Source organism: Dipodomys spectabilis, unplaced genomic scaffold (assembly GCF_019054845.1).
Source record: "Dipodomys spectabilis isolate Male_0828 unplaced genomic scaffold, ASM1905484v1 ptg000263l, whole genome shotgun sequence".
Lineage (NCBI taxonomy): Eukaryota > Metazoa > Chordata > Mammalia > Rodentia > Heteromyidae > Dipodomys > Dipodomys spectabilis.
In genome coordinates, this window is record NW_024870940.1 from 2090670 (window position 1) to 2161200 (window position 70531).

Consider the following 70531-nt stretch of genomic DNA (forward strand, 5'->3'; position numbering starts at 1 on the left):
TTCTCCAATGCAGTCAAAATCCCCAATTGATAGGGATTGACCTATTTTGGGGAAGCCTGGCAAGCGTTCAGCAGACCTGTGTTAGCACAGGAACACCTGCCCCTCTTGTGGACTCTGTCTCTCTTGTGGAATCTCCCATCCTACTTGGGCATCTGCTTGGGGTTCAGAAGACCACAGCTTTGCTCAGTCTCTCTGCAGGCCTCTTCCCCTTAAGACTCTTGGGAAGCTCATTTGTTTCTTATGCATCACAGTGCCTCCTGATGGTCATCTTTTGCTACTGCAGTGCCACATGCCCACTTCCTCACAGGTGGTCCCACTTGCAGGGACTACCATGTGGGCATAGGTCAGCTCCTAGGACTGAGGACACCCGAGAGACACGGTAGTTACTAGGAGCAGACACACAGGAAGCTCAGCAGACTACACTTCAGAGCCTTCCCCTGTGCCTAAATTGGGAATGGAGGGTAGGTAGTCAGACAACATGAACAAGAGGAAGAAATCCTCATGTGATTGCCAGGGTCCTGCAATGGACAGCATGCTGGCTGTGGAAGAGGCTTCTGGATCATTCTGGCCTGGTCTGTGAGGAGGATTCTGGACCATTCCTTGGGTCTGTGAAGGATGAATCTGGATCATTGCATGGTTTTCCGTGTTGAATGTGGTATCAGGGGTTTGGACTGTAGTGTTTGTATATGTGGGAGTGACAGAAGAGGTGGAGATAAGAAAAGGAAACATGGTTAGCCCTCATTCTCCTCCCATCCTTTGATGTTGTGTTGATCTAACATTTCCACCTGCCCCGCTCTTGTGTGTATTTGGCTATGGACTTGTCCATGAGGACTCTTATGCTACCCTCAAGAAACCATGTGTCACTTCACAGCTGAGATGAAAAGCCCAGTGGGCCTCTACCCTCCCTCTGCCCAAGTGTCTATCAACTGCTGCTGGATTGTTTGGGGTTAGGACCTATGGCTTTCAGAACAGACACACACTGTTCTTAGGTTAGAGAGACCAAAAAATTCCAGAATTGTCCTTTAGGTCCAGAGACCCAGATCTGTAAAGAACATGGCCTTGGATGTCTGGATCACAGGGTGACCTCCACAGTAGCCTATGTCTGTGGAAGGGAAATGTCTGTCGTAGAATAAGTATCTTCTTCCCCACGAGCAAGTGCAGAGGTGACATGAACGCTACCATCTGGAGATGACAAGTGAAATTTAGGGTGGGAAGAGACAACTGAACTGAAATCCTAGACATGGACAAGACAAGCCCTGTTCACCATGGGACAGGATGGAATCCATTCAGGAGCCCCTCATCTGATGAGGGATGTGTAGAGCTGAGGTGGACACACACAGTGGAAGAGCACTCAGCCATGATGAGGATGAGATGTTTTGCAATGAAATGGAGGGAGCCAGAGATAATTGTGTTAAAGGAAATAAGCCAGACTGAGAAAGACAAATATTGACTCCTGTCAGGAATGCAAACGGGGGACTGAGTTTGAAAGCAGATGGAGGAGAGAGAACAAGGGGAGGAGCTGAAAGGGGCAGATAAGTATGACCATCACATGCTATTCACAACTATGACAAACAGAATAATGAAACCTTTAACATTTCTTTTAAAGGGGGCAGGGGGTGAGAAAGGGTAGAATAGGTGAAGTGAATATAAGAGAAGATCATTGGAGGCATGTGCAGAAATATCCATTGTACAACCAGTAACATTAACATGAAAAATCTCCCAAAGCAAAAAACAACTAGATTTGGGACCAGGCATGGTAGCAAATGTCTGTAATTCTAGAAATCCGAGGCAGGAGGCTGAGGTAGGAGGTTCATGAATTTCAGATCAAGACTCTCTTTCAAGTAAGTCCCACAGTTGCTGCAGAAACAGTTGGCTACAGTACGTCTGAGGAACCCACATCTTCTAGGTTTCTAGATTCAGGGTTCCAGGCCTTCCTGGTGACCTTGCTGGGCTGGTAAACAAAATACGGACACCATAGATCACAGAATGACCCTCAATGAAGGTGGTGAAGGTCTACAGTGGGATCAGGGCCGGGCAGGGCAGGATGCCCTCTGTGCTTCTGCTAACTATGCTGATGCAGCATTCTGGTCACTGCCATCGCTCTTTTAGAATTGGAAAATTGGGAACAGGTCTCATCCCACCCCCATCTCAAGGCATTTGCATTACACTACTTCCATAAGTGAGTTTTCTGGGCAAGCGTAGCTAGATAATGAATGCTCTAGTTGTTTGGCCCAGGCACTGAAGCTTAAGCAAACAGCTCAGGCTTTCATCCATGGTGGGTGATGTCGAAAGTGAGCCAAGACTTTGCTTAAAGAATTTTTTTTTCTTCAGATTCTGGTTCTTCCATCCCAAAGAATCTTGATACACCACAGGGTAACCATGAAAAGTGTGTGCAGAGTACTTGTGACACAGGATGTATTTGGGGCAGACAAAGAATATCTCAGACAAGTGGAGGGTAATCATGGTCGGCTCATGGCCCCCAGGTATGGAAAGCTCAGGTGGCTGTGGCTTCAGTCCAACGAACCCCAAGACATGTTCTGCTAAGCTCAGGTCAGGTGAAGTCTGACCCAGAGAAGAGACTCGCCCAGCTCTCCATGCCCAGGGCAGTGACTGAGGCCTCTGAACCCTGGGCAGCAAGGACTAGGTCACTCCATGTCACACACTAGACACCATGGTCAGCCAAACATGGGCCTGTGTCTCCTGAGCTCAGTGAATGAAGCATTGTTTCCTTTCCTTCTTCTCGAAACACAAAATGTAAATAAAGGCAGATGGAAAAGCGGGAAAGACTGTGATGACTTTATCCTCAGCGTTACCAGCTTGATCAGAGGACCGCCACTGGACACACAGACCAGTCCTGGGAGGCAGCACTGCACATGGAGGAGCATCAAGGGGGCCTTGAGCGCTGCGCCCCATCGCTCCCCGTCACGTGCAGGGAGCGGCTCTGGGCCGACCTAAGTACAGCGATGCTGTCCTCCCCTCAGCTCCCGCTCTGCACCTCCAGGTCACTGCCAGCCATGAGGACGCTCGCTCTCCTCGCTGCCCTTCTCCTGCTGGCCCTGCAGGCTCAGGCCCAGTCTCTCCCTGAAAATGTGGAGGAAGACGCATTGCAGGAGCAGCCTGGGGAAGGGGTCACCATGGCCGTGTCCTTCACTGGACCTGAGAGGTCTGCTCTCCAGAAGGCAGGTGAGAGAGGGCAGATAGTGCGGTGGGGCCTGGAGAGAAAGGAGGGAGCCGGCTCTGGAGTCAGGCTCAGGAGCCTGGTCCAGATCGACTAGGCCCACCCAGGTGACCTTGCTGCTCCTCTCTGTCCTTGCTGTGCTCATTTGTAGAAGTGACAGTGAGAGTCACCAGCCTGAGACCCTTCCTCTACAGACTTTGGGCTCCAAAATGTGTCTTTGGAAGTCACTAGAGAAAACCAGCATAGTAGCTCATTACAGAGTGAAATGGATTGATGTAGCTATAGAGAGACAATCCTGGCTTGCCTGAGAGAAAAGGTGTTCATTGCTGGAGCTTGTGCGGGAGAGTTCTCAGTGTGTCAGAGGGGGAATGGAGGGCAGACACATGGGGCGAGAGGAGAGTGGGGGTCTGGGACGCTGGCTCTAAGCACGGCTGACCATGTTGGCTGTGAGTTCATCAACACGGCAACCTGCCCTGACCCTCCTGTGTCTTCCCATGCTGCCCTTCTCCACCCATCCTGAGCCTCCTGTGTCTTCCCATGCTGCCCTTCTCCACCATCCTGAGCCTCCTGTGTCTCCCATGCTGCCCTTCTCCACCACCCTGAGCCTCCTGTGTCTTCCCATGCTGCCCTTCTCCACCATCCTGAGCCTCCTGTGTCTTCCCATGCTGTCCTTCTCCACCTGCCCTGAGCCTCCTGTGTCTCCCATGCTGTCCTTCTCCACCCATCCTGAGCCTCCCGTGTCTTCCCATGCTGCCCTTCTCCACCATCCTGAGCCTAGTTTGTCTTTCCATGCTGCCTCCTCTGTCTCTGTGTCTGCAGGCCCACGCACGTGCCATTGTCATCACTGCTGCTGCCGACCTGGAGAAAAGGTGTCTGGATACTGCGAGAAAGACGGGAAGACATACGTGTTCTGCTGCCGCTGAGCACCTAGCACAGAGACCAAACACCCCACTTCCTCTGAGACACAGAGGGAGCACCCTCATCCCGTACTTAGCCTCCATTGTCTTTATCTATAGCAAATACATTCCTTGAAGCAACTGATGTGTGTTTGTGATTCTTTCAGGTGTGTTGTCTCTCCATCAAGTCTTTTCTCTAAATTATATTTCATTTTGTGGTTAAGCTGCCATACACAGTGGTTTCAGTTATGTCAGTAAGGTAACGATTACAGTTCTTGTTGAACATTGTTACCCACTCCTTCATTTTTTGCCCACTATGTTCCCCTCTTCTTCCCCTACCTCTCCACGTTCCCCAGCAAGACTTTTGCAGATTAAAGTAACAGACTATTTGATTAAAGACTTAAAACAAAATTTTGGCTCCACTTAGAGGGGAATTCAAGGCCAACAGTTCAGAGTGAAAGGGTTAAGGATCTCTCCTTTTTTGGCCGACACATCATTTGGATTGGACTCACATCCAAAGGCTTTGTCCATGGGCAAAAGAAATGAGCTTAAGCAACCAAATTCCCTTCGCTTCTCAGGGAAGCTGTCATGTTTCCCAAACGTGTAAGTACGCAGCTCTAGACCTCTCCTCTGTGTCTCGGACCCTGGGATTGTGCCCGGTTTAGGGAGACTGCCTCCATGAACAACAGCAAAGGTTGTTCCTACAGCTAGAATGGCTGCCAAGAGCCTCAAGTACCCAAGTCGGCCTGTGGTATCTGGTCCATCTTCACTTACACAAGACAAGTTCTATTCCAGAGAAAACTGTGCTTCACAAATGACGTGCATGACCACTCAATTGCCTGTTTCAGTAACACAAAATTGAGTTGCCCTATACTTACTGTGTATGTGTCAGCACCTATGCAATCTAGGCTGGAGGAGAATCTTGGATCAATGACGTTGTCACAGCCTGCACCCAGCCCGGAGTTTCCAGGGGACTTGGTCAACATCCTACCATCACATCTTGCAAGTGTGAAGGGCAGGGGATAGGTGAGGATTCTCAGGTCTGCAGTGAGGTCTGTGGAGAGGGGGCAGCTTTCCCTGTGTTGAGTCTACTGCATCACCTGACACACCACCTGCTGCTTGCCTCTTTTCCTGGATGGTTTGATTCTATCCTCCTAAGACATTAGGCTTTCCCTGTGTGAGTCTTCCAGCCTGCATTCCCTCCCTTAGAGCCCAAAGATCCAAGGTGTTCCTCTGCCATGACCACAGGCCGTGCCCTGTCCAGGAGGACCCAGAGCACATCTACTTACCATGGGACAGGCCTTCCTTGTGTGATTAGATTAAAGAGGAGACCACAGTGTGCAGAGAAATAGACCGTGTGCCCAATGGGATCATCTGCCGACTTGGCTAAAATGGTGTAAAGCATGTCATCACACACAGAGGATGGCTATGATGATAGGCACACCAAGACCCCCATAGAATTGCCTTCCTTATTTCTCCAGGTCTGGTCTGTTCTGAATCATGCACAGGTCTGGGCTCCTGACTATAAATCTACCTGCCTGAGACAGCCTTGTCCCCAAAGGAGACTTTCTATAACTATCTTGAAATGCAGAGATCCAAGGACATAGCTCCTTCTTTTGTGGAGGTTAGTGGCCTAACCTCAACAAGCACCAGTTACCAAATGTGCGTGGCACAATCACATTGACCAACCTCCCTACAACCTCCCCAGTGCCTCCTACCATCTAATCCTAGACCTTAACAAATCTCCTGCCTAAGTTTCCAGAGCTTCTCCCAACCGCTCTCACGATTGCAAATGCTTCAGCACATTGCGATAGTGTCTTCCATTCTTCCTTCCCATTTTTGACCATGTCCATGCAATTCTTTTTGTAAAATGAGTCTTTGTTTTTAAAATTGACCTATTAAAATAGTGTAAACTTATTATGTGCAATGTGGTGTTTGGATGCATATATATGTTATTCAGCAGTCAAATTGGAGTAATCCATGTATCAATCACTTCAAATATTATCATTTCTCTGAGCTGAAACATTAGCATTCTCTCTTGTAGCTATTTTGAAATAGACATTGTTATTGACTGCAGTCTAGCAGCTGTGAAACAGTTCACCAGAACTCATTCCTCCCATCTAAGTGTGATGTTGCACCCTTTGCTCCATCCCTCTCCTTAACTCCCTAGACACATCTGGTCTAAGTTACAATGGTTCCACATTTGCATTAGGAGGAGGTTGGGATGTGTTCACACAGTAGCGAGAGCACTTGGTGCTTACCTCCAGCACTGAGCTGTGCATGGCTCTACAGTCCAGTCACCCTAACACGGCAGAAGCTGTGGTGGGTAAGGCAGGAACTGCTGCTGTCTTTTCCTATTTTCGTGTTGCACGTGAGACTCATTCAACAAAAGAGACCCCACTGAGTGAAGATTGATGGAGAAATAACCACTGGTGTCTAGCTAGACTTGGCCAAGACTGCCTGAGAGAAAAGAAGTACCTCTGGGTGGGGCCTCTAGGGGCAGAGTGCTGTGGGACCCCATGTAACACTAAATTGCTCAAATGCTCTTGCACCAGAGTTCTTTGATGCATGAAACAGAAGCCAGCCTCCAGAAATGAAGACACTGCTGATGTGCCATATATAGGGTGAGTCTTTGCCAGGGAGTGTGCAGCTGGAGTTTCATCCTGAGCCCTGACGCAGAACTTCTCTCTGCCCATCTCTGCTCTCTGCTCAGCTCAAGCCTCTGTAAGTAATGGGAACTTCCTTTTGACCTTCCACGCTGTGGTTGGGGCATTGAAGACAACCTGTCCCCGTCCACTCTAGGAGCAACACCTTGTAAGAGCTCACACTTGCAGACCTCTTTGGGAGCTTGTCAGGTCTCTAGGGGCTGCAAAGAGCATCTCTACAGGCCCAGGTACTGGAAAGCTCAAAGCTTTGCCTGAAACCAACAGGTCCTAATTGTCATGTGGGGTTCACATATTAATTGACTCAGGAAACATTCTCCTAGTTGGAAATATAATGTTTTGAGGTTTTCATTCACGTTAAAAAAAATCTGTTTTTATTTTTTCTGTTGGATTATGTTACCTGTTTATATATCCTGAGAAATAATCTCTCATCAGAAGAATGCTTTGCAAACATTCTCTGCCTTTTCTTATTGCTTCTTTTCGTCTATTGTGGACGTTGTGTGGACAGATACAATCCATGTTTAACTTTTGCTTTCTGGCCATAGCTTTGGTTTTTAGGTGGAAGAAATCACTTCCCAGATGCCCTGGGAAGGAGTTGCTCTCAATGTTGTCTTCTGACGATTTTCTGAATTCAAGTCTTGTTTCAGACTTTAATCCCCTTGATTTGAAATCAAGATACAGTAGGAAAATTTTCTCAACATATCCAGTTGTTTGAGGTAGATAGCTGTAATTTTACTGCCACTCATTCCTCCTTGAAAGATGAATATTGAATATTGTATTCCAGCTCTTTCCCTAACATCAAAGGGCGGGCCATCAACTCTCCTGAAGGCTGTGTGCCTGTGGACCCAATATAGACTCCACCTGGTTCCTGCTTTGACCCCACACCTTCATCAGGGGGATAAATCCCTTGACATTAGCAGGGCTATTGCCTGCTCATTTGGATAATGGACTGACCTCAGACTGCACCTCCACACAGTGCAGCGTTACTCACAATTCCCCTGAAGTTCAGAAATGAAAAAATTACTGTTTTGTGTACAGTACTAGAAATGTAAACAGCAGAGTAGTAGTAGTTGGTTAATGTGAGCAAGACATAGAAAGAGCTCTGAGGTAGCTAATCACAGTGATCTAGTTGAGCAGTCCCCAGACACACAGAGCAGTGTCAGGATGGCAGCATGGAGGGAAGACGGGCCTTCCAACGACTTGGGGAAGGATGGTAGCCTTGGGATGGTGGCAAGTGTCTTCTGGGAGGATCTCTGAACCTTCCTCACAGATCTTTCGTTCCAGGGGACCCCTGTCTCCAGTGCACTCACTTCCTGCCCTCCCGTTCCTAGGAGACTCGTGACCATGAGGACACTAGCTCTCCTTGGCGTCCTTTCCTTGCTGGCTCTGCAGGCCCAGGGTGAGCCTCTCAGAGTCACGTTTGAGGCAGCTGCAGCCCAGGAACCCCTTCAGGGAGATGGCCAAGTCCCGTCCATCTCTCTGTTTGAGGATGACAGTTCTGTGCTTCAAGATTCAGGTGAGTGAGGTCATCAAGACAGAGACCAGGGCTGGAAGGAAGCTGGAGACTCACTGAGCAATTGAGCCTGCAGCAGGTCCTACAGCAAGTGACAGGAGACACTGTCATTTGACTGTCCCTTCCTCTTCTTACTGAACGGTGACACCCTAGTGACGATAATGTGACCTTTTTGCAAGGCCTGAATCCAACCTAGATGTGTCACAATCACTATGTTCAATGCAAGAGACGAGCTGTCTCTGGATGTTAGTGAGGAGGGTTGCTCTTAGACAAGCGTCTCCTCCATTTATGATGAGCTCTGTCCCTTGCAGTACATTTGTAGCTCCTTTTCCTGCAGTTCTATTTCACAGCCTCTCCTTTTTGCTTGAGGCTGGTTTTGGACTGTGATCCTCATCCCTGTGGCTCCATTGAGCCAGCCTTTCAGCTTATTGGTGAGGCAGGTGACCTGTTAGCTGTTTCATCCAGCGTGGCCTCACACCACTGCTTTCTGGGCCTTCTGACTACGGGAGTGGCCAGCATGGGTCACCATCCACAGCATGGTGGGAGGGTCAGGTACTAGATGGAGACATGTGGGTGTGTTTGGATATGTGTGGGCTGCAGAGTGGACACCTGGGAGTGAAGTTATCTGAGCCCTGGTGCTCACTGCTGTAATCCTAGCTCCTCAGGAGCCTGAGAGCTGAGGATTATGGTTGAAAGCCAGGCAGGGAAGAAAACCCTACGAGATTCTGATCTCCAATTATCTAAAAATATGTAGAAGTATGGTTCAAATTGTAGAATACTAGCTTTGAGTGACAAAGCCAGGCAAGAACACTGAGCCCTGAGTTCAATCCCTGGGAACACACACATTAAGTAAGAAGAAGTGAAAATAAAGGAGAAAGGGTTTGGAGTGTGTGTGTCACTCACTCTTGCGTGTGTGTTGACTTGTGGTTATTAATGCTGCGCTCTGTGACACATGGCCATCAGGAAACCCCTCTGTTGACTGCCTTGTCAAAACTGTCAGCGCTCACTGCTGTCCAAGGTGCCAGCTGACTAATGCTTACTCTGTGCCCCCAGGGGTCCAGGCCGGACAAAACTGTTACTGCCGAATAGGAGACTGCAAGGTTCTGGAACGCACTTTTGGCACCTGTATTTACTTCAACCTCATCTACAGATTCTGCTGTCGCTGAGCCTTGTGTGCAACAGAAAATGAGTTTATAATCCTCTCCAAGACTTACATTCTCCCAGCCCATGTACCCCATTGCTTTCCCCACCCTAAATAAATCATCACAGAAAGGGCAGCGCATTTGATCTTTCCTCGCTGGTGTCTCTGTCCTCAGAGCTCTGAGCTCTGCAGCCAAGCCCCAGCCTCTCCATCACACTCCTGCAGTCCAGCTCTGGCTCCCACGCTGACCTCCGTGAAGAGCTCACAGTCTCCACACATGTGAGAACACAGAATGGCTCTGCGCATCCTTCCCCCTCCCCCTGCTCTGAGCCCTGCCCTCATGTGCACTTCACCTCTGCAAAGGCAGTGCCAGCCATTGTGCACTTCAATTCAAACAGTGACAAAGCTATCCCTCCTCTTAGGAAATCACATCTACTTAGGCAAAGCTTGGGAGAGAAACGGAAAAGCACAGATCACCTGCCAGCCTGCACAGGCTGCTCCGTGTCAGGTCAGGAAGTGAACACAGTGTCAGGAAGGAGGAAAGCTGAGAGTCCCATCTCCCCACCTCTCCTGAAGCCCTGTTTGCTAGAGGGAGAGCTGGTGTCCAGAAACAAAAATCTACTATGGGCAATTCCCTCACTGCCCTCCACGCCTGTCTGAGCTGTTGGGATTCTGACTGTGCGTGTGAGACACATCCACACTATGCACCAGGGTCACACAGGGAAACAGAGTCAGAGGTGTGAGTAGCCCTGCGTCCCCCTCCATGCTGGCCGCACTGAGGTTGGCAGGATACCAGGCCCTTGGTCAGGTCAAGGCAGGCGCTGCTGTGATTTGCTGCCTGACGTTACCTACATTTCTGCACTACTCACTTTATTCTCTTGCCATATCGGGCTATGTGTGTGCCCGTACATGACAGCCAGGCCTTCTATTATTTTCATTATTATTACCACTACTATTATTATTATCATCATCATCACTATGTAGCTGTACAGAGGAGTTACAATTCTATAACTCAGATTAGAAATAAAATTTTTTGGCCAATATCATCCCTCCAATGTTCTCTTACTATTCCCTCTTGTCTAACCATACATTTTTTACACAAGACACACTGAATATAATGCTTAAATTGCTCTCCCTTCCTCCTCCATCCCTGTTTCCTCCACTTGACCCACAACCCAACCAAAAATGTTCCTACGTCCTGGAAGAAGGAAAAAGTTGGACATTACTAGTACTAGTAGTATTTTGAAGCAAGATTTGAAACTCATTTTTTACAATTTCACCAGAAAATTAAATTAGTTTGGCACATTTCACAAACAAAATAAAATGCAGGCCATGATGGATTCACGGCCGAATTCTACAAACACGTGGAAAACTTTTCACTCCAAAGCTCTTCTACCTATGCTACAATAGTGAAGAGGAAGAGTCTTGTGAGATCTTTTCTTTTTGAGTGAGTGGTTTAAAGCATGTGTTTCTTTGGGAATATCGTTTGAGCAGATGGTCAACAGGAGATGATAGCGGTATTCTTATCATCAGAGACAGCTTCAAACAAACACCAGCCACAGGGCTGTGGGAAGCAGGAGCTCAGAAGGACATTGGGGGATCTGAGGGCCGGGCCCTGTCTCCCTCCTCATGAAAGGTGCCGCAGCCAGGGCAGCAGGGCTCAGCCCTGAGCCTCCTCCCCTCAGACCTATAAACACAGCTCTCCTCCTCCCTGGCTCCAGCTCCCGCTGTCCTGCAACAGAGCCTGTGCACCATGAGGACGCTGGCTCTCCTCGCTGCCCTTCTCCTGCTGGCCGTCCAGGCCCACAGTGCAACTCTGCCCGAACCAGCCGAGGAGGTCCCAAACCAGAACCAGCCAGAGGATGGGGAAATGGACATCAGCTTCTCAGGACCTGGAAGTCCTGCTCTCCGAGATGCAGGTGGGAGATGCCAGCCAGCCTGGCCGAGGCTTGCAGGCTGGGGAGGAGGAACATGGGGCAGTCTCCGGGAATGGGTCAGGAAGTTCTCACTGTAGTTGATGTCGGTATAATCTGATAAGCGGAAGGGAAAAAACAAATTGTTTAGAAAGGGATACTGGTAGACCTATTCCAACACTGAGATGTACCAGATGCTATGTCGAAAAACGAACTTCACAATTTAGATGGGGGTTAGGTAGTGTAGTTGAGGAGGTGGAAGGGAAGGCATGGTAAGGGGAAAACAAAGGAGAGGCAACAATGCTTGATAAGAAATGCCCTCATTACCTTGCCCATGTGATTGTAACCCCTCTGAACAGTATTTTCACACTAAAAATACTTATTTACATTTTTTTAAAAAAGGACCTCTACTTCAATTACGTGGCGGCATTCAGATTCTCTGGGCCTTCATGTGCTCAACCACAAATTGGAGACTCAGAACTAAATTCATCTAGGGGATTTTGTTCCCTCTGAGACTCGATACTACACAATGCTTCCGTCCTTGTAGGTTTCATATTGGACAAACATGGAGAAAAGGTCAATAGAGCTCATTCTAGAGAGGACATTCGCTTGGTGTATTGAGGAAGCTGTTCAGGTCTGGGGACTGAGCAGCAGGGTGCTCTCACACCACGAAGGAGCATCAGGAACACTAGAATGAAGGCAGCCGAGAGCCTTTTGCGTGAGCCACACTTGTGGTGTGAGCACATTGTTGTGGAAAGAGGCTGGTTAAGGTCCTGGTGCTAACACAGCCCACATGATGACACACGGAGCTGTGTGGGAACTCTTTGCTCTCTGACCCAGTCACTGATTATTGCATGCTGTGTCTGCAGGTCTAGCCCGGTCCCCCATGCAGTGCCGTTGCAGTTCAGGCCCATGTGGCGGAGGAGAAATCCTCTTGGGGAACTGTTACAAAGGACCTAGAATCTTCAACTTCTGCTGCCGCAGATTGTGAAGAGCAAAAATAAAGAAGGCATCAGCATTTAGTTCAAGATGAAGAAGAGAAGGTCTCTTCCCCTGTTACCTGTTCCCATGTTTCTTTCTCTATCAATCTCCAATAAATTCCCAGCATAAGACCTCTCTGCCTGCGACTCTGTGCTATGTATGGTTGGTTCACTGTGATCCTCGTGAGTCCCTGGAAACACACTCCTGGGTCCAATACTGGAAGTCCTGAGACTAAACACGGATCCCCTACAAAAAGGGATGTGGAAACTCTAAAGGTGGTGCAGGGTGCAGAGTCCTTGGGACCGAAAAACGTTGTGCGTTAGTGAGTGGAGCCAGGGTGGCTGGGTGAGGATGAGCTGGGTGGGCCCCGACCCCAGCTTACCTGTGCACAACACGCCCAGCCCAGTACAGCCCTCCTGCGGCCTCCCCCCTGAGCTTCATTTCATTTCCTCCATGCCCGTGGAGGGCACAGCGCCTCACGCTGGTCTCTGAAGGATCCTGACTCCCTTCTGTGCACCCTCCGTCCCCTCCTCCATGTGCCCCGTGGCCTCAGCTCCCCTGGGAACCTGCACAGGCCCCAGGGCGAGGGTCAGCAGGAGACCTGCGCTGCTCATGCTTGGTGCCATGGGCTCCTCCAGCGGAGGGTTCCAGAACCTGTCAGATCAACTCAGGACTACTCTTGATGGCTGCCTCTGGCACTAGAAGGACAGGAGGACTCCGGGTGGACAGTGCATGAGGAGACACTACGCAGCATTCTTCTCAACTGACCAGGCCAGACTCTGAACTGACTCTGACCCGTGGGAGGCACTCTGCATCCTTCAGCATCACAAAGCCCCCTGCTAGTGCTCAGGCACCACAGCGCCCCCTGCTGGCCTCGCTAGCCACTGCCATGCCAGTGCTGCAGACCCAGGTCCCCCTGGACAGAGAGTGCAGTGGGACATTATCTCAGCATGGCATGGCTGAGGCCACTCCAGTGTGGACACACACCGGAGCCACTGTGAGGGACAGGGCCGCCGCCTGGGCATGACAGGCTCCAGTTCACTGGCATCTGCCAGGCTCTTGGCAATGGCTGGGCTGGCACGCAGGGTGAATGGAGAACCCCAGGGGCCAGAGAGATGTGCTCTGGCTAGTCATCCAGCGGGATGTGGGCTGCTGAGGAGGAGCCGTGTGCGCACAGGCTGTTTACACCATCACCTGAACCAGATGTGAGCATCTGACCGTTCAGGAGAAGGGCTTGCGTGTGGCGTATCTGGGCAGTGGGGAAGGAGGTGCTGGGGGAGGGGAGAGGGCATCGCAGTCTGCCCCTCTTCCCTCCTTGCTGGAGTTTGCTGTCTGACAGCTCATGTGCATCTGGTCACTTCGTGCCCAGGTCGACTCCATAGAAATCTTGATGAGACTCCCTCTTCCCCAGCTGGGCAAATGTTTCCAGAGAATCATGTGAATCCAGTGTTCCAGTCTGTTCCCTTTACAGTAGCCGAGGAATCCACAACCTCGTCCCCAGGGAGGTGTGGGACAGGCAGGATGCTCAACTATAGCTTAGGAAGCACAATGGAAATGTGAATGTCAAGGGAGCTTCTGATTGGAAGGGGAATGGGGTAGAGAGACCCCTCCTGTTAGGTACATTCCTATCACGTTGAACCAGGCATGGACCCCGAGCCGCCCAGCTGACCAGTTCCCTCGGCTCCAGAGCATCCCCTAGGGGCCGCTGGAATCGCAGCACACTTTGCCTCTGCATGAGGCTAGGCAGTGACATGTGATGTCTGCCATCTACAAACTGTCAGGGCCAGCAGGAGGTGGAGGGTGCTGAGCTGGGGCCAGCAGGAGGTGGAGGGTGCAGAGCCGGAGCCTGTTCTGGAGATGATGGAACACTGCTCCATCTCCCATGTTGGTCTCAGTGCTCCCAGTATGGCTTGTTTTGTGAAATGCATTTTTCATTATCTCATAGTTATACAGGGGGTTTTCATTCCGACTGACATTTTATCATACACTGCCTCTCTGCTATGCATATTTGAAAACTGTCTTTCCTGAGAGCCTCTGTGTCCTGGGCAGACCTCTGTGTGTGGCTTTCTGTACCCAGACTAGTGATTATGTTAACTGTCCCATGGCTGCCTGCAATGTAGGGAGGAAGAAAATAGAATGGAAATAAAGTGACAATGCTTTCTTCTTTTTGTTCTTTCTTATCTCAATTCATTTTTATTTTTGTGGTATTTCATTATTGTTATTATTATTATTGTGATAGGATTGACCAACATCATGTCCAATGTTAAGAGATTTTTATATCTTCATTAGGGTGTTAACTGGAAGCTCAGTATTATACAGCAAATCATTGGAACTGACTTATTTTATTTGACACAAAGTTTAGCAACCAAAATGAGAAACTAATAAGCTAAGAATGCAACCAAGGAAATAAGAATATATATAAAGTTTATATATATGCTCTTCATATAAATTTCTGTAAGGAGTTTCTACAACTTGTAAGTCAAGAAAAACCAATAATCTATCTTAAAAATGGACAAAGGACTTAAAGAGGCATTTCTCCACAGCTTACATGCACATGGCCACAGCACTGTTTTGCAGGGAACAGAAATCAAAGCTGCAATGAGATGTGGCTAGTGATGCTGTTGAAAAGCACCGTCTTGGCTGGGTTGACGGACTTGCTTCTATGTGAATGTCATGTTGGTGGCATGAGGTTGGGAGTGAAAAGTTGGTAGTAGCTCCAAAGTGCTTACAACATCCTCTTGAATCTCTTAATTCAACCTCCAGGTTTTATCCTGTCTTTGTAACTATTTATATCATAACATGAACAGCATACACACCAAGATCCTCCCAGAAAGCTGTACTACATTAATCCCATCGGATCCATCCCTGGTGTACAGGAAGAACACAACAGCACGCCGTGCCTCCTATCATTGGAAGTGTTAGCTCTCCTGTCGTCAGCATTGCACAGTGTGTACACCCGTCAGATTATTACTGTGTACCCCATAAACAGGTGCAATTAAAGTTGTAGGTAATAAGTAAATACAGAGCACAGGGCATGTGATATTTATTGGTGCCTTTGTTTTTCCTGGCAGGAGATCTCCGGGCTACGGGAGACACTCCTGATATACGGCACCCAGGTCGGTGGTGGATTCTCTGCTTCAGCCTCCTCGGCAGGCATGGTGTAGGGATGACCACCCCAGGCCTGTCCCCCATCCTGCTAACCTGAGGCATGAAGACAGTCACAGCAGGGTCAGCCAGGAGAGGAGAGCGGAGTGCAGCACCTTAGCCACAGTTACACCCTGTAATCAGGAGACAGGGAGAGGGAGTGTCTTGTCTCCATTTGTCCACACGGAATTCAGCTAAATGTGGGTTCTGGCTGGCTGCAGGAATGGAGCTGATGAGCAGTAACAAGCATCCCAGCCTGCTAATGAGCCAGACACACCAAGCAAGCATGGCTGTGGGTTCTCTACCTGCCCTCTGCCCAGAGCCCTGGCTCCTCACTCCTCCTGGCCGCTCGGAGAGTTCCCTGGCAGTCAGAGACCAGAAATGCCTCTGCAGCGTGGTGATACTAATCCCCAGTGCTGTTCTCCGCCTGCCTGCCTTCCGCCTGCTCGCAGCACTTGGCTCCTTCATTTAGCTTTGTCATTGAGTGTTTGAGTTTCCTGTATATTTGGATGGTAGCTTGATCAGATAGCCAGGTTTCATTCTGCAGGTTACCTCTCACCCTCTTGCTGTGCGGAAGTAGTCACTGGTGTATGTGTGCATTTGACCCTTACAGTGCATGGCACTATAGAGAGCCAGTCCTTCTAGTACATTGTAGAGCTGATCTGTGCTTCTGTGTTCCTGAGCTCTTCTTCGAGGTAAGTGTAAGCAGTGATTAGCAACCAGAAGTGTGAGCACACTGGTAGAGGAATTCAGAGGTGAGGGTAATTTTTAATAAAAGCATGCTCAAGGTAGCAGTGGCAGATCTGTAGGACAAATGAACCTACTGTCTTCATTAACTTCAAGACAGAGATGAGAGAAATTGTGTGATGTAACATTGTACAGCCAATTCAATGCCTTCCAGTGAGAAGAGGTGGCAGAGGCGGGGGACAGGGCAAGGCTTTCCTGTTATTCATGTTTAAAGGCTGGAGAACAAGAGTAGAGGGGCGAGGAGGACCGACTCCATGCTATTCCTCCATTCTACCAGTAGAGGGCACCAGCACGCCCAGCTCTGCTCGTCCCCAGGTCCTTGGAGCAGCTAAGCTGGCTGTAGAAATGGCCTCTCCATACACCACCCAGGACCCACAGTCCTCAGTGAGGAGAAGACACTTCCAGAGAAAACAGCAGGATCAAAGTCCAGGGAACTCACTGGCAAACGAATGCGACCACCGGAACCCTGCTGCGTCCATCCGGTCCTTCCCACGTCGAAGAAGGCCTCCACCAGAGAGAGAAGTTGCTGCACACAGCAGTCACTGCTAATAACAACAACCAGGAAATCCTGCGGGGCAGGCAGCACAGAGGCCTCCCTGCTGGGATCGGGGCTCCGTGATGGGCAGAGCAGAAGTAGGAGCAATCTATACAAAATAGATAGATGGGGCTGGGGAGGTGGCTCAGTGGTAGAGCGCTTGCCTTGCATGCCTAAGGCCCTGAGTTCGATTCCTCAGCACCACATAAGCAAAAAGAAAAAAGCTGGAAGTGGCGCTGTGGCTCAAGTGGTAGGGCACTAGCCTTGAGCTGAAGAGTTGAGGGACAGTGCCCAGGCCCAGAGTTCAGGCCCCACGACCCGACCCCCCCCCCCCAAAAAAAAAAAAAAAATAGATAGATGATAGAGGGATGATGGAGAGAGATGATAGGGATAAATAGATGGATGATAGAGTTAGATGACAGAGACGGGCAGATAGATGATAGAGACAGATAGATACAAATAGGTTTATGCTAGAGATAGATGCTAGAGATAGATGATGGATAGAGATGACAGAGTTAGATAGGTAGGTAGGTAGATAGATAGATAGATAATAGTATTTAGGTAGAGATAGAGGATAGATAGATTAGAGATAGATCGATAGATAGATTCATGGATAGATACATAGATAGGTAGATAGACAGATGGTAGGGAAGTGTGGAGGGTACAGCAGTGGAGTGACTTAGTTCTTGCATTCTCAGCCCCTTGGCGGCTGGGGTTGGAGGTCAGGGCTCTGCCTTTGCATCTGACAGCCTGTACTTCCTAGTCCACCTCTGCCCTTGGGAGCAGGCAGACCAGGTCAAATTCCCAGGGAAGGAGAGGCCCCAGCTACATGCTTCAGCCCCTCCTCTTTCTGGGGCTGATTCCTGCATGTAACCTGAGTGCAGACACACTCTTCTCTGCCGGTGTCACTGGTGTTGAAATATTAAATGAAGAATTTGCTGTGAAATCGCCTAGAACTTCAAGGCACTGCAGAACATGAGTAAGGACCTGTGTGTTTCGGGAATTAGGGAGGGGCACCGCATTCCTTTTGAATAGGAATAAACAGCAGAGATTTCTGTCACATTGGGGAAAACCCTAAGGGAGACCTTAGGAACACCCTCTCACTAAGAGCAAATCAGCAGCCTTAGTTGCCGAATGTGGCAGCTCCCCTCTGTAATCCCAGCTAGGCTGGGAGGTGGAAACAGGAGGACTGTGGTCTGAGGCTGGCCCAGACAAAACGCAAGACTCTGAACAATAACCCGTCTCAAAAAGCTCTGGGGCGTGGCTCACATCCTAAGACAGCATGAGCCGGAGTTCAAATCCAGTGTGACCAATGAAAACACTTGCTCTCCACCGAGGGAGGAGCAGGGCTGCACGAGAGAGGAGCGTGCACCGCACACACTCGGAGCAGCGTCTACACTGCACAGGGAGGCCCCACCGTGCTGCACATTGGTGAGCAGCAGGGCACAGGCCAAGGGCACAGGAGAAAGTTCTCTCATGCACTTTCTGTTTGTGCGTCTGTGTCTGGCCCTGACTTGGGGACACTACACTGAAGCCAGTGTCCCGAGTTTGGTGAACTAAGAGCAGGGGTCCGTGTTTAGTGGCCTGTGTTTGGTGACCAGACACAAATCCAGGCTTAGCTAGTTAACAGATGTGTTAGCGCATTTCCTTCATCTTCGGACTTAAAAGTACTTCTTATCTCAGAGTAGCCTTGAGAAGAATTGAGATGCCATTTATGAATGGGCTTTCTAGAGAGGACTGTGAAAATACAAAAGACTGTCAAAATAGCAAATCTACATTTTTTTTGCCTTAATTCAGGCAAATCTCAGACTACTAACTTGATACCCATTTGGTGCGTGAAAGATAGAGATACCTTGCTGCCCAGATCCTAGCTCTGGCAATTACTATCCCCTAAGTCAAACTGCCACAACCCCCGAAGAAAGGCTAAAATGTGATCATGCTTATTTTGGCTGTGAGCATGCCCAGAGCAGAACCACCCAGGCCACTCAAGCAATCAGCCCTCCTAGAACCAATGGATGCATGAGAAAATCCTTGTCATCGCCTACAAAACTCTTCCCGAGAGCCTCACACAAACCTTTCATACCTAAAAGCTCATGTCGCCCCAAAAACATTGTTGTAAGGCTCTCTGCCTCACAGCTGGCGCTTCACTGACACCCCTTGGTTTGCTCTAAGTCTGACAGGGGTGGAGCACCCCACACCCCACCCCATTTGCTCCTCAGAGCCATTCTGTGATGCAGGCACTGGGTGCTTTCATTTCATAGATGGGAAACCTGACTCTCATAATGGCCAAGCCAATTGCCGTGGCCACATCTTGCAAGGGGAAGAGCTGGTGTTGCAAACTAAGCCGGTCGGCTTCCGAGGCCTTGTTTTCCCCACAAAGTGCAGCTTCCTTTGAGCATCGCCTGTTCAGAGTCTGGGCACTTCAAGGATTCCCAGAACCAAACAGAGGACAAGGAAGCTTTCTCAGATCTGCTTCCTTCCCCTAGTCAAAAAGCGCACGTGAACTCATTCTTCCCAAACGCTTGACTGGCAGCCCGCAGGTCCTGATCAGCTGGTTTGGGAGGAGGCACATAACTCCATCTTCACCGGAGCCCTGTAATACCGACATTTCCAGTCCGTGCGTCACATGTGCATAAAGAGGGCCCTCCCTCCTTAGAGCCTCTGGAAACACAAACTCCAAAGAGACTTTCGATCAGCTTCCTGATGTATCACTAGACAAGAGCCAACATCTTCTACCTCCCAAACCAAGACCTGACATTTCCACCCATCGAACACAAAGCATCTGTTCTCTGAACTCTAGGGATAAAGCAGTGGCAGATAGGCCTTTAAAAATCTCACACAGCCTACGTGATTAACAGCCAGTCAACTTATCTCCTCATAGCTCTCCTGCTCCATTAGACTATTTCCTACATGTCTTTCTTTCTTTTTTTTTTTTTTTGGTCTGTCATGGGGCCTGAACTCAGGGCCTGGACGCTGACCCTCAGCTCTTCAGCTCAAGACGAACACTCTACCACTTGAACCACAGGGCCACTTCCGGCTTTTTCTGCTTATGGGGTGCTGAGGAATCTAACCCAGGGCCTCATGTGTGCAAGGCAAACTACCACTGAGCCACCTTCCCAGCCCCCCACACATCTTTTTTAAAAAAACAAAAACAAGTTGGATCACATTGTATCCAGAATCTTTGCTACCATCTTGATGCCCTTAGAAAACACTCCAAGCTCCTCCAAACAGCCCCCATGCAGGGCCTCTAGGTCTCCCCCACCCCCATGCCCCATGAGTGCTCTGCTTCTAAACCACCCGGCCCACAGCATTTTCTCTTCCATTTATTCCCTGGCTTTGACCCAGCCAGATGCTCCTCAGCCAGTTCTCTGGCTTCCCAAATACTCGCATTGTTCTAATATTGGAAGAAAGACAAATGTGAGAGGCGAGAGGCCATGCCTCCTCCGTCATGAAGCCTAGAGAAGGCCGGTTGCGCCCGCCTACCTCTCCCCGGGAAGACCCCGGTCAGCTCGTCCTGGGCCCCAGGGGACCAGTCCTCTGAGCAAGGAGCACCGCAGTTACAGAGCCACTCACTCCAGTGTCTCTGGGCCCCTGCCTGCTCCCATGATGGAGGGCAGGGCCGCTCTGTGGATCGCTGTGGTGATCCCGGCAGGTCCTCCCTGCCGGGCTTCAACTGCTGCCTGAGAACCCCACGGCTCAGATTCACCCTACCACGACTGCTCCTTTCTCCCCACAAGCCCTGCTTTATACCTGGATCACTTGAGGAGCGTGGGGAATGCACCCAATTTCTTTGCTCAAAAACATCCCTAAGGCCTGGTTTGAATCTTCGCCATGTGAGTGTCAGCTCCATCAGCACCCAGAATTCTCCGAGTTGCTCACCGTCTGCCCAGTCCTCTCTTGGAGCCTGTCATGCCCGTCATTTAGTGAGGACGCAATCGCTATTTCCTGATGGAAAGTTGCTTCTGTAATAACTCAGTGAAAACTTGCAGAATGACACATTATAGTCGTGGTTTCTTTTGTATCTTTCGCTGCAGCTCTGAAAGCTTTCTCTGCTCTGACATAGCAGAAATAGTTTTATCATTTAAAAAAGCAGCTATACATACAGATAATGTTCTTGCCACACACTTACATGATAAACAGTAGAGGAGTTAATTAAGGAATGAATGAACTCTAGGCTTCCTCCAGGGTCTCCTCTGCAAGAAGAGAAGGTAGAGGAGACAGGGAGACAGCCTCTGGTGCAGCTCCTACACCAGTGCTCTGCGGTGTCCATGCCACACAGGGCCTTGTCACATGCCACAGAGGACAGCCATGGTCACACAGGACAGTCATCACATGCCACAGAGGACAGCCAGCTGTCTCAGTCTTAGAAAGCTGGAGTCTCGGCTTCAGGGAGCTACCTAATATAACGTTTTCTCAAATTCAGAAGGAGAGGTGAAGGAGAGATCTGAAAGCTCTAACCAGAGTGTATCTTTTCCCCAAAAATGACCGCATATTTCAAAGGCAAAGTATGTAAATCTCGGGTGAGGTGGCTTGATCAATAATAATAAACCAATTTCCTGAGTCTGCTTTTTTTTAGCCACTTAGTTTTGTTAAGGAGGCTGGCTAAGAATATGATTTTGAAGCTAGGTTTGCAGAAGTCTTTCTGGTGGGAATAAAGTCGATATTCTCCTAGAGGTTAAACAGATTTCCGTAGCCACAATAGAGAGGAGATGGATAGATGATAGAAGGGGAGACAGAGAAGAGAGAGGGTAGATAGACCGATGATATACACGCTTTCAACAGCTAACCTGTTGTTCAAGCATTGTTGTGAGACTGTACACATTAAAGAACTGCAGTACTGTCAGTAAGTAGATTGTGGGTGTGGGGGTATTTTTTTTCCTTGAATCTGAGTTTATGGTCTATCTCTTTCACGGTGTTAAACTCTTCCATTAAAGCAATTTTTTCCAATAAAATAGAATCCCCAAGACGGGAGGAAGCTTGCTTGGCCTGGATGGCAGAGCCCCTCCGAGTGGAGCCAGGTCAGCAGGAAAGCCAGATGCCCACAGCTGGGGGACGGGGGCGGGGGACGGATGGAGGGGCGGGGGGGAGGGAGAGCAGCCCTCCCCCCCCCCCCCCCCCCCCCCCGCTGCAGCCTTAGATGCAGGAGCGAGATATCTCCCCTCCCCCTTCCCTCTCCCTCCCCCTTCCCATCCATCTCCCTCCAAGGCCTCCCTGAAGCCCTGAAACAACCCCAGCAAGGCTTCTCAATCTCTCCAGTGCTCCCCAGGGGCATTGCTGAGGGAGGGGATGGGGCTGGAGACTTCAGGGCCACCGAGGAACAGCCTCTCCTACCGATCCACGAGCCCGGTGGCCATGCCCAGGGGCATTGCTGAGGGAGGGGATGGGGCTGGAGACTTCAGGGCCACCGAGGAACAGCCTCTCCTACTGATCCACGAGCCCGGACAGGCAAACTGATTCAAATATTTGAATGATGATATTGAAACAAACAAACAAACAAACCAAGAGCCATGGTGTTTTAGAGTAAAAAGAAGGATCCAGAAAATTCACAGGCTATGATGTTCAACAACGAATCACTTTGGTTGCTCAAGATTAATGTACGCCATGTTCATTTTAACAAGGACTCGTTGTCAACACTGTCTGAACAATTTCCTAGCTGCTCGGTCTGTTTGAATGTCCCTGATTCATCATCCGTGTCCTTTGTCAAACTTGGTGTTGGTTCCAGTCCCCAGAAGGAGGGCAGAACCATCTGCACAGAACCCTCACCCACACTCATCTCTCTCCGGTAGACAGGTCTTTGTTTACCCTCATAGCCACCCAGAGGTTTTGGCTGTTTGTGGGCAGGAGCCAAAGATTTTCCTCTGTAAAATCCACAAGCTCAGCACACAGGGTAGAGGTTCTGGAGCTGTTTGTGGGATGAGTAAAGGGGAAGAAATCTAGGCACGGCTGCCTCCATTGTTAACAGTTGATAAGATCAAGCTTATGACAGATCCCCTTGTTTCTACCAGTGATGGGCCGGCACAGATGCTCCTACTCACAAAGCACACGCTGGCACAGACGGCGGGCTGTGTGGTCGTAACACCACTGACATAGGCTGACACACTGTATCAAGCTGAGGGGCAGCCTTCCTTCCCACTCGACTCTCACCCTTGGCTCTGTTGACACGTTGGACAGTCCTTTTTCAGGGGAGACTGTCCTGTACCTTGTAGGATGCCTACCAGAGGTTGCCAGAGCCTCCCTGCCTGTGGGATCAGTCAAAACATGCATCCAGGGATTGCTGGGTGTCCCCTTGGAGGAAACTGGCTCCAGCTGGAAAGTAAGTCGAACTCAATGCAAGACAGTGGGGGGGGGGGGACAGGGGTGGCAGCTGCTCAAACGTACATCAGTGGATGAAGAGACAGAAATGGGCTCTTACATATGCTGTGGCTGCAAGTTCTTTGGGGACATGAGTCTTCTGGTAACAAAGACTCCCGATTGGTGCTCTCAGAGTGTGGCTTCTCTGTATCTTGCTGATTGAATCCCTGTAGAACAATCTGACACTGTGCGGAGATCTTCTGATTGTCACAACCGAGAGTGTTACTGTCAGCTACTGGGTAAATACTCACAGCCAGCCACTGCTCTGGGATTTATCCACTCCAGATGTCATAGTGTCATTCATACTGAGAGTCAAAACCCTGCCTTCAAGCCAATGGTTTTAAGTCTCTTCATTAGCCCAGGACCTATTCTTGGACCTATTCATATTTGCCAGAATTCCTCTCCATGTTGCTACCAACAGAAGGTGTGGCCTGGTAGAAGCAGCAAGGCTTGGCTTGCTTAGAGGCAAGTGGGGAAGGGCAGGAAGTTCTTCTTGGGAACAAGCCAACCTAGCATTTTCTGGAAGCTCAAACTCTGAAGGTTGAAGGAAAACAGACTTCCCAGAGAAGAACTCCAGCCAGCAGGGTCCACCTTTGTCCAGTCAGAAATGACACAAGTTCTAAGGGAAGGCCTTGGCACTAGTGTACTTGCTTAGAGATGGGGAATTATAATAGAGAATACTGTGTGTGCTACACACAGCTGTGTGGGCAGTTGGCTCAGAAGGTTCTATGAACATTGCAGCCTGCTAAACAAAGCATTTCTTCCCATCTACCTTACCAGCCGCGGGGCCACGGGCGGCTTCTGGCCTGGCTGAGCAGTGAGGGACAGCAAGACTCCGCGGGCTTCCTCTCCCACGTCACAGGGACAAGCAAGGAAGGGCCAAGACGTGTGGACCCGACTTGCTGGTTCCGCTGGTGGCATGGACAGCTTGTGCAGCTCTTCAAGGACAAAGAAGGTTTCTGTCAACGTGTGCATTGCCGTACGTGCACCGTGTGACACACGCTGGGAGGAAAGGGTCCATCCGGGTCCCAGATTTAACTAAGAAGGCGCAGACCTCAGGAATCAGCACAGCCTCGTGGCTTTGTGAATGAAGACAGCTTGGGAGGACCGGGCTGAAGATTCTGATGAAGCCCTCGTGGGAGACTGACGTTTGGTTTCTGGAACAGCTGGTAGTGCCCGGCAGCACACACTTGTGAAAATGCACGGTGGTTTGCCCTGACTAGAAAGCCTGGCTGGGAGCCAACGCAAGCCATATGCTGGCTTGCCAGGATCCCAGGGAGGGTGGGGCATCCAGCTGGGCCGCTCAGGGACGGTGCGGGGGGGGGGGGGGGGGGGGGGGAGCGGGAGCTGAGAGGAAGGGAGAGAGGGACCCTGGGGGGAGGGTCGTATCTCCCTTTATCACCTGCTGATAAAGGGCACCTTCCCACTCTGCTGCGCTCCTCCCTCGGCATGTTCAGACACGGTAAGTTGTCACTAGGAAGTTACAGGAGCAGTGGACCGAGTCATGGGACGTTCCGGGGACATTGGCTGCTGCCCGTCTGGGGCAGTGCCCGGCCTGCAGGGGCACGGGACCCACACACGGCCTTCGTCTGGGGCAGTGCCCGGCCTGCAGCGGCACAGGGCCCACACATGGCCTTCGTCTGGGGCAGTGCCCGGCCTGCAGCGGCACAGGGCCCACACACGGCCTTCGTCTGGGGCAGTGCCTGGCCTGCAGCGGCATGGGGCCTGCAAACGGCCTTCGTCTGGGGCAGTGCCAGGCCTGCAGCGGCATGGGATCCATACATGACCTTTGGTCGGGCAGTGCCCGGCCCACAGTGGCATGGGGCCCGCAAACGGCCTTCGTCTGGGGCAGTGCCCGGCCTGCAGCGGCATGGGGCCCGCAAACGGCCTTCGTCTGGGGCAGTGCCAGGCCTGCAGCAGCATGGGATCCATACATGACCTTTGGTCGGGCAGTGCCCGGCCCACAGCAGCATGGGGCCCGCACACGGCTTTCCGTCCGGTGGTCCCGCTCAGCTCCAGAAGCCGCAACTGCACAAAAGCCATTAATCCCTCCCTTTAGATGCGTCCTTCCCGGCTGCTCCCTGGCGCCTCCCGTCCTCTCCTCACGGGGCAGCCTTTGCTCCCTGCCCCTCAGACTCCTGACCACAAACCACCACACCACAAAGAAGACGGAGTCTTGGAGAACTGAGCACCTCTCCTGAAAGGCGGAGAGGGGGTGCTGGCATCCGCGGGCCCAGGGCCGTGAGAGGCTGCGTCAGGGAACTTCAGGGTCCTCAACTAGGCAATGGAGACGTGAGGATGCTGAGTGCTCTGTCCCTGCTGCACAGGCCCTGGGGAGCCGTGGCACACCGTGCAAACACACCAGGCCGGGAGCCACGGCAGAGCTGAGTGCTCTGTCCCTGCTGCACAGGCCCTGGGGAGCCGTGGCACACCGTGCAAACACACCAGGCCGAGAGCCATGGCAGAGATGGCCGCCACAGGCCACAGAAGACACCAGCGGCGTCTCAGTGAGACGCCTTCCCAAGCTGGAGTCCATGGAACGTTGTTTCCACTGTGTGAGCAATACAGCTGGAGGAAGACTTAGCTCCAATAATCAACGAGCACATGAATCCACGTGGGACCAGCTGAGGATGAACGCCTCTGCAATCAGTCATAACTCCAAGAGTCTATGAAGAGACAAGCATACCCGACGCGGGACAGAGACACAAGTGAAGTATGCAATCAAGATTCAAAAGGAGGAAAATGCCTCATTATTGAGAGTCAAGAAAGCTTTCAACTGTGGGATGAGGGAAGGGAGGTTGGGCCAAGGAAACGGCTTCTGGAAGACAGAAAGGCCGGAGAAGTAGATTAGGAGGGGAGCAGGGAGAGCCGGGGAACCCCGGAGTTCCAGTCTGTGTTGGGAGAGCCCGATTAGATCCTGGCATCAATCCCTCCACATGCAAGCTGCAAGCTGAGATTTGCTCTCAGAAGAGACAAGAGTATTGAGAATCCTTCCAAGCAATGTCTTATTCAGCTGATTCCTTTTCCAGGAAGAGCAGGTAGTTATTTAAATTAAATCAATAATTCCCTATCCAAACACAGCTTATGCCAACCTGGTACAAACTTTCGGGTTCCCACTTAACTTCTGAAAGCCAAGTTCACCAGGTATTACAAGAGATTACACACTCCACTCCTTGAGTTTTTCTGGGAATCAGCTGTGCACATTGTCTGGGCGAAGCGTCTTTTTGTGCAAAGGATGACAACATTGTTCTCTGTTGAGATTTTTCTTTTTTCAGGAAAGACACACCTGCAATGAGGAAATGCATTCCAGAATTGTCTAACTGAAGCCCATGCCATGTCACAGAGGAGGAACTCGGGAGGGGGGGGGGGAGGCAGTTTGTCCAGGCCACAGGGCCGCAGGGCTCCCTGCCCCTCCGCCCCTCAGTTGTCACCTGTGAGCTGGGAAGTCCCATCTGGGTTTCTGGCTGAGACTTGAGATCCGGGTTCATATCCTCCTGCTCAAGAGGATTCCGGTACTTCTCAAACTCCACCAGCCAGCCAAGGACATCTGCTCCTGGATGAGCCCAACCCTCTCCTCTTTCTTGATTCTCTCCACACCCAGTGCATCTTTTCATTCCTCCTCCTAAGAGGATCTCACACCTGTCATTTGTGAGCATCCTCACCACCATCCCTTACAAATGAGCAAAGCCATGAGGCTGATCTGTCCAGAACAAAAATCAGACGCTTCTCTTTCTTGAAACCATTCAACATGGATGAATATAATGTGGTATACACAGCTAGGGAAAAAATAATTCAGCCTTCGAAGCAGAAATTCTGATGTGTACTATGACAAACCTTCCAGGTGTTCAGCTGAGTAAAATGAGCCAGCGGCAAATGGATGGATCACGTGATTCCCTCTGCTGAGTTTCCTAAAGCTGTCTGCGACAGTCTGAATGGAGGCTGCGGGCATCCGGGAGAAGGGAGTGGGGAGGGAGCCTGTGGTGAACGAGCCTCCTTCGGCTTGGAGAGACGGAGATATTCTGCAGATGAGAAGTAGACGTAGTTGCACAACTGTGAGTTGAGGTCACTCAAAAGGGTTCAAATGGTGAACTTTATGTGATGCTTCATTTACAACAGTGTGTGAAAACAAGAACAAAATCCTCTTGGTGATTTCCCACTGTCCCTGGAGACGCGGAGCAGACCCTGGCAGGGCCGTGAGGCCTACAGGCAGACACCGCCTTCCTCCGCCACCCGCGTCCTCAGCCTCTCAGGCCTTGAGGATGGCAGCACACAGGTGCCTGGGGACATCACAGGAGCCCGTCACTATCCCTGGATTTGAGCCTCCTGCAGACTGAGTCTGGCGGTGAAGGGAAGGCAATGGGGCATATGACAGAACTGAGTACATGCCTGGTTCTAGAGAAGGAAGAAGAGGCTCATCAGACCCAGACTGGCCGCTGGCCGCATGCTGGATGCTAAGTTCGGTGGGACAGGAACTATGTCCGTCTTGCTCTCGGCTTCTCCTTCGGGCTTCACCCAGCATCAGGTGCACGGCACTGCAGCGCAAGCCCGCTCGACCTTTCACAGGGAGAGGATGGCATCCTGTCTGGGGCCCCAGGGCAGGCGCTGCCAGACTCCGTGCCCCACACTGCAGTGCTCCCGTGCTCCGCGAGTGTGACCATCAGCTGATGCACACAGCTCCAGCTGCATGGTGCAGGCCGTGTGGCCTGCAAGGCTGGGCCGCCAGCAGGGTCTGCTGCAGGTACAGGCAGAAGGAAACGTGTCGGTGTGTGGGCCTGGTACCGTCTCCGAGCACAACACCCATAACTTAAACACCTCCTCCCCAGCTCTGTGAGCGGCACAGTGCGGGGCACACATGGCTGGCATGCCCCTACACGCTGGCTTGCCCTGTGTGGCTCCTCTAGAGGAGCCAGGGGAACAACTCTGCTCTTGCATGTGTGCTTCTGAGGGTCAGGGGGAGACGGGCGAAGCTGCCGCAGTGGAGGTTTCTAAGAAACAAGCTAGAAAAATGCATCACAGGATGGTCGCCATCCCACAGCATCAGGCCTCCCAGGTTCCGAGCAGAAAATGTCAGTCTGGTCATGTCTAGCATTCCAGGTGTCGATTGTGTGGAGGCCGGGATGGACGGGCACTAGCTGTCCCGGCAGCACCATCCTGAGATTATTTTTAAGAGATCGTTACTGTGAGTCAAGCACACAAGGACTGCATGGCTATATGGCGTTGCCTCCATTTCACGAGAGAAAAACACTAAGGACCAGAAAACAGAAACAAGCTTCTAAACCCACACAGCTAATACACGGAAATCTCCTGCTGAGCCAGCTTGGCCAGGCTGTGTGCTGACCACCTCGGGAGTGCTGTCCACCTCCTGAGTGCTGACCACTATCTCCTGAGGGCTGACCACTTCCTGTGTGTGTGCTGACCATCTCCTGAGTGCTGACCACTTCCTGTGTGTGTGCTGACCACCTCCTGAGTGCTGTCCACCTCCTCAGTGCTGACCACTTCCTGTGTGTGCTGACCACCTCCTGAGTGATGTCCATCTCCTGAGTGCTGACCACTTCCTGTGTGTGTGCTGACCATCTCCTGAGTCCTGACCAGTTCCTGTGTGTGTGCTGACCACCTCCTGTGTGCTGCTCACCTCCTGAGTCCTGACCACTTCCTGTGTGTGTGCTGACCATCTCCTGAGTGCTGACCACTTCCTGTGTGTGTACTGACCACTTCCTGAGTGCTGTCCACCTCCTATGTGCTGACCACTTCCTGTGTGTGCTGACCACCTCCTGAGTGCTGACCACCTCCTGAGTGTGTCCACCTCCTATGTGCTGACTACTTCCTGTGTGTGTGCTGCTCACCTCCTGAGTGCTAACCACTTACTGTGTGTGTGCTGACCATCTCCTGAGTGCTGACCACTTCCTGTGTGTGTGCTGACCACCTCCTGTGTGCCGATCAACTCCTGTGTGCTGACCACCTCCTGAGTGCTTGACCACCTCCTGTGTGTGTGCAGACCACCTCCTGTGTGTGCTGACCACTTCCTGTGTGTGTGCTGACCACCTCCTGTGTGTGCTACTCATCTCCTGAATGCTGTCCACCTCCTGAGTACTGACCACTCCTGAGTGCTGACCACTTCCTGAGTGCTGTCCACCTCCTGAGTACTGACTGCCTCCTGAGTCTTGCTTGTCCAGCCTCCTGTGCAGCCAGCCTCATAACTGAGGCCGTCAGATGGCCTCGGTGCCTAAACATGGACGGGGTTCGAGGGAGTCAAAGGCTGAGGTGGGAAGACATTTTCTGTCAAAACAGAAGCTGCCTCAGAGCACACTGAAAATTAACAATGAAGAAAATGCTCGTCCAGACTTCAGCGTCCACGAACACTAGAGGGGTATTTAGAGACAAACTAACAGAAAGCCCAGCCCAGTCCAGTCCCTCCAGCGGCAGGCACTGACCCTGCTGCCCTCCAAGCTCTGCTGACGCCACCGCTGGATCCCCAGATGGAAATCTCAGGAGCTCCTCCCTATTCAGTTGGAAAAGCAAAGCGTGCGTTGGTCCCTCTGAGAGAAAGCTATAGGCAGTGTGGGAGTGAACAGCAGCCTTGGTCTTAGGAAGAATTCCCATCCCTGCAACCGGCTCAGCTTCCATTCCACAAAAGGCTGCCTGCCCCTCGGGAGACGGAGGCCCAGAATGGACCAACACCAGCGGAACTGGAAAGGCCCCGCGCTGGTCTCATCTGCCTGGACTCGGAGTCAGTGTCAGAGGCGGTTCCTAGCAAGGGCCACCTGGCCAGGAGAAGCCCCCTAAGCTGGAAGCAAGCCTGGCAGGAGGCGCTGAGCGTGAACTCCGGCCACGGCAAGACAGGGCAAAATGTGGAGGTTACTCGGGGCTAATTACTAGAATCCACTCAGCTTACTCCTCCTCCCTTCGGCTCGGCTACGAGGTTGCACAATCCTGCACCTCCATAAATACAGTCACACGCTGGCCTCCGGACGCCTCCTCAGCTCTGCCGCGCCACGGTCTCCTGCCTGCCCTCTGAGCCCAGCCCACAGCGCCATGAGGTCTCCCTGCGTTCTGCTCCTGCTCTTCTGCCTTCTCTTCTGCCAGATCCCCCCAGGTAAGCCTTCAGGGGGCACTGGCTGAGCCCCGGTCAGCCCCAGTCAGCAGGGGCCCCGTGTCCAGTTATGGGAACTCCCTGCCTAATCTTAGTCCTGGACATGGAGGATAGACTCTGTGTGGAAGGAACTCTGCTTCACCTCTCACACGGACGCGTCGGCTTCCCATGCAGAGCCCACAGCGTCCTCACCCTGAGTCGTGGCAGGACAGGTTCAACTACCCCCCCTGCCAGGACAACCCAGCCAGGGCTTGTACCAAGCAAATGTGTAGGTGCATCCCGCCACACCAAAGACAAACAGCCACCAACAGGGACTGGAGTTCCCAGGAGACCAGCGGAGACCAGCCACGGGGTCCTTGGTGTGGAGAAGGCAGGGCTCCAAAGTAGGATTTTATCCCATGGTGACCCTGAACAAGACACGTGGTTCCTCGACTGCATAATGAGGGTCCCCGGGCTGTGTCAGAGCCTGAAACTACTCCGGGAGGCTCTGATTTTCCAGACCAGCTTAGCTCATTCTTGCTATACCTCAATTGTCCCACCTGACACCTGCATGCAAACACATTCTCAAAGCAGAGTTCTTCATTGGCAGTGGTGGCATGGGCCAGAGATAGACCAATCAACTGAATGAACCACCACAGTGCTGGGTATTCTGATGGCTAGAAAAGGGCAGTGCAAAACAGGCAAGATGGCACATGCTCTTTGACTATTCCTGTATCTGTGTGTGTGTGTGTGTGTGTGTGTGTGTGTGTGTGTGTGTGTGTATCAGAGAGAGAGAAGAAGAGAGAGAGAGAGGAAAAGGCAGAGAGGGTGTTTTCACTGAGAAAGAGGGATTTATTTCCTTCTGACAGTCTAAACTCAAAAGTTTAGAAGCAGCTTTTCCCGCAGGGAGAGTTCTTATTCCCCTAGTGAAGTGTGAGTGATCAACTCCTTCACAGCATAGAAAGCAATGTCTCCAGGGTGGAAGAGAGTCAGGTCTGCTCGCTGAGACTGTGTCTTAAGAATAGAGGCAACCAGGCTGGGAAGGTGGCTCAGTGGTAGAGCGCTTGCCTTGCATGCATGAGGCCCTGGGTTCGATTCCTCAGCACCACATAAGCAGAAAAATAAAGAGCCGGAAGTGGCGCTGTGGCTCAAGTGGTAGAGCGCTAGCCTTGAGCTGAAGAGCTGAGGGACAGCGCTCAGGCCCAGAGTTCAGGCCCCATGACCGGACCCAAAAAAAAAGAAAAAAAGAAAAAAAGAATAGAGGCGACCATAACTGAATTGGGGCACTCGGCTCCTTTGTTCTGGTTTGTGCCTGTATTCAATACTTAGAACATCAAGGTATAAGATATATAAGATGGACCTCATTGAAGTAGAAAGACTGCATGCTTGGTGTACTTTCAATGTTACTAAGTCTTGGGTTTTACTGAAGAAGATTAAAAGCCCAATGTTTGTTTTTCCTGGGGAAAAAAAAAAAGATCAGAGCTGAGCACTCAGGACTGCTTGGAGAATCCAGGCCAGAGCTGAGCACTCAGGACTGCTTGGAGAATCCAGGCAAGACCTCTCCAAGCATCTTTTCAGGATACATAAGTCCTGTTAGCATAACCTTCCCAGTCTTGAGTTGATCAGTTTGCCTTCTATGAATGAGCAGAGCTGATCCAGCTGCAGACAAGCAGTGAGTGTCTGAGGCCCCAGACCACCAAGGGGGCACTGTGGACCCAGAGTACTCCAGTTTGGCCTGAGAAGGGCATTGCTTCATAAAAAAAAACTATTTTCCCTGAGATTCATGTGTGCTGGTCTGAGTCTTGGTGTCAGGAAGAACCAACTCCCCAAGTATCTTCTGCAGATTTCTAGATCAGGTCTCCTGTATTTTGGGCCTATGGTCTCTCCTGCGTTTTAGGCATGGATTTGGGATTTATTGGTTTGTTTGTTTGTTAAATACTAAAGCATAGATGACAAGTACAAATTCTGTATATTTGTGGTGCCAAGACTGTGCTGTGTGTGTACGAATGAATGCAACAGTCACTCAAGCCAGTTGAGTGACATCAGAATTTCTATTCTTGCAAGCCTGTAGGTCAACCTGCCTGCCTACCTCAGAGTTCAGTGCTGGGGACATTAACTGTCTTTTCTAGAAGAAGGTGCCAGCCCATTTGGTTCTGTGGCCGCCCTGGGCCCTTACAGAACACCAGTGCACTCACACTTCTGGAAAACATTCTCAGAAAGGTCTTCCTCCATAGACACAGGAGTCCAAGACTCCAGAGCTGAGCAGACTTCCTCCCTGTCATGAAAGGACACACACCACCCACTTCCAGCTCCTAAAACGCTGCTTGTGAGCACAGAAGGAAGGGAAGGTGAGCGGGCCACTCAGGAGGTCTTTGGAAATCAAGGGTGCCTGAGGCCACGTGCGAGTTGAACAAGTGTGTCTTAGCGTGGACTGCCCAATCACAACGGTGTCAAGACAGGATGAGGAGCACAGAGGCCAAGGTGGCCACACCGAGGGGCTGGCCGGGGCTCAGGCATCCAAAAGTCATTTCTGAGGATCCGTGGAAGTGGTGGGCCTCTCCTCGGCCTGGTAAATACAGCTAGGCCCAGCTACTGAGGGCACTGGGTGTGCAGCTCAGGACGGAGTAAAACTGTGACAGAGAGAAGACAGGTAGCTAGAAAGGTGGCGTTTGTGAAAGGCCAGAGACGTGCAGGAACATAAACAATAGAGCTCACTTGAATTAGTATTTACAACGCTCTTATGAGGAGCAAAGGACCATCATTACGCTTCTGTAGAGGAATGCTTTGGTCCAAGTCACCTGACAGGTGGTCAGCACTGGAGGACTGAGAGCAGCCACCAGCTCCTAGATGGTCCAGCTGGGACGCTTACTGTGCAGGGTGAGGCTGGATTCTGAGAGACGAAATTAGGAACAGCAAATCCAAGGATGGCTGGGCTTTGTGAGGACAACACACATGTCAGGTGAGGCCCTGAAGGTTTCCAGTCAGGACAGGGACAGAAGAAAGATGCCTTTTTGAGAGACTGGCGTGTCTAGAGGTCTGTTTTCCTGGGGACTACGTTACAGGCCAGCCAGGGGCTCCCAAGAATGGGACCCCGCCCTTCCCATCAGCACGGGTGACGGCGTTCATACCGACACTTCCTCCTCCCGCCTTGTGTCGGCTCCTCTGAGCCCGGGTCCCCCGTCACACAATGCACAGGTGCCGGCATCCAGGCCTCTGTACCCTGCCATCTCCTATATCCCTCCTCTCTCATCTGAGGGGCTCACCCAGGAAACCCCAATTCCTTCTACCTCTGAGACCTCTGCCAACGGCTCCCAGGAATCCAGCCCCAAGGACCTCTGGATCCCATCTAGAAAGCAGCCTCCCATTACGTCAGAAAAGAGCCTGCAGCCCTCAGGCCAGGCCAGACTGAGCACTTGGAGAGCCGGAGAGAGGAGTCCCTGACACCCAGAAGCCCTGCTCAGGACAGTGCCACAGGGCCGGCAGCTTCCGATTGTCCCCTCCAGACTCTCCCAGCGCCTCCCCCATCAGGCCTGATGTGACGCCCACGCCACTGACCTTCAGGCTGACACTCAGAGGGCCCGATGCTCACCTACCCCGCCACGCACACACGCTGTGCAGGAAAGGACACAAATGCACATGCAGGTCTGACCCCCAGCTTGCCCTCTTCCTCACACTTCCCATCCCTTGCAGACATGGCCGTCACTGTCCTCTTTGGAGATCCCCTAGAGAAGAGCACTGGCTGCCCTGCCCTGGGCCACAGGGGATGCTGACCACCGCCCCCATCTCCTAGGAATGGGTGGGGGCTTCCATGAGACCTCACTTCACAGAGCGAGTGACTTCTTTTGTTGTTTACAGACTGCTTTGGAGTTTTGTTATTTGTTTGGCAGGACTGACTGTCTGGCTGATATTTTTTGACAGATAGTTTCAACAGATTCATATAAATGCCTCCCCACATCCTAGTATTGAATCCATATCAACGTAACACCCCGATGCGGTCAGCCTTTGTTCTTACACCCTGCCGGAGGCGCCCGCGTGTTCTGAGGCCTTCCCAGACACTCAACACTGGACACCTGGTCCTGACCCAGGCCGAGATGTGGTCCGGACCTGTGAGCGATCCTCAGTCTCTGCCCACTATTTAGTGTCACAGGTGTGGACTCCCTGGCACCTGTGTGGAAGGTCTGAGTTGCTGATTGCTTTTGGGCTTCTCTTTCTGGTTCTCAAGCCAGCTGCTCTGTGAGTCCCTCCCTCTCTGCCCATGTGTGTTTTAATCCAATGTGTGCCATGCAAATCTGGGTGGAGGGATGGAACAATACGGGCCTATTTCTATCAAACCCGGAGCCTTCTCACAATTAGTTCCACCTCATCCTGATGGGCTTTTACTACAAGAAATCTGTGTCACAGTCGTCCATCCTCCACTTTCCCTCTGTGATGTTTTCCCAGAACTTCACGCATATCTGTAATTCTCTCATGCAAAGGCAATCTTAGTGTCTCATAAGTGAGTCTCTGGATGGACCTGAAGCAGCACAAATGGAGGAGCAGAAATTGTGCCACTAACATCTGGAAATGTTCACAATTACTCTCAGCTTCTCAACCTCCTTGTCTCGCAATCTCCAAACAAATTCTCCTTAAGAAATTGTATTTCTGTGGATCTTTTATATAAAGTCCATAGATCCCTCTCTGTGGTTTAATAGGACTCGTCATCACAGTTGAATTAGCCATACTTCCTACAGCCCAGCGGCTTCTCTTTTGTGCTAGATCTCCTTCGGTCTCCACAGAATGCATGTCTTCTATGTGCAGACCTACTGTGTGTTGGCTCCGTGGAGACCAAGCCCACGCTGGGCTCGCTCTATGAGCCCTGCTTCCCTCCCTCTCTTGTTCTAAGTAATGACCCATTGACATACATTTCCTACCATATTTCCTGCCACGTATTCACCTTGCCTTCCATTCTGCCAACACCTATTGTTACGCCTGACTAGTTGGTGTGACAGTTGCACTGATGCAGGATTATAGGCAATCCAGCTGCATCTGACATAACAAATGTATGTGAATGAGTCGGTCTTTTAGCCCCAAGCATTGAAACTGCCGCAATCCTGCTTTCTTGCCTTGCTTGGACCCCACTGACCAGCTCTCCCTTTATTCTTAGGCACAGAGTTCTCTGCAACATAGGTTTACACTTTTATGGAGGCCACCAAATAATATAGTAAGTAGCTTAGCTTTCTCAGTCCAGATTAGCAAAGAAAATACATATGAAAAAGGCTTGGACAGCTTAATTAATTACCATGAAGCAAGCACCCTGTGGAGACCATGTAGATGCAGCAATAGCACTTTGTGCTGTGCACTGTGACTCAAGTCTGTAATTCTGGCTACTCAGGAGGCTAAGATCTGAGGATCAAGGTTCAAAGTCAGCCTGGGCAGGAACGTCTGTGAGGCTCTTACCTCCAATTAACCACCAGAAAATCTGATGTGGAGCTGTGGCTCAAAGTGGTAGAGTGCTAGCCTTGAGCAAAAAAGCTCAGAGACAGGCTCTGAGTTCAAGCCTCGTGACCAACAACCACAAAGAATTAGCACTTTACAGCCCCGGGGAGCCCTCCTCTCACTGTTAACCACACATTTGTGGTACTAGCTTTCCGTGTTTCTCGTACATTTACTCCATGATGATTTATGTTCAATAACACAGCCTGGGTTATGATGTGTGTAGCTTTGCTGAGACTAGTGTGTATGCCTAGCTCTGTGGCTTGGGTCGCAGAATAAGCGCATATCTAATTTCTCAGGGCGATGCCAAAGTGCTTACTCTAATGTACATGAGCATGCCTCCCTCCCTATTTCAACTCTTGTAACATGGGTTCATTTCTAACTGGATCCATATGGTATACTGTAGGGCTATCTCATTATGGTTTGGATTTTCATTTCTTCTAATAAATAGTGTTTGTATTCAGGCACGTGTCTCTTGGATGGCCTTTGTGAAAGGCTGCTCATGTTTTCCATCAAATTATCGTTCTTTGCTTATTACTTTGGGTAGCTCTTTACACTCAGTCATGTGCATTACAAAAGCCATCTCTTGCCTTGTGCCTTGATTGTTCACCTTATGACCAGAAACTTTTCTTAGTGATTTTAATCTTTATTTCAATGGATTCATGTCATGTCATTTCTTCTGGAGTTAGTGACAATTGTATTATAAAGACAAACTCCAGTATTACTTGCTAGAAGTTTATTGGTTTCACTTTTACATTAGGCTTACAATAAATATATTGCTTCTCTTCAGCGAGAGAGAGAGAGAGAGAGAGTGTTGATAGAAAGGTCAATTTTTTCCCTACTTTGAACACCCAAACATCCCAGGAAGAAGAACTGATTTCCCCCCTGTTCTGCTCCCCCTAAGTTCTTCATGCGTGCTGTGCTCTCTTTCTGCCTTTCCCCCTGTCCCATTTCTGTCTGCCTGTCCTTTGTTATCACCACACTGTCTTAATTGCAGTACCTCTATAATTAGTCTTCACAACTGGTAAAGCCAGTCCTCCGGCCTTCCTCTCCAGGAATGTCGTGGGAGTCTAGCCCTTTGAGTTTATGAATACGTTTTTAGAACCAACTTCAAGTTTCACTAAAAGAATGTTTGGATTATTATGGGTTGAAGATTAACTTGGAAAACTGCTAACATGTATTAAGCAACCATCTTATGTTTAAACGTAACATTTCCACTTATTTGAATTTTTTTTACTACAGTTGGTTTTATGGCCAGGGACAGAAACGTTGAACATGTTTTTGTAGATTCATAACCAGGCATCTAATACTTCACGCTTTTCAATATGGCACTTTTATTTTTAATATCACTTCACTGTCCGGTTCTAAAACACTAAAACTGATTGCTTCTCTTTTCTGATCTTTTATACAGCAAAAACATGCCAAACTGGTTTGCTTAATCCTCTTTCATCTGTGAATAATCATAAGATCTGCAAATACTGACAAGTATTATACACTCTTGGGGCTATTATGTATCTGTTTTCTTATTTCCCTAGCTAGTAGCTTAACTACAATGTTAAATGGAAGCACTGGTACTCAATATCTTGATCTTATTGCTAGTTGTTAAAACTAAAATTCTGATCAATGGGAGCACGACTTTTCTCAAAATATTCATTGCTAGATTAGTGAGTCAATATTGAATGTTTCAAATGTTTTTCTGCATCTATTAAGATGATCTGACTTTCTTATTTTTATAGCCTTGGCTGATTATATAATGTTACTCAAGTGGACCCAGTTTTATTCTGTTAGCTCCCATTCAGAACTATTGTCTCTTTTTTGATCAAGGAGGTTGACCTTCAATTTTTCATCCTGATCTTATTAGATCTTGTTAATACCAACTGTTGACATTCAAACATGAGTTCCAGTACTGAATAATGAATAACTCATTCAAACTCTGGGAACTTCTGCTTTACTGTCTGGCATTAAGGGAGGAAAGCGTTCCCGGAGAACTAAGTGCAACTACAAATGAATCAGTCCCTCACCAAAGACGAGTTCCCAGAATCATAAATGCGGGAGATCATAAGGCCTTGTCTCCTCGGTTTTAAGTTTGAGAAGATAGAGCCCAGAGAAGGAGAGCACCTTACCAAAGGACACAACGCGGATTAGTTTTTAACACAGAAGGTAACTAAAGCACCTGACACTAACTTCATTGCTATTTGTTTTGTGTCCTTTGTGTGAGATAATTGAGATTCATTAAAGAAATTAGTTCTAGCCGGGTGCTGGTGACTCACACCACTAATCCTAACAACTCAGGAGGCTAAGATCTGAGGAACCAAGGCGTCATAGGCAGCCCAGGCAGGAAAGTTTGACTCATCTCCAATAAACTATCAAAAAGCCAGAAATGGGGCTGTGGCTAAAGTGGTAGAGCACTAGCCTTGAACCAAATAAAAGCTCAGTGACAGTACCCAGGCCCTGAGTTCAAGCCCCAGATTGTCGCACAAAGAAAACGGAATTGGTTCTTGATTTTTTTAAATTGGCATATATTAATTATACAATGTTATATATTTATTTATGGCATTTCCAAACATGAACATAATGCACATTGATCATATCTATCCCTTTACTATCTTTTATTAAGTCTTGAGGCTTGAACTCAGGGCCTGGGAATTGTCGCTGGGCTTTTTTGCTTAAGACCAGTGCTGTACTACTTGAGCCACAGCTCTAGTTCCAGCTTTTGGGTGGTTTACAGGAGATGATAGTCTCACAGACTTTCCTGCCTGGGCTGGCTTTGATCTCAGCCTTCAGAGTACCTGGGATTACAGGCCTGAGTCACCGGCACCCAGCTCTAAACGCTTTCATAGCACTTCCCTGTCCTCTTCCACATCCCTAATTGGACCCCCTTACATTCTCATTCTCATTTCCTCTCTTGCATTCCACATGAGAGAGGTCCACCCCTTGTCAGTTTGACACCCAAACATATCTCCTTTAAAACTCAATATTCTAACTTCCAAATGTCTATGCCAGTCTTACAATGTTAGATGTATTCATTCCGTCTCCAAGAATTCCCAAAGTCCTAACAATTCAACACTGCGCTTGCTCTTTGTGAGCTTGCACCAGAACTGCTCCTATTAGGTTCTGCTTATAATATTATCTAGGGATTCTGAGTCCTTTCTTTTCCCCACCAAATAAAGATCTTTGAGGCAGGAAAAGTAGGAGCAAAGGTAAAGTTTCTTTAAAAGTGAGGGTAAGGCCCCAGAGAAGGTGCAGAAAGCTTCTTAGCTATTGGTGGGCTGGTAGAAGCCCCAATCAAGACTTTTTCCTGGGGAGCACACAACTGTCAAAAGCAGCACAAATTGCTAATAAATACATGAAGCAATGTTCAATACCATAGCCATGAGGGAAATGCAAATCCAAACAGCACTGAGATTCCATCTCACCCAAGTCAGAAGTGTACTTTGTATACACACACAATGCACATATGCACACATAGGAAAATAGCATAATGAAACCCAGGGAAAAGGAGAGAGGAGGGTGGAGTTAAGAACAAGTTAATGGAGTAGATTAAGTCACATTGCACACATATATGGAAATACTAGCATGATACTCCTTTGCACAACTAATTTTCAGTAACAAAAAGTGAAATAATAATGCCTAGTGGTCTTTTTCCAGAATATCACGGAGTATGATTTTGTTTCCTATTGCATTCTATGGAAAACCAGTCTAGGGAACCTTCTAATAATGATATTCTGTGATGCTGGACAGGCAGTAAAATAGCTTCCAATTGGAGAGAGCTTGACAGAGTAGCAGTGTTTCAGCCTGAAATGAAGGATGATAGGTTTGGGCAGAAATGGTGGTAGGCAAACTGAGGACTAGGCTTCAGATCAGACAGACCTGTGCAACCGGTGGCAGGAGGGCAGCAGGGTTGAGGATGCGCACCTAGTCTGGGGCCCACAATGCGTTCATTCACGTGAGTGTGGGGAGAGGAGGAGGAAGGGGGAAATTCTAGTTAGGAAAAGCGTGAGTTCCCTCAACAGCCAAGAGCCTTTGGGCCAAACAAATTCCACATGTCCCCAGGCTGCTCCTCCTCGACAGCTGAGCTTCTCAACAGCAACCCCAGGGGTCAATTCACGCATTCTCCCTGGAAGAGACAGGAGATTTCCTGTCGTTTGCACAGCTGTCTGCCCTGCGTTCGCCCAGCGTCTCCCCACCCCGGGAGTGCAGCCTTGAGTTTGACGTGTTTCTCTTCCCTCCATGCAGATGCCGGCCTCACGGGTCTGGGACACAGATCTGACCACTACCTCTGCGTGAAGAAAGGTGGATTCTGTCTCTATTCTGAATGCCCAAAGAACACTAAAGTTGAGGGCAGCTGTTACCATAAGATGGCCAACTGCTGTAAATAGGCCGGGAGGGCCTGGGAGAGGGAACCTGGAAACCACAAGAGGATTTGTAGTCAGTCATGTTTCAGCACAAGCGTGGCATTCCGTGGATACAACCTGGGAAATGAACTATGCGACTTGCGGGCAGGAACAGGAGGGGAAACTAGAAGGAGCAAAACACTGGGTGATGTTGTCCAAAAGAGAAATGAACTCATTGTCTTCATAAGAGCAATAAAATTATATCAAAATAAATACCTTTCATTCTGTTATGGTCCAAAAAAATAAAGGAAACCTTTATTTCAAGCTTATGTTCTTTAGGCCAAAATGAATCTTGGGTCTCTTTGTAGAAGGGATTGAGAAAATGCAGGGCTGGGGTTGAAGATTCGAACAGGAATTGGAAGAGTCCGGAAGCCTGCCTTGTCCAGAGCAACGGGGGCTAGAACGTGAGCTGTGTCACCTGTGACAGGGAGAGCAAGCCGACAAAGGGGAGAAAGAAGGCAGAGCCCTTGCAGGCCAGAGCAGGCCGCAACCACGGCTGCAGAAGTCCTCCAGGAAGGCCGAGCGGTGTCGGAGACGCGAGGACGGGGGCGGGGAGTCTTCATTTCTTAAAATCTGGTCACCGCATTGTTTTAGAGAAGATGTTCAGAGGGACTGCGGTTACTTGAGTCAGGTAATGAGTGCATTTCCTTCCATGCAGTGTCTCTGGTCCTCTCCTCCCTCCCATCTCCAGCAACAAGTTGTACAGTTCATTTTCCTCAGTCCAGTGGGCTCCACCGCCACGCTTTTCCTCCCTTTTTCCCTTGAGTTCTGTATCCTCCCTCCCACTCTTCCAAGATGTCCCTGTGAGTACACCAAAGGTAAAGAAGAACCATCAAAAACCAAACATGTAAAAAGAAAGGTAGTCAAATCAGACAACTGCCTCCGACGGCCAGACTCACCAGGGGCAACATGAAACTTCTAGAAAGGGCCGAGGGTGAGCGAGCTTTTTCTGAGAAGTGCCCCTGGGGAGGGGAGCAGGGTCAGTGGCTGTGACGGCAGCATCGGGTTGTGAGAACAAGGCCCATTTCCATCGCTGGAAGGAACGCATTACAGTGCGGGACAATGGGGGCAAGCGGCAATCGTGCTGAGTGAGAGAAGCCACTCTCAGAAAGGCAAATACCACATGTTTGGGCTCATATGCAGAATCTAGAAATAATAAAGAAGCACTCACGTGAAAGGGAGAACCAGAAGAAGTGGGGAAAGAAGACAGCTACGTGGAGTGAGTATGGCCGAAGTACTTTGTGTGAATGCACAAAAGTAGAACCACTACAGCTGTTCACAAAGGCTCGGACGGGGTGGAGGGGGGAAAGGGGGGCACACAAGAGTATGGAGGAGATGCATTTAATCAAAGTGCATTACGTGCATGTGTGGAAATGTCGCAGGAAAAGTCCTTTGTGCAATGCATGTACACTAATAAAAAATATATCATCGACGTGTGTAACAAGGTAATAGAGTTGCTGCCACTGAACTGTGCACTTCAAGATGTTTAAGACTAGCCAGGCGCTGGTGGCTCACGCCTGTAATCCTAGCTACTCAGGAGGCTGAGATCTGAGGATCACGGTTCAAAGCCAGCCCAGGCAGGAGAGACCGTGAGACTCCTATCTCCAATAAACCACCAGAAAAAACTGGAAGTGGCGCTGTAGCTCAAGTGGAAGAGCACTCGCCTTGAGCTGGACAGTGCCCAGGCCCAGAGTTCAAGCCCCACAACCGACCAAAAAAAAAAAAAAAGAGATGTTTAAGACTGCAAAGTTTCTGTTTATTTTTACCTGAAATAATAAAGGAGTGTATCATTAAAAGAATTGCAATGTACCACCAGGCACCGGTGGCTCACGCCTGTCATCCTAGCTACTCAGGAGGCTCAGATCTGAGGATCATGGTTCAAAGCTAGCCCAGGGCAGGAAAGTCTGTGAAACTCTTATCTCCAATAAACCACTAGAAAACCGGAAGTGGCTCTGTAGCTCAAGTGGTAGAGCGCTCATCTTGAGCTGAAATGCTGAGGGACAGCGCTCAGGCCCAGAGTTCAAGCCCCACAACTGACAGAAAAATAATTACAATGTACCCCATAGGTATATATAATTATGAGATGTTCATTGGAGATTTTTATTAATAATATAAAAATAAATCTCCTTGTGCCGCTGGAGGTAAGAGGCTCTTTCATGAGCCCCCTGCTCATGGACTTAAGAATTGCAGTCTTTCAGGTTGTCACATTTACTCCAACTTTGTCCAGAAATATTAAGAGCAGCCTCCTCACTAAGCGCCTTGTCAGAATGAAAACGTGTTCACTTGCTCTCAGGGTGGAACTGTATGACCCCTCCTCCAAGAGCGACCAGCTTCTTGTCCCTGAAATGGAGTCATTAGCCAAGCAGCAGTGGCTCACTGTAATCCTAGCTACTCAGGAGGCTGAAATCTGAGGATCATGGTTTAAAGCCAGCCTGGGCAGGAAAGTCTATGAGATTCTTATTTCCAATTAATCACAGAAAAAGCCAGAAGTGGTGCTTGACTCAAGTGGTAGAGCACTAGCCTTGAGCAAATGGAGTTCAGGGACAGTACCCAGGCTGAGAGTTCAAGCCCCAGAACCAGCACACAAAAAAGAAAGAAAGAAAGAAGGAAGGAAGGAAAGAAAGAGGGAGGGAGGGAAAGAAAGAAAGAAAGGAAGAAAGAAAGAGAGAGAGAGAGAGAGGGAAGGAAGGAAGGAAGGAAGGAAGGAAGGAAGGAAGGAAGGAAAGAAGGAACGGAAGGGAAGGGAAGGGAAGGGAAGGGAAGGAATTACTGTCTTTAATCTGATTATATCCAACTACAGAAATCATAGAACCAGTTCAGAAAACTTGAGGGTTTTTTTCCCCTTTACAGCCACTCCACGTTCAGCACCTACTTATAAAGATAATTAGAAAGAAAGAGCCCTCTGGAGCTGCCAGATGGATAAGCAGAGAAATGGATGTTTTCAAGGAATTGACTAAGAAATCTGTGGCTCTGCAGCCCAGCCTGGCAGTCTTGAGTTTCACAGAGGAATTTCCATCTAAGACCGACACTGGTTTACCTGCAGAATCCCCTTCTCCTATGAGTGATCCATGATTGCATAAGCTATGAAATCAGCCTGGAAACTCATCTGCTGATGGGTAAATTGTGTGTGTGTGTGTGTGTGTGTGTGTGTGTGTGTGCACGCATGCGTGTGCGCAAATATGCGTTCTTTGTATTATTTGGCCATAAGAAGGACAAAATTATGTCATTTATAGGAAAATGGAAAGAGCTGGAGATCATCAAAATAAGCCAGATTCAGGAGGACAAATAATGGTGTGTTTTCCCTCTCGTATATGGAATCAAGGTCTAAAAGAAACCAAAATAGTGCTTCAGATGTAGATTTAAAGGTGAAATGGTGAGGAAGCCAGGAGGAAGGCGGGCTGTTGAGGGTCACCTTCCGTGGAGGACAATATGGGCAAATATGAGGCATGCATGCATAAAAATATAATAAAAGCATACCTAAAATTGTTAAAAACAAACCACACTGGGGGATTGTGGGAAAGAGCAGCTACCTGTGCATACCAGTCTTTACTCTCTCCGTTCTTTCATGGGGCCACCTGTTGAGAAGCTGGTTGAAAGTCAACAAGGAAGAGCGATATAAACACCCCAACTATTAACTAAGTTCTTATAGCTCCTTTGTGTTGACAATTTGTTATTTTTGGCATATTACACTGTCAACATTGAATTACCTGCACCTACAGGGATGGAAAGGAGTCTTCAGCTGTTTATATTGTGTTGCATATATTTTGCTTATTACATGGTATATTGATACTTTAGAAATCAGAAGGAAAAGATAAAAACTTTGGCTCTAGAATGTTCCTCCTATCAGAGTGTTTTCAGAAGCAGCAGAAGGCCTGTGCAGAGGCATGGCTACGGTGAGCAAACCGAATAGCACGTCTCCAGCCTCCTCCCTCAGACCCGCACACTCCGGGAGGCATGATTTGTCTTCACTGTTCCAGGACCAGGGGCTAGGCAACTGGAGATCAACCTGTAGGGCAGTGTCAGCTACGATTTTCCAAACTAGCAAGCACATCCTACACTATTCTGTCCCAAGAAAACCCCGACAGAGGCTCTGGCCTCTTCTCGCCAACTCCGTCCTCTCTCTCTGCGTGGCTGGAGCTGTTAGGATAATGACCTTGGTCACCCAGGCCTATCGGGCCACTCCTTGCCATAGTAACCGACGGTGACAAAAAAGGAAACACATCAAATATTAACCTCATTGGAAGCGCACTTTTCAGAAGGGTCCAGAATAATGTTCACCAAATAGCTGAGCATCCCCTTCCCTCCTCTGACCATAAACCTAACCCACAGAGCATCTCCCGTAGCAACCCCAAGGCCCACATTGTGCTGGACAGTTCTATGTGCTATACCTTAATGTAGCAACTGCCTGCCAAAACGATCTCCACATATAAAATTCCCAGTTGCTTCTACGTGCCAAAGGAAGGTTCATTGGTGAAAGAGATCTTCAAGTAAATGCCTCAGAAAGCACACCCTGCTCCCTGGAGCCTGGCAGGGATTTTCATCCTTAAACATAAACACACAACCAAGAATAACAAGACATCCAGCGCACGGTGGAGCGAGGCCACAGCACACAAACAGAAACAATCATGGAACGCTTTGGATAAAGGTCAGACATACAAGGAACATTTCGCCATTCATGAGTTATTGGCAAATGCAATGTTGAGATAAACCAGGAAGAAGAGTTTGCAAACAAGGGTTCTTGGGTCAGAATAAAGGAATTAATGAGGCAGAACATAATGAACTCACACCATTTGCTGCATTCACCCAGTGTCCTTTCAGGGTGGAGGGAATTCACATTTTTTTTTTTTTTTTGTCGGCCGTGGGGCTTGAACTCTGGGCCTGGGCGCTGTCCCTCAGCTCTTCAGCTCAAGGCGAGCACTCTACCACTTGAGCTACAGCGCCACTTCCGGTTTTCTGGTGGTTTATTGGAGATAGGAGTCTCACGGTCTCTCCTGCCCGGGCTGGCTTTGAACTGCGATCCTCAGATCTCAGCCTCCTGAGTAGCTAGGATTACAGGCGTGAGCCACCAGCGCCCGGCGGGAATTCACATTTTTGGAGTCACTTGGGAGAAGAAAATGGCACTACAATATGGATGCCCAAAGTTCTTGTTCTCTCAGACAGCTGGACTTGTGGCCGAGACATGATCAGCCACATACAATGTCTAGATGGACCAACGCTAGAGGGAGAGCAGGGCCAAAGTAGATAGTAGAAGGAAAAGGATTTCATTGTCTGTCTCCAGGTGTTTCTGCCTCTTTCTGTATCTCTGGGTCTCTCCCTCTTTCCACTCTTCTCTCCCTCTCTCCCTATCCCATTTCTCATCATGTATGTGTATATATATATATATATATGTACATACATACGTACACATATATACATGTGTGTGTATTTGTGTGTGCGCATGGTCTTGGTTTACACTGCCTTGTCAGGCTAATTCTCCCTAATTCAGGAAACAAAAGAGGTCTAGCAGGAGGCACTGATTCAAGATTCCCAGAATAAGAGTAAACACACTCACACCTCTCAAGACGCTGTGCCCACAGCGCAGAGTAATACACAGGACATGTGATGGGGTTGTTTAATGAAGTGACACTCTGGATTGCAATCCCTCCTTTCAACTCCTCTAGGGATTATGCAACCGGGCAGGTCTATAAATCCAGCCACGCTGGAGCCCAGAGCCTCAGTCCCCTCGCCATCATAGTCTCTGGGGAACCGCAGCCTGAGTCCTGCCTGCAGCCACCATGAGGACTCCTTGTTTCCTGCTACTGATGTTCTGGTTCCTCTTCTTCCAGAATGCCTCGGGTAAGTCTCAGGTCCCCTGGATTCCCTGCCAGGAGCTGGTAAAGTGGGGGATGCGGAGAACCAAGGACAGAGCCTCCGGGTCCTGAGTGACCAGCGGCTGCGGAGCATCCTGAGGGAGAGAGACCTGCGTCGCACACACTTCAGTGCGTCTGCACACTGCTCCCTGGGCAGCCAAGGAATGAGCCTAGCAGGGCCCGCTCCTAGTGCTGGCTGTGTCTCCCAGCCTCAGCGCTGCCCCGGCCACAGAGAACACATAGTCTGTGTGGAAGGGCTTCTGCTTCTCCTGCAGGGAGTCGGGCTTCCCACGCCATCCTCATCCTGGCTCACTGTCTGGGGGTTTCCTGGGTCTTCTGCCAGGTGAAGGTACCGCCAGCCTCGCACAAGCCCAGCTCCGGGGACCACAGCTGAGCCGCTACCTTCTTGGCACACCCAGTCCTAGCCTTGCTCCCTAGTGCACAGGAGGAGCCTTGCCAGGTACGCCAGAGAAATAAGGCCAGGGAAATAAACAAAAAGGATTCCAATAGGAAAGGAAGAAGTCATATTAGTGAAGAAGATATGATCCTATCATTAAAGACTTAAAGATTCCACCAAAAAATCATGTAGACTCCATAAACACTTCCAGGAACACAGCAAGACATAAATTTGGCATGCAAAAATCAGCAGCTTTGCTCTCAATCAGCAGCAATCAGGCTGACAAAATAAATCAGGGGGTGGAAGTGCCATAATTCTATTTCTGCGATTGGAGATCCTCATGTTAAAGAGAGTACCTCAGACTTAGATACATAGTGCTTGTGTGAAATGCAGTTCTTAGCAATGAGTGCAGGACTGTGAGCAGGCTGGGTCGGGGGCTGGGTGGGGGAGGGTGAGCAGAGAGGACATGGAGGGGCTGAACGTGCCGAGGCTCCTCATGAACATGCATGGAAACAGAGCGATAAAACCTGACAGTGTTCTAGAGAGAGGCTTGGCAGGAGCCGGTGTGTGTGTGTTTAGAAACATCACAGTAAAACCTCTTTGTACCCAATACACACAGTACACGCTGGGAAGAGGAAAGGAACAGGGCATGTTTGTCAGGGCAGCTGAGCGGCTCTGGCAAAGCTGCTGTACATAAATCACATCTACACAGAAACCGAGCCTTTCTCCATCACCTTTGTAGAAAGAGCAAAGAGGGGACCCTGCCGCAGGGCGTCTCTAGGAGACCCGAGGCCCCCAGACACACAGACAGACACGCAGACACAGACACAGACAGACACACAGACACACAGACACACACACACACATGCTACTGCCCTGGGGACTCAAGAGTCTGTCTGGTCCCTGGGAGACAGACTCCCCTCTGTCTGTCCGGAGTGAGCTACGCAGCTTGAGCTCCTGTGTCCGCTGGGTGGCTGCAGGCGGCCCTCACCTGCATCCTGCCAAATCTGGGTTGTGCGGCTTTCGTGTGGTGTGTTGGTGGTTTAGTTAAGATTTGGTCTTTGGGGCTGGGAAAGTGGCTCAGTGGTAAAGCGCATGCCTTGCATGCCAGAGGCCCTGGGTTCGATTCCTCAGCACCACATAAGCAAAAAGAAAAAAGCCGGAAGTGGCGCTGTGGCTCAAGTGGTAGAGCGCTAGCCTTGAGCTGAAGAGCTGAGGGACAGCGCCCAGGCCCAGAGTTCAGGCCCCACGACCGACAAAAAAAAAAAAAAAAAAAGATTTGGTCTTTGGAGACAAGGTTGTGCTGTGCAGCCCTGGCCCATCATTGAACCATCTTGGCAGCACGGAAGCAGCCGGCCGCGGGGAGCTGCAGTGGTCGGGCTGGCCCCAGGGACGCAGCCTCGCCTGGGGCCCCACAGGCTCCCTCCTCCCGCCGCTGTTCTCCACTGTGGACCGGGGGCAGTGCGTGTGCAGCCCTGGTGAAGTCAGTCAGGCCCAGGAGGACACAGTCGGCCGGCAGTTTGCAGGCTTGAAGGCCCAGACCCAGAAAGACGCATGAACAGATCTTAATGCAGAAACCTGCAGCATCTCCAGAGGGGAATCACAGATTTGGGGGTGCTGTGGAAACAGGGACACAGGAGATGGGGCGAGGGGCTTGAGTAGGAACAAGGAGGGCAGAATCTTCCAGGACATGTGCCTAGCCTCGTGCCCACACAGAGGAAGGAGGCGGTATGAGTTTGGGGGTGGGGAGCAAGGGGGAGATGGAATTTTACCTCTTGGGAGGCTCGGGGTCCGAGCACGGCTAAGTTCAGTGGCGGAAGGTGCTCATCCTCCACAGCTGAGTTCTTCACAGGCCCCGCTCCCAAAAGCAGCCCAGAGCGCCGGGACATAGACTTCCCCGGGAAAGAACGCTCTCTCTGTCTGTCGCCCCTTCGGCTGAGGGCTGCAGTCCCCCGGCCCGTGGCCTGAGGTGCTTCTGCTCTTCCCCCACAGGCATCGCCAACCTTACCAACATTATCTTTTCGGATATCAAGAATGAGACGGCCTGCGAGATGAAGGGGGGGACGTGTCACAACGGCACCTGCCCGCTCCAGAAAACGATCCTCGGCACCTGCTCCCACATGAAGGACCTGTGCTGCAGCTGAGCGCCGGAGCCACGGCCGGGAGCAAGGGAGGACAGCCTCTCGCTGTTCAATAAAGGAAAACGTCTGTGCAGCAAACATTCTTCAGCCCCAAATGAGTCTGTGATCCATTGCAAAGAGATTAAGAATACAAATTAGGATCCAAAAGATCGGGGTGGATTGGGGGTAGGGGGAAGAAGGGCAGACCTGGAGGTCAGAGAATAAGCATTCAGGGACTCCTGGGTCACGGAGACTAAGAGTCTTGCCATAAGGTCAACCTAGAGAGAGAGGGATTTGGCCTCAGGAAAGCTGAGGGCCTAAGGCAGCAATCAGCTGACAGAACTTGGTGATGAGGATAGTTGTGTGGCCTGAAGGGCGTTTTATAAGACAAGGCACTGACCTCCAAGGGGGCAGAGCTGAGACTGCAGAAACGGTCACACTAGCTCCTCAAAGGCAGCCCAGAGTCAGGCAGGCCCAAGATGGAGCACACACCAGGAGCTGGGAGCCCAGGCCCAGGCAGGAGACAGCGTGTACAATGGCAGGGCAGAGGGGAATGGAGACTGGGAGGCGGGCAGGTGGAGGATCCAGCGACTTCAGCCATCCAGACAGCAAGTGTGTGGCTCGGTGGCCCCACACACCATGCCCGCAGCGAGGCCCAGTGTCTGAGGATGACCACAGAAGCAGGCCCTGGCTGCCAGAGTGGTGTGCACCATGGAGCAATCTTGTGGCTTTGGGAACTTTCTGGAAGGTGCGGCTGAGAGCTGCCGGGCCAGGACAGGAGGCTCCATGAATCCATGCCAGTCTTGGTCTCGCCACAGGGTGGTGTGCTGGTGTTGAGAGAATCCCTCACCTGTCCAGGCTCAGAGAATGGTCTGAAGACAAGAAGTGCAGCAGAAAGGATTCTCTTCCCATGGTCTTAGAATTGTAGATATCAGATGAGCAGACACACTCCTAAGAAGTGGCAACAGCAGTTTACCTCCTAATGAGCAAATCCCTCCCTGTTCCTCTTTGGCTGAGTACTATGGGGTGTACAATCCTCCCAGACATCACCTAAGCTTCATTATTTTCTACCAGCTATTTTTCTTTTTTGTTGGTTGTGGGCCCTGAACTCTGGGCCTGGGCGCTGTCCCTCAGCTCTTCAGCCCAAGGCTAGCACCCTACCATGTGAGCCACAGTGTCACTTCCGGCTTTTTCTGCTTATGTGGTGCTGAGGAATCAAACCCAGGGCCTCATGCATGTGAGGCAAGCGCTCTACCACTGAGCCACCTTCCCAGTCTTAGCTATTTTTTAATATATACACCTCTTGGTGTTAGTTGAATTTTGGAAGAGAGCGCATCTCCGCCTGCTCCCTGTCCGGTGGTGGGGAGGCTCTCTTGGAGGTGTGCTTCCTGGAGCACACCCGGCTAGGATTTAACTTCGCGTTCTATTGCACTCCACCTCTCCCTGCTCCTTGGCCCCTTTCCCACATCCCACGCACCTACTCTGCTTGTCGAGGGAATGCCCAAGCGCAAGGGCTTTGTGGCGGTCACACCAGTAAGCTGTGAAGTCGTGTAAAGAAACATTTGACTCCAGGCAGCACGCTTTGTCTGGCCTCATCTCAGGTTTTGTTTTCCACAGTAGGCAGGGTCTGGAGGAATGGCCATGTACAAGCAGACCCCCGCGGCCCCGGCACCCGGCCACAGACCCGCCCCCTCCCCCTCCGAGGCCCCGGTGCCCGGCCACAGACCTCCCTCGGCCCCAGCGTCGGGCCACCACCACGAAACTCCCCACACTGCTTGCTCTCTTCCACACTATGAGACTCCCTGGGGGGCATCCATGGGTAGCCCCTTTGCTGCCCTGGAGGGCACAAACAGGGGTGCCCGTGGAACTAGTAGGGCCTTGACTGGCCTACTCTGTGGCCAGTGGTGGAATCCAGCACAGGAAGCACATGAAGAAAGGGAAGTTTCCATGTTGGAAGCAGTAGAGAAGTAGATCCTTACCAAGCCATGTCCTCCAGTCACATGCACACACGCACACACACGCACACACACACACGCACACGCACACGCACATACACACACACACACACCTCAAACACAAGGAAACGTGAGTCCCAGCTAGCCTTACTATATTTGAGTGGCACCAAGAGAGCAGATCTGATGTTGTGAGCATGTGAGCCAAAGCTTAGCTATAGCCGGGCAGTGCTGGTGGCTCATACCTGTAATCCTAGCTACTCAGGAGGCTGAGATCTGAGGATTGCAGTTCAAAGCCAGCCTGGGGAAGGAAAATCCATGAGAAGCTTACCTCCAATTGACCACCAGAAAACTGGAGGTGGAGCTGTGGCTCAAAGTGGCACAGCATCAGCTTTACTAAGAGAGTTCAGGAACAGTGCCCGGGCCCTGAGTTCAAGGTCCAGAACCAACAAAAGAAAAAAGAAAAAGGCTTGGCTACTAAACTATTCCCTGGTCCAGTGGGGAAAAACTACACTGCGATCTTTCTACTACCTGGTCCTACCTGAACATTGTGAACACTTTAATTGCATTACAAGTTACTCAAATGCTCAACCAGCATATTGGCCTCCAATACATCTAAAGGCAGAAGCACAAGAAATATGAAAAATAAGGTACCTCCAATGAATTCAAAATCAGGATTGTAAGAATGCTCAACAAAACGGAGACATGCATAAAAAGCTGGATGAATTAGAAAAAGATACAAAACGACAACTAAAGATACTCAAAAAAAAAAAAAAAAGTAAACATTTGAAGGAAGAAAGACAACAGAAGACCTGAATTCAATAAAGATAGTGATCCTCAAAAAGAATCAAATTGAAATGCTGAGAAGGAAATCTCAATCATCACATAAAACTGTCTGGAAAATCCATCAGTGTGGATCAAATTGAAGACTGTATTTCAGGGCTCAGGGACACAATAGATGTATGGGAACTGTCAAAAACAGAAATAGGAAAAGAATTATAGGCAAAAAAGAAGGAATAGAGGGAAAATCCAAAAGGATAGAAACATTCAGTGATATAATAGGAGAAAATGTTCCCGAATCTGAGAAAGTACATGAGCCCTTCAGGGCACCCAACAGATCCGACTAGACCAGAAAAGTAACAACTAAAGACATATCATAGTTAAAACTTTAAGTAGCAGAAAAAGGGAAACATACTGAAAGCTGAAAAAGAGAAGCAACACTAACAGGAAATGGGAAACCCAAAATACATGAGCAGAAATTTCAACAAAAATGTTCAAGGCAAGGAGGGCTTGGCATGATGTCAGGCACTGAAAGCAAACACCTGGCAACCTAGAGTGTTGTACCCAGTAGAGCTGTTATGCATCACTGAAGGACAGATAAAACCTTCCAAACAAAAACTAAGCAACTTAGCAAGCTGCTAGGCTTATGACCGCTAAACCAACATTGCAGAATCTGATAAGCAAAGGAACACTGTACATAGACAATTATCAGCGTCAGGAATGGACAAGCGCGTCCACTCCCACCACGTTTATTCAACATGCAACTTGAATTCCCATAGTTAGACAGGAGCTGGTTACCCACTGTCCTTGAGCAATTACTTCATAATTATTTTAAAGCCTGGTCTTCTGAAGCTAACCGATGGGTGTACAATGGTTAATGTTAACACGTTATCTTTTCATGCATGAAGTCTCATTAAATTCACAGCTCTCCTAATACTTAAAAATAGCACCTATCTGTGCCTAGTGGCATAGACATATACTCCAAGATTCTCAGTGGCGCGCAGGTACAGGGATCTCTTGAGCACAGAAGTTCATAACTCACCTGGGCCTCATACCAAGACCTTGACTATTACGCAAACAAATACCTTTCTTAAAGATAAAAATGAAGTATTATATTGTCCTTTAAAAGATCTAAGATAGTATATGTCAAAGGTCTCACCACACCAAAGGATAAGAAAATGAGATGACAGGTAGGTTAATTGGCTTGTCTCAAACACTGTATACTTGTCTCAGCACAGAACATCATGCCCTTCTGCATAAATTTATCAGTTGATGATCTTGAACAGTACTAATACCCTTTAAAAAAGAAACCTCAGCCACTGGTTGTTGGAGATAACTCTGTTTCCCAGGGCAGACACTGAGCCTTCAGGTAGTGGATACGGCTCTGGGGGGGGCCTTAGAATCCTAGACCACCTTATCATCTGCCTTCTCTGGGCAGTGGCGGTGAGAATAGCTCATCAGACTTGATCGGAGACTTCAGTTTTCATTGCATTGGAGCCACTGTTACCAACACACAATGTGGAGCTCATGCCAATTTGCTATGATCACCAATTTAAATGTCAGCTGGCAAATATTTAATGTATTATAATGTTTGAATTTTCTAATGTACTATAATGTTTGAATTTTCTAGAAAGCAACATGTCAGAGATTCCTCTGCCTTAGTCCACCAAGAGCAAGGTACCAGGGGACCAGGGAATGTTCTACAATCAAGGCCCATAGAAATAACCCCAAACCAGCACATCCCGAAAATATAAACAATGCCACAATTCTGGAGGTAACCCCAACAAAGGGCTTAGCCTTTTCTTCCCCTCTACACTTCTTTTCTCTCTGGCCACCCAGGGTCCCCCTGTGGCCCTGCTGTGTGGGCGGCAGGAACTGCCACTGGACACGTGAGGACCATAAACTTGATTTTCCCATGGACAAGGCCCTCTTGTCATCAAGACATAAAGAAAAAAGTCCAATGTAAATCTTGTCCAAAACAGATATTCAGTGACACGCCCAGAATAATGCCTGGTAAATACCTGGGCACTTGGGGATGACCAAGCTGACCGTAAGATGAATGGCCACAGGATGTTTAATCTGATGGGCGGGCTCCTCATAGTGTTCATTTATTATCGAGAAGCTATCCATCCACAGACCTTTCCAAATGCTTTTATTTGTCAAGTGAGCGTCAATGTCGCATTAGTTCATCCTTTGTCCTGGTATTTCCGTGATTCCCTTTCTCTTCCACTAATCACTCTTAATTTTCTGTACCTTATGTCTTATATATAAGATTATTCGATGAGAGAACTTCTGAGGTAAGTAAGAGATATATTTTTCTTTTTTTTTTTATCGGTCGTGGGGTCTGAACTCTGGGACTGGGCGCTGTCCCTGAGCTCTTCAGCTCAAGGCGAGCGTTCTACCACTTGAGCCACAGCGCCACTTCCGAGATATATTTTTCATATGTCTATGTTTTGCCTTTTTTCACTTACTCAAATTCTTCATGCAGGTTTATTATAACATTTTTATTTGCCAACAGTTCTTGAATAGAGAATACCTCCTGTATATCTCTGATCTTTACCCAGAGCAATTTGCTATTGTCTTACAGATGCAATGGTTCAGAGGCAGTTTCTATGTGTGAACTATGGCTTTCTCCAACACATACTGTTGGACTTAGTGTCTTACTATTCCTGGTTATGTATTTACACTGGAGAGTAAAGACCCAAGCTGAGTTCTCTGGAAGCAGTGTGTGCCTTTAAGTCCTGTTGGAAGGTGTTTCCCTGCCGCTGCACACCCGCTGAGCAGTACCGGCTCTGCAATGACACTGTGTCTCTGACCTTCTAGTTGAGCTGCTTCCCCATCAGAGAAGAGGAGGTACTCTGCCGCCTCTCACCTGCCATGCGCTTCTGAGCACACGGAAGGCCCCGACCTGAGGAGAGCACTCACTGAAGACTTTGCCAACCACGTTGCTCAGGGCTGACGTCGCCCAGTGAGCAAGTCAGTCACAGCCACAGTGGACAGCGGTGGTCATGCACAGAGGAAAGCTTCCGGGAATGAGCCTTGGTATCTCAGGCTTCCATATGTCCGTGTTTATGGTAGATACAAACACAGTCACACACAGCATCTGGACTTGGAGCCAACAAGGGCAGGGAATGTCTCTCTTTCTGTCTATATTTTTATTTCTTTCTGTATCTCTTGCTGTGAGTGTGCATCTGTGTGTGTGAATGTGTGTGTGTGTCTGTGTGCACTCAACTCTGTGTCACCAGAAACTGTCAACTTTAGTCTCTGTATCTCTTAGGACTTTGTGTATCTATTTTCTCTATGTCTGCTTCTCTGTGTTGCTCCGTGCTTGTAAATGAGACCCTCACTGAGACATTAAGGAGGATTCTTGCAGAATTCCTGTGAATTTCACTGTAAATGTGATACTCTTAACTTCTACAAACAAGGTGCATAAGAGAGACCCAGGAAAGCTATGGGACAAAGGTACAACTACGGATGACAGCACTGCTGCCCTCTGCTGGTCACTCTGGGAATTCTCCCTCTGAGGCTGGAAATCTTCCTGGAACACAGGTTCAGAGTAAAAACCAAGGGCTGTGTGGACCCCTCAATGAGAACACTCTACACAGGGAAGAGCGGAGAACACAGCAGGGCCTGAGAAATAACATTCAGCCCTGAAACCAGCTCAGCTCCTGCACCAGGAGACAGAAGCCATGTCAGGGTGCGGGTGTGGGAGCAAAACCGGCCCAGACAGGTGCCCCCTTTTGGGGGCGTGAGACCTCCCTTGTGCTGCTCACCTCCCTGCAACAGTCAGCAGGGCCCCACCGCACACAGCAGGCCCGGGAGACCGGCACCAGAGCTCCTGTCACAGACCCCACCACACACAGCAGGCCTGGGAGACCGGCACCAGAGCTCCTGTCAGCAGGGCCCACCACACACAGCAGGCCCGGGAGACCAGCACCAGAGCTCCTGTCAGGAGACCCCACCACACACAGCAGGCCTGGGAGACCAGCACCAGAGCTCCTGTCAGCAGGACCCCACCACACACAGCAGGCCTGGGAGACCGGCACCAGAGCTCCTGTCACAGACCCCACCACACACAGCAGGCCTGGGAGACCAGCACCAGAGCCCCTGTCACGGGCCCCACCACACACAGCAGGCCTGGGAGACCAGCACCAGAGCTCCTGTCAGGAGACCCCACCACACACAGCAGGCCTGGGAGACCGGCACCAGAGCCCCTGTCACAGGCCCCACCGCACAGCAGGCCCCTGTCACGGGTGCTCTACTCGGCAGGTCCCCCTCACAACATCTGGCTGGGACAGGTACACAGAACTCACAGGAAGCACCAGTTCTGGGCTACCAGGCTATGTGCAATGCATCCCCAGACGGAGGCCTGTGCCCACAATAGAGGACAGTACAGAAGACAAGTGACAGATGGCTGTTTGTGGCAACAGCACTCAGGATCGTAGTCCCGCCCTTCAGGTCATGTAAGCATTCGCATCCACCATCCTATAAATCACGCTGTCCTCAGCACTCAGCTGACCCACAGCATCGGAGGGGTCTCTGTCCTCCCCACACGCTGAGCCCAGCCTGCAGCCCCCACGAAAACTCTGCTCTCTGCTGCTGACGCTCCGCCAGCTCTTCTCTCCACATTTTCCAGGTAAGACACAGGACCTCCTTGATCACCCGGCCTAGGATAGGGACATTGGGGACAGTGAGGACTGAGGCCAGGGCCTTGTAGTCAGAGTGACCACAAGCAGGAGAGTGTCCTGGGTGCACAGCCTGATGATGGCTCCCATTGGCAGCAGAGAGAGGCGCCTGGCTAGACACAGGTCCAGCCACCGTCAGCGCCCGCACCTCCCTGCCTTCCTGTGTCCTGCCTGGAGGTCACGGCCCGTGTGGAAGCACTGGGCTCCACACGGCTGACACGGAGGATGGAGCGGTGTGGCCCAGCGTCCTCACCCTGGGCATGCTGGGAGCTCACAGGAGCCCTGTGGTGAGGCTGGGGCTGCCTTCCTCTGCTGGGTGAGCTCAGCCAGGGGCCCGGCTCCTGTGCACACTCTCAGGGGTGGGGACATCTTGTCACGTCCACTAGGCCAAGACATCGCCACAGTTACAGGCCACCCAACAGGCCACAGGCAGCCGCTGCCCCTTTCCCACACAGCCGGGCTCTGAGGGGAGGAGTTGGCACCCTGAAGCAAAAATCATCTTCTCAAGGTCAATCATGGGAAAATATGTGACCTTGAACAAGTCACTATGACTGTGTCACATATCTCCAGTCTAGCATCCTCACATACACACTGTGAGGAAGAGAAGACGGCACTGCTTTTCTCTGGAAGACTCTGGTACCTTTCTCCAGACCCTCACTTTCCTCCCACAGAAGTGCTAACCTCACTACAGATACGACTGTCCTCCAAGTGATCCTGGGTGCCCAGCTCTGTTGTGGTTTGTACGTGACCCCTCGGAAGGTGGGCAGCTCAGTGTCGGCCTCACAGCCATCTGTTCCTTAACACAAGAGAGCAAAGCTGTGAGCCGGCTACACTGCTCGGGCTCTGCAGGGAGCGTCCTCTTCCTAGCTCTGCAGTGAGCGTCATCTTCCTCACTCTGCAGTGAGCATCCTCTTCCTCGTTCTGCAGTGAGCATCCTCTTCCTCGTTCTGCAGTGAGCATCCTCTTCCTCACTCTGCAGTGAGCATCCTCTTCCTCACTCTGCAGTGAGCGTCCTCTTCCTCGTTCTGCAGTGAGCGTCCTCTTCCTCATTCTGCAGTGAGCATCCTCTTCCTCATTCTGCAGTGAGCATCCTCTTCCTCATTCTGCAGTGAGCATCCTCTTCCTCACTCTGCAGGGAGTGTCCTCTTCCTCACTCTGCAGTGAGCGTCCTCTTCCTCACTCTGCAGTGAGCGTCCTCTTCCTCACTCTGCAGAGAGCATCGTCTTCCTCGCTCTGCAGTGAGCATCCTCTTCCTTGCTCTGCAGTGAGCATCCTCTTCCTCACTCTGCAGTGAGCGTCCTCTTCCTCACTCTGCAGTGAGCGTCGTCTTCCTCGCTCTGCAGGGAGCATCCTCTTCCTCACTCTGCAGTGAGCATCTTCTTCCTCGCTCTGCAGGGAGCATCCTCTTCCTCACTCTGCAGTGAGCATCTTCTTCCTCGCTCTGCAGTGAGCATCCTCTTCCTCGCTCTGCGCAGTGAGCATCCTCTTCCTCATTCTGCAGTGAGCATCCTCTTCCTCACTCTGCAGTGAGCGTCCTCTTCCTCACTCTGCAGAGACCATCGTCTTCCTCACTCTGCAGTGAGCATCCTCTTCCTCGTTCTGCAGTGAGCATCTTCTTCCTCACTCTGCAGTGAGCGTCCTCTTCCTCACTCTGCAGTGAGCGTCCTCTTCCTCGTTCTGCAGTGAGCATCCTCTTCCTCGTTCTGCAGTGAGCATCCTCTTCCTCATTCTGCAGTGAGCATCGTCTTCCTCGCTCTGCAGGGAGCATCCTCTTCCTCACTCTGCAGTGAGCATCTTCTTCCTCGCTCTGCAGTGAGCATCCTCTTCCTCGCTCTGCAGTGAGCATCCTCTTCCTCATTCTGCAGTGAGCGTCGTCTTCCTCGCTCTGCAGGGAGCATCCTCTTCCTCGCTCTGCAGTGAGCATCCTCTTCCTCGCTCTGCAGTGAGCATCCTCTTCCTCGCTCTGCAGTGAGCATCCTCTTCCTCACTCTGCAGTGAGCATCCTCTTCCTCGCTCTGCAGTGAGCATCCTCTTCCTCGCTCTGCAGTGAGCATCCACTTCCTCGCTCTGCAGTGAGCATCCTCTTCCTCACTCTGCAGTGAGCATCGTCTTCCTCCTTCTGCAGTGAGCATCCTCTTCCTCACTCTGCAGTGAGCATCCTCTTCCTCACTCTGCAGTGAGCATCCTCTTCCTTGCTCTGCAGTGAGCATCCTCTTCCTTGCTCTGCAGTGAGCATCCTCTTCCTCTCTCTGCAGTGAGCATCCTCTTCCTCACTCTGCAGTGAGCATCCTCTTCCTCACTCTGCAGTGAGCATCCTCTTCCTCACTCTGCAGTGAGCATCCTCTTCCTCACTCTGCAGTGAGCATCCTCTTCCTCACTCTGGGCAGTGAACGTCCTCTTCCTCACTCTGCAGTGAGCATCCTCTTCCTCACTCTGCAGTGAGCATCCTCTTCCTCGCTCTGTGCAGTGAGTATCCTCTTCCTTGCTCTGCAGTGAGCATCCTCTTCCTCACTCTAGGCAGTGAACGTCCTCTTCCTCACTCTGCAGTGAGCGTCCTCTTCCTCACTCTGCAGTGAGCGTCCTCTTCCTCACTCTGCAGTGAGTGTCCTCTTCCTCGCTCTGCAGTGAGCATCCTCTTCCTCACTCTGGGCAGTGAGCGTCCTCTTCCTCACTCTGGGCAGTGAGTGTCCTCTTCCTCACTCTGCAGTGAGCATCGTCTTCCTCACTCTGGGCAGTGAGCGTCCTCTTCCTCACTCTGGGCAGTGAGTGTCCTCTTCCTCACTCTGCAGTGAGCATCGTCTTCCTCACTCTGGGCAGTGAGCGTCCTCTTCCTCACTCTGCAGTGAGCATCATCTTCCTCACTCTGGGCAGTGAGCGTCCTCTTCCTCACTCTGCAGTGAGCATCCTCTTCCTCATTCTGCAGTGAGTGTCCTCTTCCTCGCTCTGCAGTGAGCATCGTCTTCCTCGTTCTGCAGTGAGCGTCCTCTTCCTCACTTTGCAGTGAGCAGCCTCTTCCTCATTCTGCAGTGAGCATCATCTTCCTCACTCTGCAGTGAGCATCCTCTTCCTCATTCTGCAGTGAGCATCCTCTTCCTCGCTCTGTGCAGTGAGTATCCTCTTCCTTGCTCTGCAGTGAGCATCCTCTTCCTCACTCTAGGCAGTGAACGTCCTCTTCCTCACTCTGCAGTGAGCGTCCTCTTCCTCACTCTGCAGTGAGCATCCTCTTCCTCACTCTGCAGTGAGTGTCCTCTTCCTCGCTCTGCAGTGAGCATCCTCTTCCTCACTCTGGGCAGTGAGCGTCCTCTTCCTCACTCTGGGCAGTGAGTGTCCTCTTCCTCACTCTGCAGTGAGCATCGTCTTCCTCACTCTGGGCAGTGAGCGTCCTCTTCCTCACTCTGGGCAGTGAGTGTCCTCTTCCTCACTCTGCAGTGAGCATCGTCTTCCTCACTCTGGGCAGTGAGCGTCCTCTTCCTCACTCTGCAGTGAGCATCATCTTCCTCACTCTGGGCAGTGAGCGTCCTCTTCCTCACTCTGCAGTGAGCATCCTCTTCCTCATTCTGCAGTGAGTGTCCTCTTCCTCGCTCTGCAGTGAGCATCGTCTTCCTCGTTCTGCAGTGAGCGTCCTCTTCCTCACTTTGCAGTGAGCAGCCTCTTCCTCATTCTGCAGTGAGCATCATCTTCCTCACTCTGCAGTGAGCATCCTCTTCCTCATTCTGCAGTGAGCATCCTCTTCCTCGCTCTATGCAGTGAGTATCCTCTTCCTTGCTCTGCAGTGAGCATCCTCTTCCTCACTCTAGGCAGTGAACGTCCTCTTCCTCACTCTGCAGTGAGCGTCCTCTTCCTCACTCTGCAGTGAGTGTCCTCTTCCTCGCTCTGCAGTGAACGTCCTCTTCCTCACTCTGCAGTGAGCATCCTCTTCCTCACTTTGCAGTGAGCATCCTCTTCCTCACTCTGCAGGGAGCATCCTCTTCCTCACTCTGCAGTGAGCATCCTCTTCCTCGCTCTGCAGTGAGCATCCTCTTCCTCGCTCTGCAGTGAGCATCGTCTTCCTCGCTCTGCAGTGAGCATCCTCTTCCTCACTCTGCAGTGAGCATCCTCTTCCTCACTCTGCAGTGAGCATCCTCTTCCTCGCTCTGTAGTGAGCATCGTCTTCCTCGCTCTGCAGTGAGCATCCTCTTCCTCACTCTGCAGTGAGCATCCTCTTCCTCACTCTGCAGTGAGCATCCTCTTCCTCGCTCTGCAGTGAGCATCCTCTTCCTCACTCTGCAGTGAGCGTCCTCTTCCTCGCTCTGCAGTGAGCATCCTCTTCCTCACTCTGCAGTGAGCATCCTCTTCCTCGCTCTGCAGTGAGCATCGTCTTCCTCACTCTGCAGTGAGCATCCTCTTCCTCACTCTGGGCAGTGAGCGTCCTCTTCCTCACTCTGGGCAGTGAGTGTCCTCTTCCTCACTCTGCAGTGAGCATCGTCTTCCTCACTCTGGGCAGTGAGCGTCCTCTTCCTCACTCTGGGCAGTGAGTGTCCTCTTCCTCACTCTGCAGTGAGCATCGTCTTCCTCACTCTGGGCAGTGAGCGTCCTCTTCCTCACTCTGCAGTGAGCATCATCGTCCTCACTCTGGGCAGTGAGCATCCTCTTCCTCACTCTGCAGTGAGCATCCTCTTCCTCATTCTGCAGTGAGTGTCCTCTTCCTCGCTCTGCAGTGAGCATCGTCTTCCTCGTTCTGCAGTGAGCGTCCTCTTCCTCACTTTGCAGTGAGCAGCCTCTTCCTCGTTCTGCAGTGAGCATCGTCTTCCTCATTCTGCAGTGAGCATCCTCTTCCTCACTCTGCAGTGAGCATCATCTCCCTCACTCTGCAGTCACATTTCCTCCCTGCCATCCATGGCACAAGGCTTAGAGCACCTTTTTTCCAGCAGCAGATTTCTCATTTCCGTGCATGACATGTCCCCCTGCTCAGGAGGAGCAGCTCTGCACAAAGGGAGGGAGACGCTTTCCCAGGAGATGTGGACATGCTCTGCTACCGTAGGCTTCCTAGGAGATGGGACTGACACCAGGAAGCTCAAGGGTCAGGTGGCTGAGAACCACAGGGACACCATCCAGACTTCTGTCCACCCTCCTAGAAATAACCCAGAGCTGAGCCCTCCCTCCTCCACACACACCTCTAGGCAGTAGGCATCTGCAGGCTGCTGGCCCAACACCACAGCTGTCCTGTATCACAGCGTTTCAAACAGGGAGGCGCTGCTGAGGACCAGCGTGCTCCTGGGGCTCGGGGAGAGCTGAGCTCTGGAAGAGCAGGAAGAGCTCACCCCATTTTACCTCCTGCCCACCACTCCTGCTCTGCCGCGCAGACCCCGTCACATGAGTCCACTTCACTTTGCAGGAATGAGCTGAGGTGGTTTTTTTGGTTGACTGGGATGTTTTATTAAGACAAATTCTTGCCGTGTGGCCCAGGCTGAGGCAAACTCTCGACTCTCCTTTCTCAGACTCCTCGTGCTCAGAGTCACTAGGCAGTGTGTTCCATCCTCATCCCCTTGGGGAGACAGCCCACCCATCAGGAAGTTGACCCGGAAAGATAAATAATACCATGACTGCAAGCTAGGTCTCAATCAGCTCCCAGGCTGCTGCCCTCCTGAGACGTAACAGGAAACCAGTCTATCCCATTTCTGGAAGATTCCTCAGAATTTCCCTCCTCAAACATAGGTGTTTCACACATAGGGGACCCACACAGGAACCACAGCCTCAGGAGCCCAAGACTTGACCTTCCAGTTGAGCCATTTTCCTTCCTATCAGAGCAGGAAATGGTCCTTCCTCTCCTGCTACGGTGCTTATGTGCAAGCAGCTGCCCTGAGGAGATCACTGGCTGAGGACTTTGGATACCAGGGATGTCAGAGCTGTCACTGCTCAGTGAGGAAGCTAGTAACAGCCACCATGGTCAGCGAGGGTCAAGCACAGAGGACAGAGCCAGGGGAACAACCCCAGGCCCGGCACCTGCCACTGTCCACAGAGCCCAGCCTGACCCATTCACTACACAGCTGATCCCTAACTACAGTTGGCTTTGAACGGCTGTTAAGCAAATCTGAGAGACAGGACAAGGGACAGACCCGGTCTAGAGGTATGGAGGAAATCAGAAGTAAATATATAATTCATTATGGTCCATGTGGCATTCATAAATATTCTTTCATGTAAACATTTAGGATAGAAATACTTTGGATAATAATTAGGTTGTTACTTTACGGTGAAAACTCAGAAACGCTGACATCCTCCATCAGCCCCCCAGGGAGCATTTGCAGGGCTGCCCCAACAGATACCCAAGCCCACATCACTCCGGGGCTGGCTGTGGCTCCAGGCATTTCCCCAGCCCCTGAACACACAGCACCGGGGCCAGGCTTCTGGAGGTGCTGCATGTGCGTGCTGGGGAGACCATCTGTGGTGTGAGAGGGAAACTGGCTGGTAAGGACATGCTTGAAGGGCAAAAGAAAAATACAAAACTCAATATTAAGTGAGCCACTTTGGACATCTACACACAGCAACCAACAGTTTAGCCTAGTGGAAATCTGAGGCCTATGGGAAGGCCTGAGTGACGTTCTGGGATCCGGTCCGAGGAAGGCAAGTAAAAGGATCACAGAGAGTGCTCAGGTAGCATGCTGAGCACACAGCACAGCTGTGTGCCGTGAGTAGAGATACCACCTGGGAAAGCTGCAATTCCTTCCAACACTCAACAGCTATGGGTAGAAGAAATGGTACCATCTTCTTGCTATTTACCCTCAGCAATGAGCTATGCACAGGGCACTAGCACCACAAAGATTAATTACATAAAACAATCTTCAAAAAGAAAATTTGGGACGGGTGCTAGTGGCTCAGGCCTGTCATCCTAGCTACTCAGGAAGCTGAGATCTGAGGATCACAGTTCAAAGCCAGCCCAGTCAGGAAAGTCTATGAGATTCTTATCTCCAGTAAACCACCAGAAAAGCATAAGTGGCACTGTCCCAAGTGGTAGAGCACTCACCTTGAGCTGAAGAGCTGACAGCGCCCAGGCCCAGAGTTCAAACCCCATGACTGACAAAAAAAGAAAGAAAATAAAGAAATAAAAGAAAAGAGGGGCTGGGAAGGTGGCTCAGTGGTAGAGCGCTTGCCTTGCATGCATGAGGCCCTGAGTTCAATTCCTCAGCACCACATAAGCAGAAAAAAAAAAAAAGCCGGAAGTGGTGATGTGGCTCAAGTGGTAGAGTGCTAGCCTTGAGCTGAAGAGCTGCGGGACAGTGCCCAGGCCCAGAGTTCAGGCCCCACGACCGTACCCAAAAAAAAAAAAAAAGAAAAGAAAATTTGCTCTTGTGCTTTGCAGTACTGTCTCTCTTATCTTCAGCAAATGTGCTAAAGTCATCGTAGCTACACCATGAGACAGGTCTTTCCTTTCTTCTTTGCAGGTGCAAGCATTCTCACTGGCTATCAAGATATACATATGACATGTTTCAAAGCAGGAAGAATCTGTCTAATAAGTTGCCCTTTAACTGGAACATTCAATGTATCCTGTTACGAGGAGGTGTGATTAATGTCTTAATAAAGGAAAATTTCTCTGCAGCATACCTTCTTTAGACTGAAATTATTCTTATGGATCAACCTGGAAGAGGCTAAGAAACCAGAGTTCTGGGGTCCAGGACTTGAGAAACAGGGCAGTGCACACAGCCTGCCTGGTCCACAGCAGGGAAGGAGGGGCTGGCGTGACATCACCTCTGCTGGATTTTCACCCCTTCCACGCACGGGAGGCCCGAGGACCCTGCTGCAGGCGCCCGGGGCCTGGGGGAACCCAGCACACTCTGGCTTCCACCTCTCCTGTAAGCTGAGGCAGGTGTGTGAACCTGCACTCCGAGCCTCCTTTCTGACCCTTAGAAGCTCCCAGACTGAAAGACCTCATCAGGGCCCAGGTCTGGGTTTTCAGACAAATGAAAAAAAAATAGAATATGAATGGCATGGATGGACGTCTTAAAAGGGATTGCGATAAGGAACATTTCAAGTTTAAAAATGAGGGGCTGGGAAGGTGGTTCAGTGGTAGAGCGCTTGCCTTGCATGCATGAGGCCCTGGGTTCGATTCCTCAGCACCACATAAGCAAAAAGAAAAAAGCCGGAAGTGGCGCTATGGCTCAAGTGGTAGAGTGCTAGCCTTGAGCTGAAGAGCTGAGGGACAGCGCCCAGGCCCAGAGTTCAGGCCCCACGACCGGACCCCCCAAAAAAAATGAGGACCCCCTCAGGTATTTTTTTGAATGAGCACTCCTTCACTACAGCGCGCAGTACCACAGCACTGTTAGGTCAGTCCTGGCAGATGCTGGCCCCCGGGTTTCCTTGCAGACTCCCTTTTGTGCGTGTGTTAGCGCCCTGCATGGCTCCGGTGTTCAAGGAATGGAGTGCTGATACTTACTATCAGTAATTGTGAGTCAGGATTGCTCCTAACCCACTTCATTTACTGCCTGGCAGAAATAACACCAAAAAAAAAAAAACCATTTTGGTTCCGAAAACATTCACATTTCTGTCACACAGATCAAGTGAGAACTGACAAGGACTCCTCTCTGTTTCACCAGTGGAAACCCCACATCCCACAGCCGGTGCCTGGACTTTCTGATGGTCCTGTGCCTCTGCTTTGCAGGGCAGTAGCCACGCCCCCACGCTGCTGGAGGCCAAGTGGGCCACCTGGTATCCCAACCACCCTCCCAGCGTTGCCTCCAAACTCAGTGGCCACAGTTCCATCGGGAGTTCTGAGCTGCTCCTCTGCGACACCGGGGCTTCAACTGCAAACGATCGAAAATTCACATCAAAAGACTAGCTTTTGGATATGCACAACAGGCTTAGGCAGTGTAGTATGGCAATTTAGAGTGATAAAGCTGCTCTCACAGTCCTGTAAGCCTAAACCTTAAAATCCTACCTCAGACAAAACAAGTGGAGATTAAGTTTTCTGCTCTGTGCATAACTCTTATTCCAGGTTTTAACACAGATTTTGCATGCTTACAAAACATAAACCTTTCAAGGAATTTGTTCAGTGGCCTATGAAAACTTGAGGAACTAAAAATCTGATAAAGGGTCACTAGTGGACCAGAGACTCAGGAAGAATTTCAGGGTGATGGAAAGGAAGACTTCAGCCAAAATTCCTTCTATATTCAAGAGGCCCAGCCACAGACTGAAGAGTTGTGTCCTTAGCTCCATGTGTGCCCGTTGAAATGGTTTGTTGCAGGGTTTCTATATTCTGCATGTTACGAAGTTTGGCATCCTTGAAACAAAAACTTCTTCCTGGCTGAGAGAGGACATCCTCTAGGACAAGGCCGCAGGTGGCCAGGGAGACACAAAGGGACACTCCAGCAGCGCAGCCGACACAGGCAGCGCCCACAATTCCACGTCAACCTCTGCTTTCTAGCCCACACACCCAGGACACAGAAGTCCTCTGCCTCAGCCATCCCAGAGCCAAGATCTAGCTTGCAGCACAAATCTCACAGACATTTTCATGGAGGCCAACACAAGCTGTTGTTCCCAGGCCTGCCTCCAGTCCTCCGCTTCCTGATCTCTCGGGCTTCTGAGTCTGGCTCTGATCTGAGGCCTGTGAGGATGATGCACCTTGCTTCCTTGACCACCTCGTGCCTCTACCTTCTCCCCCATCTGAACGAGGATGACAACACAAAATAAGAGTGATTTCCATCCAAAACATGCCTTCCAGAAACTTCCTAAGTCATACCCGCTCAAATACGTGAGCACTGTGGTCCAGCAACGTGCACAAGTGAAATGGAACATGAGACAATGTTTGTGCCAGCCAATGGCGGGCACACATCCTGCTGGGCAGACCCCGCACAGGGCACACGCTCCGAAAATTAATGATCCACGTGACAACCGAACGTAAAAATTCTCAAGGGGGTTCTGCTGCCAAAGGTAACCTTATCAAGAAAATACATCTTTCAATAAAACAGTGGGGAAGCATTCTCTGTCTCCACGGAAGACAGATCTGATCTTCACCTTTAAATGTAAATAGCCAACCACAAATGCCAAGACACTGAGGACAGTATGCACCTGAAAAATAAACCCATAAACTAAATTTAAAACGTGAAATAGAACATAAAAATGGTTGTTTCTGAGCAAAGCCAATGCCATTTCATAATGTTGGTTGACCTCATTCAATCAGTTAGACTTTGCAACCCAAAAACTTACCTCCGTGGAGATGAAAAGAATTCTGGTAGAGATTGCCGCAGATTCGTAGTGTGATTCTCTCCTGAGTCTCTATCATAATTTCTCCCTCATCAGAGTGTTACACCCTCAAAATCCACAGCTCTGTGCACTATCCTTAAAATTAATTTAGGCTCTTTTGTACCTTCTGGTTATCTGGAAAACTCATAATACAGATTTTAGGATCAAAAGTGTAGTGGCTCTCAAGAAATAGACCTTATGTGATAGTTTCCTGATTGCTTCTAGGGTTTGTGAAGCTCTAACATGGTTAATTTCAGAACACCACTGACTATTTCTAGTAGAAAAAAGAAAACTCCTTTGAAGGCGGCTTCTCAGATATACCAAATACCACCACAGATACTCTAACCAACACTTACAAGAGACCTGTCTCTTGTGACCAGGTGTATGATACCTTGGAACATTCAATGGAAGCAGCAGGTGTGATAAAAATGGTAGGCAGAAGATATGGAATCAACCCAGATGTTCCTCAGTGAATGACTAGATCAAGAAAATATGGTGTATACACACAATGGAATTCTATGCTGCCATCACAAAGAATGACATTGTCCCATTTCTAAGGAAATGGACAGACCTGAAAAAATTATACTGTGAAGTAAACCACACCCCAAGAAACAGGCTGCATGGTTTCCCTCTTTTGTAATAATTAGAATGTGCCTATTAATCTATAAATAAACCCAATGGACAGTAAAAGACAAATAATTACACTTGAACATGATAAATTAAGCAGCAGTCTAGACAGTCACAGAGTCAGAACAAAGGAGGATGTTCTTAGGAGAGGATCACAACGGCTCAATAGCTATGTGCTATGATCATATAAAATGATGCTTATCGAAATGAACTCAAAAAATGCCAGTGAGAGGTTTTTATTGTACTGTTGCATTCTCTTTTTTTTCCTTCCTTTTTTCTTTGGTTTATTTCCTTCTGTTGCTGTTTTTTATTTCTGTACCCTTTGTCTTGTATGTGAGTTTTTCTGACTTGGGAAAGGGAAGGGGAATCACAGAAGTTTACTTTGCAACACTGGCCTAAAACTAGACCTCCTCTCTAAAGTGAGAGCAGAGGACCATCTCTACATGTTTGTAACCAAGGAGGGAAAGTCAACTCATGGGCTCAGCACTTACTGAGAAGATGTCCTTTCTCCTCGGAGTGCAGGTCATCCCGACCCCTCCCTGTGGGGAGAGCAGCAGCTCAGGCCCCAGTACCTGGGGCTTCCCTCACCCCTTGACAAGCCCATCATCCTGCCAGGCCCCAATCAGACTCACAGCTCCAAACCCGATTTCCCGGCTTGGATTCCCACTCCAGGAGAAGACCAGAGCAGCCACCAGGAACTCCTGAATGCTGACCCCACTCTCCCATGGCAGCTCATCATCCCAGAGACTCGGTTCACGGGGCAGTCGGCCCTGGACATTGGGAGAACACTGCAGGAGCTGACAGCAGGCCCAAAGCTCCACAATTACTAGATCAATTACTAGATGCTGTGCTTGCATTCTTACTGAATTTACTTTGATCTTTAAATAGATGTAAAAAGTTGCTGTACAATGGGGTTTCGGTTCCACATGTCAATATATGAGTTGGATGCACCTGATCAGGTCCGACCCTTGCACCAGCCTCTCCATCTCCATGATCACACTCTTTGTAACAATGGAGAACAAGAAGAGGAGGAAAGATCGGGGAGGGAGAGGTCCTGGCAGGCGAGTGACACAAGGCTGGGTGAGGCGGCATCTATAACACTGCCTGTCCTGGGGAGAGTAATTGTCATTAAGCCATTAGACTTGCATGTGGAGTTTTAGAAATCAAGCAACTATCACAATATTGGCAACAGAGGTGATGCACATTTTACAACAAAAGCTAAATATTAAAAATAAAGCCATCCTGCATGGGTGACGAGAGTACTTCCAAAATGGCCTAAATATAAAGCCAGGCCCAACACTGGCTATGTTTCTGTAAGCTGATAGACGGAAGGTTCCAGGCCTCAAAGCCCAGACAGAATATTCTGGTACCCGTGGTTGAGGACAGGATGGGTGGGAAATCTATGGAAACTACACACCGTGCTCACAGGACATGGAGAAACCAAGCCAGCACTGAACTGCAAGTTTCCCCCACTCAACCCCTGTCCAGAGTTCATAAACCAGAGAGCAGCACCACACAGAGAGCCAGGGGAGAGGAGAGCCCTCCGAGCCCCAGCAGCCGTGAACACAGAACGTTCCAGAGTCGCCATCTAAGGCCTAGCACTGCACCACCAAACACACACAAGGAGATTGTGACAAGTCACCTCTCCCAGAAATGAGCACTACTGCCATAAAGGCTCAACATGTGGAGAAGCTCAGGATTCCTTCTCGGGGCTCCGGCTCTACCATCTCAGAGTGAACTTTCACTCTGCTTCCCAACAAACATGCATTTTACAGCCCGAACCCTGTCCATCTCAGCATACTTTAACTCTGTGTTGCCTTAATAACTTACTCCAAGTAAGTTGTCTTCAGTGTCTGTCCTTAAATTCTCTCTCCAATGAGGCCAACACCGTCTGACCCCAAACCCCATAACACAGGGAGGTGTTTCCTTCTTATGGGTAACATAGGATTTGGGGAAGGGACGTGAGCCAGACTGTAACACCCCTCGTGGAGAATGGCAGAGCAGTGGTCGAACGGCCGCGCAGCAACTGCGCTGTCACCGGACATCACAGGAAGCTCGTCAAGCGTTGTCTAGGGGGGAGGGGGAACAAGCCTGGGTGGGAGGCGGAACAAACCCCAACTGCACAAAGAAGTTCCCCGAAGCCGATTCACATCAAAGGATGGGTCAGAGGCTTCAGTACACGTGGCAGTGTAGAAGGATCCAGATTCCAGGAGGGACCAGTACAACCGAAGACAGGAATGCAGGATGCCCTAGGCCTGGTGGCAGGAGGAGTTTGGTTTGTGAGGGAGAATAAGATGGAGTCAAGTCTTTTGTTGGGCATCTTGAGTCTCCTCTCTGTAGACGCCGTGCCCAGGTCATGCCCACGCCATGCCCACGCCAAGGCCGAGTGCTCATCCCTGCCCGGTAAACTCCAGCCCCGCCCCCCAAGTCCACCACATCCATTTTCCCTGGCGGAGAAAAGTCTCTCTGATGCTCTGCAGAGCGGTCTCTCCCGCCTTTTCAGCACGGACCCCCGACATGGCACTATGGCCGACAGTGCACCCTGTTTCTGTCCCTTCTTCAAGGTGCCAGCATTCATTCCCTGAGACCAGCCATGTGACCTTGATGCCCTCAACACAGAGCACTGCGTTTGCACCCCCTTGTCCCTCGGGACAATTCTAAGCTAGCCTCTCCTCCCTGGGTCACTTGCTGAATTCCACGGGAATCTCCGTACTGGTCCCCCCTAAACGGTTCATCCTGAAGACCCCTGCCCACGTTGACTGCTGTGGCCTCTCTACTTTCTGGCTTCTACCACATGCCTTGTGAACACTCGGTCTCTGTGAATGTAGTTCCGCTTGGTAGCCTCTTGTTTGAGGTCTGTGACAACAATACACTTGGCTTTCCTGACCCTCCCCTGGGTCCCCCTTTCTCCTTGCTTGGCCATTACATTGAACACACACACACACACACACACACACACACACACACACACATACACACATACACACACAATATAGGTACACCACATGCAACACATACCTTTCCAGAAGTATCTAGCAGTATTCTATCAAATATCCATACACACTGATCCAGCTAGTGTGTACAATAAAATTAAACACCAGAGCATCTTTAGTGCCAACGTGGACCCCACTGGGCCAGATCTACAGTGTGCCTCCAGTTAACAATTCATTATGTTTATAAATCCCATCAAATGATTTTTCCTGTTCAATGTCTTTTTTTTTTAAGCTTATCAGGAAAATATCTCTTCCAGCAAGACATCTTAGAAGCACACTCTGCTTCACAAAACACTGATTGGATCTAGATGCTGAAAATGTAAATACATAACCCGGAGTAACAAGGACAAGGTAGACCTGAAGAACAAAGCCATGGAAAACAAATACAGACTAGTTATGACAAGCAAACATCTGTGATATGATAAAACAGGGCCTAGAAGGAGGCAGCAACTTCTGACCCAAGATCAAAATCCAGCCCCAGCCAGACAGAGCCACTGTGTCCACAGCCTGGGAGGACGCAGGAGACGCTTGGCAGGGACTGGTTTCTAGGACACACTGGGGTCTGCAGCACTGCCCCTCGGCACACCCTTCATTGTGCAATCTGCATCCCTATAAATACGGCCACCGGCGGCGCCTGGAAACCTCTGCCCGCCGGCATCTGAGGCGCCTGGTCCTCTGCCCCCAGTCCAGCCTGCAGCTGCCATGCGGACTCCCTGCTTCCTGCTCATCCTGCTCTGTCTCCTCCTCTCCCAGTTCACCCCAGGTAAGCCTCGAAACGTCTTGTCATCTCGTCATCAACACGGAACATGGGGGCGGAGGAAGCGAGGACGGCAGCTGCTTGTTTTGAGACGTGGGTGTCAGGACACCCCGAGGTGAAGGGGCCATCGGTCAGCGACCTTCGGGGGTCAGCCAGCCGGAC

General features: G+C 50.2%; 3 protein-coding genes across 3 annotated transcripts; all 3 read left to right on the plus strand.

The window, feature by feature from the left end:
• The first annotated feature begins 6713 nt into the window (after positions 1-6713).
• Positions 6714-9532, plus strand: LOC122125300 (defensin-5-like). Its single transcript, XM_042699899.1, has 3 exons — positions 6714-6798; positions 8069-8253; positions 9304-9532. Exons 2-3 carry the CDS (start codon positions 8082-8084, stop codon positions 9414-9416), a joined length of 285 nt encoding a protein of 94 aa, XP_042555833.1. The 5' UTR covers positions 6714-6798; positions 8069-8081; the 3' UTR covers positions 9417-9532.
• A 1603-nt stretch (positions 9533-11135) lies between these two features.
• LOC122125246 (defensin-5-like) lies at positions 11136-12316 on the plus strand. The gene is made up of 2 exons (XM_042699821.1): positions 11136-11310; positions 12174-12316. Exons 1-2 carry the CDS (start codon positions 11145-11147, stop codon positions 12293-12295), a joined length of 288 nt encoding a protein of 95 aa, XP_042555755.1. The 5' UTR covers positions 11136-11144; the 3' UTR covers positions 12296-12316.
• A 17711-nt stretch (positions 12317-30027) lies between these two features.
• Defb1 (defensin beta 1) lies at positions 30028-40179 on the plus strand. Its single transcript, XM_042699900.1, has 2 exons — positions 30028-30155; positions 39840-40179. Exons 1-2 carry the CDS (start codon positions 30095-30097, stop codon positions 39980-39982), a joined length of 204 nt encoding a protein of 67 aa, XP_042555834.1. The 5' UTR covers positions 30028-30094; the 3' UTR covers positions 39983-40179.
• Positions 40180-70531: the final 30352 nt, after the last annotated feature.

What these genes read in the sequence shown, in the direction of transcription:
- LOC122125300 (XM_042699899.1), top strand. Translation starts at nt 8,082, where the DNA reads ATGAGGACACTAGCTCTCCTTGGCGTCCTTTCCTTGCTGGCTCTGCAG. An exon ending in TTCTGTGCTTCAAGATTCAG is followed by an intron (nt 8,254 to 9,303) that starts GTGAGTGAGGTC and finishes CTGTGCCCCCAG; the next exon opens with GGGTCCAGGCCGGACAAAAC.
- LOC122125246 (XM_042699821.1), top strand. Translation starts at nt 11,145, where the DNA reads ATGAGGACGCTGGCTCTCCTCGCTGCCCTTCTCCTGCTGGCCGTCCAG. An exon ending in TCCTGCTCTCCGAGATGCAG is followed by an intron (nt 11,311 to 12,173) that starts GTGGGAGATGCC and finishes CTGTGTCTGCAG; the next exon opens with GTCTAGCCCGGTCCCCCATG.
- Defb1 (XM_042699900.1), top strand. Translation starts at nt 30,095, where the DNA reads ATGAGGTCTCCCTGCGTTCTGCTCCTGCTCTTCTGCCTTCTCTTCTGC. An exon ending in CTTCTGCCAGATCCCCCCAG is followed by an intron (nt 30,156 to 39,839) that starts GTAAGCCTTCAG and finishes CCCTCCATGCAG; the next exon opens with ATGCCGGCCTCACGGGTCTG.